The sequence below is a fragment of the Notechis scutatus genome, chromosome 4 (genome assembly GCF_049901735.1).
Source record: "Notechis scutatus isolate UNSWTSFEM ecotype Mainland chromosome 4, rNotScu1.2, whole genome shotgun sequence".
In the NCBI taxonomy this organism is placed as follows: domain Eukaryota; kingdom Metazoa; phylum Chordata; class Lepidosauria; order Squamata; family Elapidae; genus Notechis; species Notechis scutatus.
In genome coordinates, this window is record NC_142012.1 from 33,121,464 (window position 1) to 33,193,552 (window position 72,089).

Sequence of the window (72,089 nt, forward strand, 5' to 3'; positions counted from 1 at the left end):
ATGGATGGAGGAGCTCAGCCCCACCCTCCATTTTTTGCCTTCCAGAGCCCCAGAGGGGCCTTAGGGGAGCAACCCCCCCCCCTCGAGGCTTCTCTGGGGCTAGGAAGCTCCCAAAACAGAGCTTGGAGGGGTGCTGCATGCCCCTCCCATGCTCTGTTCCTTTTCTTCCTGAGCCCCAGAGGAGCCTTAGGGGAGCAAAAATGCTCCCCCAGAGGCTCCTCTGTGACTAAGAAGCTCCCAAAAATGGTTGGGGGCTGCAAAAAAAGCCACGCCCAACCAGTCATATGGCCACACCCATGCCAACAAGCCATGCCCACAGAACCAGTAGTAAAAAAAAATTAATACCACCACTGCTCTAAACACATGCATTTAGTTAATTTTGACTAAATCAATTTTAAAAATCTTATAGGAAATATCCTTTATTATGTTGAAATTGGCCAATAAACAGGCACATTCATGATGATCAACTAAGATGTTCATGGTAATATTAAACTGAAATCAGACAATATAGTTTTGTTCTAAAGTAATTGAAATTCATATCTTTATCTGGCCATTCCAGTTCATGAACTGTAGGACTAAATACTACTAGATTATTGATAATATTTAGTTTTTCATCTCTGCTCGTGCATCACATCTATCTAGATTTATTATATTTTAATCTCTATAAAACCATACATAAATATATTTCCTGACATGTGTTTGAAATGAACTTTAACAGCGTATGCTGACAACTTTGCAAAAATGTGATTGTAGTGTGTAGGAAGAGAGGTCTCAAAATATGAAAATATGTCTATGGTTTTGAGAATGGGAGCCAGAATAAATTTGATTCTTCCCTTGAGGTTACCATAAAGTGGAGGATCAGTGAGAGAGTTATGAGTTATTGTTGGATGAGCTAGCACTGACAGTACTTCTGGCTTGAATTGAAAATAATGTCAAACAAACTCAGCTCAGGTAATTTAATGTTGGTGCCTCCAGCTTTATTGAGAGCATCCTTCATCAATATGATAGCATTTCCAGATAAAAGTGCCTTAGTGTAAATCATTATCATAATTTTTGAATCTGTCTGTATTCTGAATGGACTTTAGTAAAGTGAAATATTTGCCATTAACTAAATATTTTTTTAAAAAACTGGAAAAAGTCAGTCAAAGTTAGATACTTTTAAAATTTTTAAATAAAATATGCTTTCTATAGGAAAAAAAAATATGCTGCAAAACCAGCTATCCATATTACAGAATTTTACATTAAAATGTCCTGTAATTCATTCTGAAATAAAACCATAGTTAATTAAACTTGAAATAACAAAAAAGGAACAATAGAATTCTTTTGTTTCTATGATTGTTGGAACTTATATTTATTTCAGACATTTCTTATTTGATGTCAGATCTGAAGATGTATATGTATGTTCCTTTGTGAATCAACATGCACTTTTCTGAATCAACATGAAGCAATATGACACAATATTGTTCAATATTTATACTTTATCGCCATTAAAACAAAAACTCACATAATTCAACACACACACACACACAGGCAAAAAATTGCTCAGGATCATCCAATACAGTTGAAAGGGCAATGCAGATGTTCAAGCCACAAACTGTTTTTAGAAAAGAACAAGGAACACAGCACATTATTGTTCATGCATGCTGCATAATCAAGAATGTCAAAGAATAGTAAAAAGTCAATATGTACTTCATTGATTATAGAAAGATCTTTGGTTATGTTGATTGTGTGCCAAGCTGTAGACTGTGCTTAGAAAAACGGTAAACCTGCTTGTCCCCATGCAAAACCCTATACATAGGTCAAGAAGCCACATCAGCCACAGCATGGATAGCATATTGCGAAACAGACTAGTTCCAGGCTTACAAATAAATCAGACAAGACTGTATGCTCTCCCTGTATTTATTCAGTCTGGATCTAGTACATATTGTATATTGAGAAAAATTGGATAATTGAAGTCAAGGGGTACGTGGAAAATAGAATTAAAATTTAATACAAAAAAGACCAAACATATGTTAGCAACATGGCAGCAAACTTTAGAACTAACAGTGAGGATATTGAAGTAATGGATACTTTCTGTCTGTTAGGATCAGCTACCAACAAGAAAGGAAGCAGTAAGCAAGAAATGCACCACATATTAACTAATTTAATGTAGCAATGAACACTTTGAAAAATACATGCAATTCTGGAGTATGCCTAAGGTTGAAATAATACAGATTGCATGGAAAGACATTAACAATTTTGAACTTTGGTGTTGAAAAGACCACTTATACTCAAGGAATGATCAAACAAATGAACCCAAAGTTCTTACCTGAGGCACAAATTACGAGGCTCAAATTAACATAATTCAGATATATTATGCAGCAATCTAAATCTAAACCTCTTAAGAAATCTATAATCCTGAAAAAAAGAGAGAGAGACAGAGAAAGAAAGAAAGAAAGAAAGAAAGAAAGAAAGAAAGAAAGAAAGAAAGAAAGAAAGAAAGAAAGAAAGAAAGAAAGAAAGAAAGAAAGACCAAAAGCAAGCCAGTTGCATTCAATTAGAGCAGCAATGAGTGTGACATAGAAAGACTTGTAAAACCAGATTAGGGGCACTGTTCCATCTATAGTATCTATCGATACGGTTGTAAGAGTTGGCACTGATTGATTTAAATGCTATGAAAAAGATGAAACTCTTAGAGAATAACAGCAATAAGCAATTATTTGTCCTTTTTTCTGGTTTCATGCTTTTTTAAAAAAAATATTGAGCATAAATGGAAAAGTGAGATTTGGTGCCTTTAACTTTCACAGCATTAATCATTTATTGGTGGGAATTTGAGCTCTATTCAAACAACTTGTCCACCCCTGCAACTGAGTGACACTATCACAAATGGCTGTCCTTGTACTAGTAACTACTGTGCTACTGTGTTGAAATTTTGGCAAATGTTCTTTCTGTCTCTCAAATATCTTATTTTTATACTAAATAAAAATCAGAGTTAAAAAGAAAATTAGTTTCCTCTATCATGCTTCTCTCTCTTGCTCTCTCTCGCTCTCTCCAGCATATTGCATATCTTTGTACATACTTTAAAATCTACTGCAATTTAATTCTTATAACTGCATGAATGAATGAGTGAATAAATAAACTTGTTTGTGCTTGTACAATGTGCCTTTTCAATCATATATGACTCTTGAGTATCATGTAAACTTAATCAAACAAAGAAGGACATTACCTACAGTTGTCTTTCGGTATTACATAGAACATATATCTGTAGAGATGGATTTATTTACCTGTTTGTTTGCTTGTTTATTTAATTCAACTTAGATCCTTGCATGAACTATAAATATAGATACATAGATATAGTATTATTATATACTATAATAATCTAACATAAAAGACTAAGAAGTTGGAGTATGCCTTGCAAATCAGTTGTCAAGCAATTCCGAGCAGGAAGACAAATCCCAAGCATATGCTCAGGTTCTTGAACTGTCTTGACTGACATAAGCTATGCATGAACAACCCAGTGACAGGCTCAGCAAAGTGGGCAGCACCAGGGAATTGCTATTGTCTGAGAGAGAAACTTACAGGAACAGTCTGAAACAAATGCAAACGTAAATGTGACTTATTTGCAGATGAATTAAGTTAGGATCACAAAACATAGTCATATTTAGAAAATGGTTTCAGACAATATACATTATTGAGATATCAATTTATGTGTTCTTCCTAACTACTGCAGAGATCTGTGGCATCTTCATAGTAATAACCATGGTTTTGCATTTTTAATGTGATATAAAAGGTATCCTTACAGCAGTTTAGTAGATGGTTAGATGATGCTCAAAGGTGTTGTAAAACACAAGAAATGGTCTTTATTCCCATTATAATATAAAATGTAGGAAAGAACAGTGTACTTTCACTTATTTAAGATCCCATCGAAATATCATCTCCCAAGTTGTAGTTAATAAATTTTAGGAATATATATTGCATCTGTCCACTGAATAGAATGCCTAGGTCAAACTAAAATGAATCAAAATATATGTTAATCAATGTTTCTACATACATATGAATTTCAGTACTATCAGACTAATACTTTTTTTTATTCAAGCAAAGCTCATTTATGGCAAAACATACTGTTTGAAAAACTTAAAAACAAAACCCTTCCCAGAAGGTTTTCTCCAAATTAAGTTTTAATTATCCACTTGTAATTGGCTTTCTAGATATTGACCATTTATCTTAGTATTTATGAAGCAAACTTATTAAGCCCATTTTAAAATATAATGTCACTGAATTTCCAATGAAATCTCACAATGTGTCACTTTTTAGCTAGTGTGTGATATGGATTCTATGTTCTAATTATTCCAGATATGTTTGTTATCTTGACCTTTTCTGGATATTCCTTCATGTTCTTTCAAGTTATAAGGCATGAGCAACGGTTCAAGATAGAACAGAACAAAAACATTCTTATCTGTTTTATTTATCTGCTTTCAGGCTTACGCTAATAAAACACAAATACAAATTTTAAAATACAGAAACACCAATAAAACATAATTATTACATTTAACTTACAAGTTTAAAACAAAACAAAATCCTGAAACAATTAATAGCAAGAAAAGTATATCACTTAACATTTTGAATTCTGGTGCTAAACAGAACATTTATTTCCAAAATATTTAGCATAGAAAGTAAGGCCTATGGTAAAGTATTCTACCAATTTAGTCATGGCTGCCTATATATATATATATTATATGACAGAGAAATATGAATATATTAATTTGCTTACATTCTACTGTGCATTTTGACCTTGAAAGAACTCAAAACATGCAAGGGATCTCTACATAGTTTTTTTTTCACTTCCAGAACATTGTAAATCAACATATGGTTTCTACACAGAAGTAAATATGAAAAATGTAGAGCCTAAAGAATGAATTTCTGAAGAGTGTAAATAGCCCATGGGCTCTCTATGTTATTACATCAAATGTGAATATTCTGAACAGGAAAAGGGCACAATATAATAAATGTATTCATTGGCCTTGTGTAAGAAATTGGGTACTTACTATTTGGTCTGTATCTTCAGAATGAAAAAATTGTGACCCTTATTTCCAATCTTATATTAGCCTATGGGAAGTTATGAATCAATGTCCATGTTTTACTTATTAATTTTTAAAATATCACTAATTGTGAGAAATATGTATATACAACACACACACACACACACATACACACACACAAGCAATGTACAATGTCAATGGACTTTGTAAAGAAAAATGATTCCTCTAAGCCAAATAGAGTGATTACAAACAATATCACATATAATATAACCTGAAGGCAGACATACTGAATATATTTTATTTTAAAACTTTCTCTGTGTACCTTAATAAAGAGATTTTTTTATTGACTCATTATTAAGAAATTATCATTATGAAAAATGTGAGTATAATATTGTTAAACTGATTCTAAATCAGAATATTCAGCAGAAAATGAATACAAACAAATTAAACCCATTGAAAGGGTTAAATTAAAGCAGAAGTTCTAATTGTCTAAGGCTTAAGTAAAAAATGGATAAAGCAGTTTCTAATTATTAAATTGTTTTACGTAATTGTTTCAAATTGTTTCACGTAAAAACATTAACGTGTTTAAGATAGAGTTGAAAATTTGGAATCTATGTGACATTAATAAAGCCTAATCGTTTGGGGAAAATGTAGAATTCTGAAGATTTTGAAGTAAGTTGTCATGCTATGCCAATGCCTTTGCCACTGGTCCTGATTAGAATTGTACTCACTGTTTATTTTCTTATTGCCATCTTATATGCCTTACCAATCATCTCTTTTCAAACAAAGAACTTTTAAGAAGTACATGGGAATTGTTGGGCAGCTAAGAGCTGAAAGATCCTACTGATCCAAGAATATGTAACTATGACAAATACAACAAAAACATAGACGATAAAACATATGATAATAGAGTTGGAAGGGACCTCAGAGGTCTTCTAGTCCAATCCCTTGCAGGAAACCCATACCATTTCAGACCAATGGGTCCAATGATGGACCATCTACAACTTCTGAAGACAAGCTATTCCATTGATTGATTTGTTTTACCATGAAGAAATGTCTCTTTAATTCTAGGTTGCTTCTCTCCTTGGTTAGTTTCCAACCATTGTTTCTTGTCTTACCTTAAACCAGACATACACAATTCTTGTAACTGTTCTTTGTGTATTATATTCAGTTAATTCTTCACTCAGAATTTCCTTTTCTTTGTAAAGACATTTTGTTTTTAGGAATGAGAATAAAAAAGGACAAATTAATCTCGGCAAGTTTATTTTTTGTCTGTGATTATATTTTCTTGTTTGTTTGTTTAAAAAATGTAGTTTACATTTTTATCTTAAAGCCGTATCACTATTTTTTTCCTCTGAGATTGGCTAGGAACTTTAAGGACTGCAGTAAGATCTTGTAGCATAAAGCTGGATGTTTTTGAGAGTTTTTATTATGCACTTGGTAGATCACACTGACAAATATGATTGAAAATGAATGAAAATTTACAGAAAAGTAAGACAAAATTTAATTAGAAATGAAACAAATCATTCAATGGTACAAATTCAGTCTTGTTCAATAATATTTTTATAAGTCCAGATACATCAGATTATTACAAGTGAGAGAAGGAAGCTTTGTATATAAAGCTGGTTTATGTTTTAAAACTCACAGTTATTTTTAAAATATGGATGTTTAAAGAAACTCTATTGTCGATAAATTTGTGCTAGTGGGAACAGAGAAGATATGACTTTGGTAAATTGATGCTTGGGAATATTTCTGTCTTATTCTTTTAAAATGCCTTATTCTTCCTGATGGCATTTCTTTTATAGTTCTCATCAAATTGTTTCCCCCCCCACACAATCAGTTATAGCAGACAGTGCATTATTAAACTCTTATAATGTGCCTTGGGTGGAGTTTAGGGTTTGAATTTTATGATAATATTCATTTTGAAATGTCATTGCCAAGGAAGTATAAGTTATTATTTTAATACATTGTATACTTATTTAAAAATAAGAGAAAAGTTTAAGAAAAAGCACTTCTATATGACTGAATCACTGGAAGTGGGATATTTTACATAAAATTCCACTTATCTCAAGCAATAATTTTATGTAAAACATATAATGCAATATTCCTCTCTTTCCCGCCCCTCCTTGGAACTTTCTGTTCCAGGGACAAGTTACAGAAGACATGGAAAAAAATTGTATTTACCATCTCTCAATGGCTATAAATTACTAATTAAAGTGAGTGATAAAATCATTTACCCCACTAGTGTTTCAACAGTATACAGGCATGGGCAGCTTAAGACATGAAATTGCTTGAGGCAAAAAATAAAAAATAAAAATAAAAAAAACTCCAAGAACAGGGGTGGGATGCTATTGGTTCTGCCCGGCTCTATAGAACCGGTAGCTCTGAAGAGCAGCAGACACCGACTGGTTCTGTGTTGCTGCTGTTTGGCCCACCCACCTACCCGGGCTCTTACCTATCCTTTATTTCCTGCTTTTTGAACCTCAGCTGTTTTGCGCGGCACAGCTGAGGTTGAAAAAGCAGGAAAAAAGTGGCTTTTCAAATGCTGCGCACTCGCATGCAGTGCTTTTCAGCTGTCTGGGCGGCATAGCTTTACATGCGTGTAGTCACCGAACTGGTAGTAACAGTGGTTGAATCCTACCCCTGCCCAAGAACCATGCCAAAGTGTGTGTAGACTATGGAATAAAATTCAGTTAAGGCTGCTCCTCTCTTATTATTATTTAGGAAGTGTACATCTTGCTTAATAAACTGTTCAGATTGCCATATAAAAACTTAGAAGTTTTTATGTTTTAATAAGGGTAATTACATTAGTAGTGGCCTATATTTTTAAGAATGTACAGAAGTTGTGTGCACATTTAAAAACAAAAAGGAAAAGGAAAATTCTACACAATAATCTCCTAATCAAGCATTTACAGATTAACTAATGCAGGTTGTTTTCCAGTTGTACAAACAGCCGTTTGACATGTGCATCATAAATCCGGGGCTCAGCAAATTGAACAACATCAATGTCTATGTGTTTCTTGGCTCAGTTCCAAGGATAACACAATATGACAAGGTTATTAACCCTGTTGACACATTCTGAACAATAATAATTTTCATACTGATACCACCATAAATTTTTTCCAGAACAGCTATGATGATAATATTTGTTAATTGCTCATTCTTGCCTGACCTGAATGAATTATTTCTTGCTGACAGGAATGAATGGAAACATGACAAAATATCTCGTTAACTAACTACCGAGAATAAGATTTCTTCTACTCCTTAACATACTTCAGAAGCCCTTGTCAACCTTTGGTCATTATTTTTATTCATACTTTTGTGAGCAAGACATTGATTTACAATATAAAATGCCCAATAATGTTTTGACAATAATTTTATAACATTTTCTAGAGAATTGGAAGGAATCCAGCAGTTCTTGTTTCTTTATCATTGGCAAACAACACCAGATGTCGAACTCATTTGGGAATTGGTAAATTAATAGATTTTGAGACTCTTTTCTACAAAGTATGCTCTGACCTATGTTGTTCTTGAATCTTGACTATTTTGACATTATCTCTAGGGAGAGGAAACCATTGTCAGCAATCTCAGAACAGACTTACAAGTTACTTGATTGCAATAAAAGGTTGATCCAGCCTATAAATCTCAAAAGAAACTTACTGAATAAGTTTTAGAGCATAATAAAAAGTCACTGAGTCAGCTTTAAAAAGTGATGAAAAAATACAGTCTTTATATATACATATGCTCACATATTTTATACTGTGTACTTAACTCAAAAAATGTTCAACCTGTCTATTCGATAAGAGTTCAGATGTATGAAAAATAATATTATCAAATCCTTTCCAGTAATAAAGCGTCACTTGTAGGTCTGTCTGTCTGTCTGTCTATCTTCATAATGTATGTTTTGTTTGTTTGTTTACTTATACTATATTAGACCTTAATAGAAAATGCATATTATCTGTACAAATGCTAAATTGCTGAAAATTCCTTATGTAATTTCCTTTTTTGTTGTTAGTTTTATTGCACTCAGAAATAAACATATTTTAAGACATCTTTTTAAATTCACATATTAATTTTTCCAACAAGACACAGGTTTTAAAATAAAGTGAAAAGTGATGGCCAAGCTATAGGGAGTAGGATCTTATCAGCATAACCTGTTGTTCCAATACAAAGATAGTCTATAACCATATTTTGAGAATAGTAATACATAACATAATCTTCTGCTTTCCCCCAGTTTATTACCAAGGCCATCTCGACCCACTTTAATTGCTTTAGGTAAAAAGTCTTGTTTTGAAACTTTGGTGGATGCAGTTAGTTGCCTGTTCTTCTTTTCCTTATATGCAAATGCCTCTGTTCCAATTAGCTATTTTTATTATAGTAGGAATGATCTCTTCTCTCTGGTCGCTCTCTGCTACCTTACCTTTTCACCTTCAATTGCTGGATCAGTAAAACAGTGGTTTTTTAAAAAAATATTTTTGATAGATTCACTTTTAGAATGGTACACACTAGACTTTTACTTTATGTTACAAATCCACTAATAAAAAAGCAGAAGGTCTGCTTTCCTTCCTTCCTTCCTTCCTTCCTCCCTTTTTATCTTCAGGGATTAATACAAAGAGGTTTATGCAAATCTCTCTCAAGAAAAACCACTTCTGCTCAAATACTTACCATTAGAATGGAAACCAATTGGTGCTTTCTTCCTTCAATGAATTGAGAGATAAAGAAAAAGCCAATATACCAAACAGGGATATTGGTAACAATTGTCTGGAATGAAGACATGGCCAACATTGTTTCTCAAAGATTAAAAAGATCTAATTCCAGACAACAATGTCATAAACTTTATTTTAGGTTATTTCAGAATAGGAGACAGATATAGATAGTCCTTGCTTACAAACTGTTCATTCAATGACCCTTTTAAGCCCCAATGTCACTGAACAAGTAGTACTTATGACCAGGTCTCAAAGTTATGACCATCATAGGGTTCACACAATCATGTAATCACAATTTGGTCATTTGGCAACTAGCTAGCACTTATGAAAGTTTGGATATATGATGGTCATATAATTTTCCATTTCTTACCTTTCCTGACAACTTCCCATAAGCAAATTCAATGGACGGAAAGTTGGTTTGGTAAGTGTTTTTCACCTTCCTGCACTAATACCTGGCTGTACCATTTACCCTTCCCGAACTTTCTGCCCCCACACCCACACCATGCCAGGTCTTCCAAATTCTCCCTGGCCTGCTTCAAACTCATGAGAATCATGTGCTGACTCTTTTATTTTATTTTTATTTGTCAATTGCTTACAAGATAATAGGTATAAGTAAAACATAGTTATGAATACATGGGGAAAAAAAGAAAAATATATAAAAGAAACAATAGGACAAGGACAGTAGGCACGTTGGTGTGCTTATGCACGCCCCCTACAGGCCTCTTCGGAAAGGGGTTAGGTCAATAGTAGACAGTCTAAGGTTAAAGTTTTTGGGATTTGGGGGAAAAAACCACAGAGTCAGGGAGAGTATTCCAGACATTGACCACTCTGTTGCTGAAGACGTATTTCCTGCAATCAAGTTTGGTGTGGTTAACCTTGCGTTTGTATCTATTGTTTGCTCTTGCGTTGTTAGGGTTGAAGCTGAAGTATTCATTGACTGGTAGGACATTGCAATGTATGATTTTATATACTATACTTAGATCAGACTGGAGGCAGCATAGTTCTAGGTTTTCTAGGTCTAGAATTTCGAGTCTGGTGGCATAAGGTATTCTGCAACGAGTAGAGTAGTGGAGAACTCTTCTTGTGAAATATTTCTGGACTTTCTCAACTGTGTTAATATCAGATACGTAATGTGGCTTCCAGACTGCTGAGCTGTATTCGAGTATTGGTCTAGCAAATGTTTTGTATGCTCTAGTTATTAGTATAATATTACCAGAGAAAAGGCTACGTAAGATTAGGTTAACAACTCTTAATGCCTTTTTGGCAATGTAGTTACAGTGGGCTCTAGCACTTAGGTCATTTGAGATGAGTACTCCAAGATCCTTGACAGGGTGTGGATCATCAACAAGGACTTGACTATTCAGCCTGTATTTTATTTTCTGATTTCTTTTGCCAATATTTAGGACAGAACATTTATTTGTTGAGATTTGAAGTTGCCATTTGTTTGACCATTCTGATACATAGTTGGTACTAGAACACTGCCTTGGGAGACACAACTGTTGACAGATACAGAATTTGATAGGACGCTCCCAATGTTGACCATTTGTTGTCTGTTTGACAGGAATGCTTCTATCCAGTTATGCAGGTGTCCAGAGATGCCATAAGATTTTAGTTTTAGGAGTAGTTTGTCATGTACCACTGAATCAAAGACTTTACAGAAGTTTATGCAGATTGTGTCTATCGCTTTGCCCTGATCGAGTTGTGTAGTCCATATGTTTTTGCAGTGTAAGAGTTGCAGATTACATGATAGTTTTTTCCTAAAATCAAATTGTTTATTAGAGAGTAGGTTGTTTGTTTCTAAGTGGAGGATGATGGATTGGTTAATAATTGATGCCATGACTTTACAGGTGATGCAGCATAAGGAGATTGGTCTGTAATTTTCAACTAGGCTGGGGTCTCCCTTTTTGAAGATGGGGTTGACAGTGGCTTGTGACCATAGGTTAGGCAAGGAGCTGGTCCTGAAAGATTTTTCAAAGGTTATGCTTAGAGGTTCAGCTATGGCAGTGGATAGATTTTTTAAGAAGTAGGCACATATTCCATCCGGTCCAATAGATATAGATGGTTTTAGATTGTGTAGTGCTTTTTCAACATTATCTTCTGTAAAATCAATATGTATTAGATCATTGTAGTTGTCTGTGGTACGGCTAGGAAATACTGGGCATGATCCATTGCTGTTCACAAATACTGAGCCAAAGAATGTGTTAAAGAGGTTGGCTTTAATAGTGTCATCATTGCAGTCGTTACCATTAGGTCCTTTCACGGGTGGGATGGACCTTGAGTCTTTTAGTTTGTTGTTTACAAAATTGTAGAAAGCTCGGTTGGAATTGGTATGTAGGAGGTTTTCTTCTTGTTTAATGTGATAATTGGTGCATTCAGTTTTTATTTGGTGGCATAAATTTTTGTATCGGCTTTTGAAGTTGGCAACATGACCAGATTTGTTTTTCCGCCAAAGTGATTTCTTTTTGGATTGAAGCTTCCTTATTGTTTTGGGTAATTTGTTTTTTCTGGTTTTGGGAGTTGTTAATGGTACATATAGTTTGGTGACTCTTTTGGCTTCAAGTAAAAATATGTTGTAATGGTCTTCTACAATATTGCATCCAGAGAATAGAAATTGCCAATCAAGGGATGAGAGATCATTGTTTATAAGATCATAGTTGCCATTTTTGAAGTTATAATTGGGGATGATGTCATTGTGATGATTTTTGTGTGGGCGTACGTTGAGGCAAAAGTCAATCATGTTGTGGTCACTGTTGGAAAAGGGTTCTTTAATTTGTATTCCGTAAATTGAATTCAAACTATTGCAGAAGATGAGATCGAGGCAGTTGTTAAGTCTAGTGTTGTTGGTTATTAGTTGTTCTAGTCCCAGATTTGTTACTGCATTGTAGAAGGTTGCATGTGTGGATTCTGTTGTACATTCATTCAGGGTCCAGTTAATATGAGGTAGATTGAAGTCACCAAGAAAGATAAAAGCATGTGGGCAGGATGCTGCCCATGTTAGTAGTATATTTAGCTTGTTTGCATGTTCAATGTCATAATCAGGGGCTCTGTAACATAGTAAGAACCAAAATGTGATATTTAAGGACAGTTCACAGACAATGGTCTCAGGAATAGCAAGCTCCTGGGTAACTTGGATGTTTGTTAGATGTAGGGACTTTTTATAGAAGATAGCAACACCACCTCCTCTACAGATTTCACAATCTGATCGGTAAACATGATAGTCTCTTACTGTAGGAATGGAGCAGGAAGAAATGCATTGAGCCATGTTTCACAGACAAATATAATGTCAAATTTAGCCGTATTTAGTAAGAGGAGAAATTCAGGTATTTTATTTACAAGGCTTCTTGCATTGAGTAGCTTGCATTTAAGGCCAGTTGTGTTTAGAATAGAGGTAGTTAGGGGCATGCATGCCTAATTTTGAGTGATGATTTAGTTTTGACTCTCTCAAAGACCCCTTCCTTTCCCATCTCCTTGATCCTATCACCCCGTGTGGTGACACACTTAGAAATGGCAATTGTAATTTGGAGTTTGGAGGATTGGACTACTATTTTTTTTATAATGAAATAAAGATTATCACATACATCACACAGTCACTTATAATAAATGGAAGAATCTCATATCTTATGCACAGACATTGATCTGAAATCTTCCCTTTTGGAGGAAAAACAATTACAATAATACAAACATGTTGAAATGTATTTATACAAGCCCACCTCTAGATATTTGAGGTTGTTTTAAAAAAGAGATAGGCATACAGTATAAATATCCCACATCCCAAAAAAATTCTTATTTGTATAATCAACTGAAAAAGTGTGTGTGTGTGTGTGTAGCATATTTTATTTTGACATTTATATACAGTATGTATTTATAATAACAGCTATACTTTAAAAAGTTTTATATGTCATACACACTATATACACATGCATACAAAACCTTTAAAAGTATAGCTTGCTATTATAAATGCAGATGTAAATGTCAACATGTGATATGTAATGAGGCATTATATTCCTTTCATGATGGGACTCATAGCATTTATTTTTCATAATTTTATCTGTCAGAACAATTTGGAAGAGACAAGCAAGCATGTTTTCTGAAAATTGAAATAAAAATAATGTCAAAGACATTTAGCAGAAGTATTTAAGCCCTCTTTTGTTCTCTTTGTGAAACATCTTGATTCTTAACAATCATTTTCTTACAACAAAACTAAAAATTTATGTATGTAATTACTAAAACTTTTAATAAGTCTTTAAAGAATGACGAAGGTGTGATATGACAGCAGTCTCCAGTATTTAAGGAGCTGCCACAAGAAAGATGGGAGTTGATGTATTCTCCAAAAAAATTGAGGGCAGGACAGGCAGTTACAGGTAGAAGATTATCAAAGACACAAGTAATCTAGAATTAAGGAAAAAATTCCCGACAGTGAGTACAATTTATCAGTGGAACAGCTTGCCTCCAGAAGTTGTGGATACTCCATTATTGGAGGTTTTTAAAGAGAAATTGGACAACTACTTGTCCAGAATGGTGTTGGTTTCCTGCTTGAGCATGAGGTTGGATTAGAAGACCTCCAACCCTGTTATTCTATGCTCTATTGTCCATGAATTGTTTTAATATCTATATTAAGGTAAATTACAGGAAATTGGATAAACAAAAACTTACAGGTTCCTTAGCTTCACTAAAATTAGGATACCAAAAAGCTATTTGTATTCATCTATAATAGCCAAGAATACTCTTTCTAACTTCAGTTATACAAGAGGTCATACAAACAATAAAATATGGAAACTGTAATGAAGTCCCTTTCAGATTTTGGCAGATATTAAAGGAAATGTGAAATTACTAAAAGGGCAATGCTTATAATATATTATCCTTCCCTTATTCCCTACAAATATAAACTCTTATCCTTACAAATATAATTTTGCTAAGACTTAATAGCAATGCTGGCTTTAATGTTAAAATTCAATTGTGAAGAGATGGAGCCAGCATATAGAAAATATGAAAATATAAATCTCATGAATGCTAATCACATTAATGCAATCAGAACTGAAAATCCTTTTGTGAACTTGGCTAGATAATGACTCTACAGTGCCTTGTACCTATATTGGCCAGATACATTGTAAAAATCTTCATTCTGGTTTTTTATTTCTGTTTCTAGCTGATATCACTCAATGAGAATGTGAGCTTGGATAGCCAATTTTTCAATCAGTCTCTTTACAAGCCTTTACTTTTTCTTCTTTGAACCTATTAAAGTCTACTTATCAGCCTGGACTTGAGCCCAGTCAATTTGGTCAGAAAACAAAGGCAGAATCTCCACTGAGCTACAGTTACTAAGGGTAATGTTAGGCCTCCCAAAAACTGAATCTAGGCCTTCTAGCATAGTAGTTCTGTGAGTCAGGTTTCATAGGCTGGGTTTGACTGACCACTAGTGGCTGAATGGACAAATGAGTAAAGGAACATGCTTGGACAAATGACCAAGGAACACACTGAACTCTTTGAAGCAGTTATTGACAGGGACAAAATACATTCTTTTCATTATCCTTTAAAGACTTGGAACTCCATTTGTCATGATTTCAATTTTACTTGTCCAACAGATCACATCAATTCTTAGTCCAAAGGAAAACTGTCACTATCTGGAATATTGAATTTGTGAGAGAGTTAAATTAAGATAATTCATCTCAGAATCTTCATAATTTCAGAGAGAGCTTGGGGATTTATACAACAATATGACAGGAAGTTCAGGAAGTTCAGAGACCAAGCTGGTCTCTGGAATCATGAAACAAAAGTACACTTGACTCTAATAAGGTTCCAGCATTCTCCCAAAGGAGCAATTTCACATCTGGATTCTGGATGTTTTGGTACACAAGTTACTCCTGGATGTACAAGTAGAGTCCATGGACAAAGATGTTTTCATCCAGATTCAACATTTCCAGCCCTGTTTAGTTGTGTAACAATGATTTATCACTACCACAATGAACTACTGCAGTGCACTTTATATAGTGAACTGTCTGGAGACCACCTGTTAGCTATAATTTGTGTAGAACATAGCAACACCAATCTGAGCAGAAAAATATATCTTGTACTGAAGCTAGCTTACAATATCACTGTTTTTTCTTAGGCATATTTTTTTCCTACAATTTTCAGGATTTCTTGTTTAGTTTTCAATGTTTACTTTGGATGGTTTCCAAACATACAGATATCAGATTCATAACCAGTTAATTAGAGAAGAAAAATAACCATGTTTTCAGTAATTCAGGCATATGGAATACAATATTTACAAATCACTTTCCTAGCCTTGCTTTTATTTATGTCTCATCTATTTATAACTATATTGGCACTTTTTGCTTAAATATTTCTAAATAATATCAAATGAATATGATTTATTCTATATTTGTACTTGTGCTAAGAACATGATTTGATAGAAAGTAAACCATTAGTAAAATAAAACCTGTGTGTCAGGTTTTGTCCACCATTTGCCAGATATTATTTTGTAGTGCCTTGAGACATATATAGAAGGGTAGAATAAATGATAATTATTGAATTGCTCATCCTGCTAGGAAAGTCAAGCAGTTTGTATAATTTTTGTTGCCCTTGAAATCCTTTGATTTCCTCATACTATTTAGGGATTTTAACATATGAAATAATAATGTTTTACCAATATTAATTCAGGAGTGAAGAAAGGTAATAGAAATTGTAAGGTGAGCTATACAGCACATTGGTTTAGAATTTGAATGACAAGGATAAAGATAATTACATATAATATGATAGGACAAGGATATATCTTCTTAGTAGGTTAGTCATTCAAACTCAGTGGAATTAATAATAATAGAATATTATTAGGATCTAGAATAAAAAGGTTCAAAACAGGACCCAGTATCTTACTGAATCCAAAGAGATTAGACAACATGGAAAAAAGTAAGTAGGCTTGGGAACAAAGGGGGAAAAATAATTAATCAACGTTGGAATATCAATGATGTCAGTTTCTGAAAATAAGCAAGGTCAAAAAAAAGAAAGCTAGCACAAATGCCAAAAATGCTCTTTATTATTATAAGACAGAAGAACAGAATCTTGAAAGCTTATTAGAATATCTCCCCACCCCAAAATAACGAATAAAATAAAAAATACAGAAGTGTAAAACCACCCTTTTGATTCCTGTAATCTGGTTCTAAGAATAATAAATTCACAGAGATAGAATAGACTGGGGCTCTAAAGTCAAGCACAAAAACAGCTAGAAATTCAGAGCCTGCATGAATATGACCAGTGAAAACAAGCACACTATACTTCTGTACAATTGATTCAATTTTGCAAAACTCTTATTGATGGATTTTCTCCTCCTCAAAATTCAACCAGATTCTCCTCTCCTCCCCCTCCCCCTCCCTTCTTTATAATGGCTTCATCAAAATGCCAAGGGTCAGATACAGATGACAAGATATATAAATGAAGAAATTAATGTGTATTAAAAATACACATAGGCTGAGATGCTGAGCACAAGCCTTAGTTTGTTTTGAAAATCAATGTTTGAACTACATTGCTTAGGAACAGTTTTGACATTATTTAAATCGAATGAGCACAGTCTCTCCAACAGAAGTCCCAGGGAATGAAACTTGCTAATAACATTTAAAAACACACACAAAAAAACCCTGGGTTGTCTTAAAATAGCCTTGGTGCCTTTCCAGACCAACTGGGAGAATCATTAATTTTAGTTAAAGGTTAAAAAGATAGTATCAAGCTCTAGCTTCCACGGAGACAAAGTCAGTTTCCAAAAATAAGGCAACATTCTTCATGCATCTTGGAACTGCAAGAAGCTCTGATGATTTAGATCAGGGGTCTCCAACCTTTTAGATTGAATGACTTTAAGGATGGCAAACTCTCTAAAGCAGAGATCCCCAACCTTTTTTACGCCGCGGCCCGGTATCCCCAACCTTTCTTATGGCGCGGCCTGGTTCGGCATTGCTGGGCACCGCCATCTTTTGATGAAAAGTGCTTCCGGTGACCTCACCGGAAGCACTTTTTCTTCAAAAGAAGATGGCGGGCGCAGCTTCGGTGAGCTTTTCCGGTAGAAATGGCTTTCTACCCGAAAGCTCACGAAGCGCGAGCGCCGCCATCTTTTGAGGAAAAGTGCTTCCGTGAGCTTTCTACCCGGAAAAGCTCACCAGAAGCACTTTTCATCAAAAAGATGGCGGTGCCCAGCAAGCCAGCTGCCCGGTAGGACTTGTTCCACGGACGACCGGTCCGCGGACCGTGGTTGGGGACCCCTGCTCTAAAGTACATATCTGAATATTGTAGAGAAGCTAAGAAATTACTTTGGCTACAAAGGCCTTGCAAAGCTGCAAGGATTAAAGTAAGCTTATTTTGAATGGAAACATCTTATGATAGCTGAATTCAGTTCAACACTTTCCAGATACACAAATATTGTTTCTAGGAACAGTGGTGTTTGTAACAAACAATCCAGTATATTTTTAATAAATACCTACTTGATATTATTAATAATAATTTATCAGTTACAAATTTTAGGTTGGTTTTATGCAAATATAAAGTCCTTAGTTTACTGATAGTTTATTACTAGTTTTTTTCTCTGAGCAAAAAGAGACACAATACTTGAGAACCTATATTATTTACCCTGTGAATAGACATGATTACATTCAGTTTAACATTCTGGTGTTTATTCTTGCTTATGAGGCATCAAGAATATGTGCCTTTTTTTCATTCTATAATTACTCCTCTATTGATATGCTACTTCCTTGTTTCTTATGCTTCATTAAAAGTCCAGGGTAAGGTAGATTGAAGTAATTGTTCCCCTTTCTCCAGAGGTTCCACCTTCCAAAAAAAAAAAAAAAAATCAGGATGCATGGAAAGCCAAAGATATTGCTCTAAGATAGTAATATAATATAAATATCAATGCTACCATCTGTCACATCTCAGCAATAAAGACCCAAAACAAAATTAAAAACTTCCTTTTCTATTCTGGCAAAGAAAAACACTTTTGGCACTCTATTAATTACTCAGTTACTAGGTGTTAGTATTACAGAAAATAAATCTGGAGTCCCAAAGGTCCATAAGTACTCTGTTTGTGTTAATTAGACTTTTAGACCTCATTGTGCAAGCCCTTTGAAACAGAATTCTATTGATATAAAGAAAATAGTCCTTTTCTTGACATGCACATAGAGATTCTTAAGTAAGTATGTTGCTTCGTTCATTAGCCATCAAGTAATAAACTGAAGTTTTTTGGAATGGCTGGACAAAATAAAGTTAAATAAATAAATACAATTAACCTGTTGTTGTTTTTTTTTATACAAAGAAAAATGTATGTATAATTTCAGCCAAAAGATTAAGTCTGGGTATTGTTTTTTTGTGAACTGAACAGCAATAGCAGACTAATATACCACTTTACAGTGCTTTACAGCCCTCTTTAAGCGGTTTACAGAGTCAGCATATTGTGCTCAACAGTTTGGATCCTTATTTTACCCACCTCAGAAGGAGAGAAGGCTGAGTCAAGTTTGAGCCTGAGGAGATTTGACCTGCCAACAGCAATGTTTTCTTCTTCCAAATTTAGGCAAAATATTAAATTCATTCTAAAGAACTCCTAATCAATTAAGCTGCATGAGAATTTTATCTTTTCGCTGATGAAACATCTGTATCCACTTGGTGAATATATACAAAGCTGTTTGTTTTGGAGAATTTCAACTTATATAATGAATTCTCCTAAATATTAATAATGTCTTGGGGTATTGGGTTTTTTTAAAATATGCAAATACCTCATAGCTAAAACAAGCTGCTAGTATACAATTAGAGGATAATCTGATTTTAAGAAAAAATGTGGAGAACATCCACAAATTCCTGTAAAAGTGGAATATAAAGTAGATGCTTCTTTCATTAAATATTCATTCTTATTGCCTTTTTTTAAATTTACTTTATTTATTTTGATTTGTCAATAAATATATACATAGTTATGAGTACATGAGATAAAGTACATGAAATATAAGAAAAAATAAAAGAAGCAATAGGACAGGGACGGTAGGCACATTGGTGCGCTTATGCATGCCCCCTTCATACCTCTTAGGAAAGGGACAGTCTAAGGTTAAAGTTTTTGGGGTTTGAGGAAGAAACCACAGAGTCAGGCAGAGTATTACAGACATTGACCACTCTGTTGATGAAGTCGTATTTCCTGCAATCAAGTTTGGTGCGGTTAACCTTGAGTTTGTATCTATTGTTTGCTCTTGTATTGTTATGGTTGAAGCTGAAGTATTCATTGACAGGTAAGTCATTGCAATGTATGATTTTATATACCATACTTAGATCAGACTGAAGACGGCATAATTCAAGGTTTTCTAGGTCTAGAATTTCACGTCTGGTGGCATAAGGTATTCTACAATGAGTAGAGTAGTGGAGAACTCTTCTTGTGAAATATTTCTGGACTTTCTCAACTGTGCTAATATCAGATACGTAATGTGGGTTCCAGACTGATGAGCTGTATTCGAGTATTGGTCTAGCAAATGTTTTGTATGCTCTAGTTAGTAGTGTAATATTACCAGAGAAAAAGCTATGTAGGATTAGGTTAACAACTCTTAATGCCTTTTTGGCTATGTAGTTACAGTGGGCTCTAGCACTTAGATCATTAGAGATGAGTATTCCAAGGTCCTTTACAGAGCTTGGATCATCAACAAGGTCTTGACTATTCAGCTTGTATTTTATTTTCTGATATATTTTTTTGCCAATATGTAAGACAGAGCATTTATTTGTTGAGATTTGAAGTTCTCATTTGTTTGACCTTTCTGATACATAGTCAAGATCTTTTTGAAGGGTAGCAGTATTGTCTGTGGTATTGAACAGCATTACATTATCAGCGAAGAGAACGCAGTTGCTCTTAATATGATCACAGAGGTCATTTATGTAGAGTATGAAGAGAGTTGGTCCTAAACACTGCCTTGGGGGACACCACTATTGACAGATACATAATTTGATAGGACACTCCCAATTTTGACCATTTGTTGTCTGTTTGACAGGAATGCTTCTATCCAGTTATGCAGTTGTCCAGAGATACCATAAGATTTTAGTTTTAGGAGTAGTTTGTCATGTACCACTGAATCAAAGGCTTTACAGAAGTCAATGTAGATTGTGTCTATTGCTTTGCCCTGATCGAGTTGTGTAGTCCATATGTTTTTGCAATGTAAGAGTTGCAGATTACAGGATAGTTTTTTTCTGAAACCAAATTGTTTATTAGAGAGTAGGTTGTTTGTCTCTAAGTGAAGGATAATGGATTGGTTAATAATTGATTCCATGACTTTACAGGTGATGCAGCATAAGGAGATTGGTCTGTAATTTTCAACTAGGCTGGGGTCTCCCTTTTTGAAGATGGGGATGACCGTCGCTTGTGACCATAGGTTAGGCAAGGAGCTGGTCCTGAAAGATTTTTCAAAGATTATGCTTAGAGGTTTGGCTATGGCAGTGAATAGCCTTTTAAAGAAGTAGGCACATATTCCATCCAGTCCAATAGATAGGAATGGTTTTAGATTGCGTAGTGCTTTTTCAACATTATCTTCTGTAAAATTGATATTTATTAGATCATTGCAGTTGTCTGTGGTTTGACTAGGAAATACTGGTCTTGATCCATTGCTGTTTACAAATACTGAACCAAAGAATGTGTTAAAGAGAATTGCTTTGATAGTGTCATCATTGCAGTCTTTACCTTTCGGTCCTTTCAGGGGTGGGATGGACCTTGAGTCTTTTAGTTTGTTGTTTACAAAATTGTAGAAAGCATGGGTGGAATTTGTGCGTAGAAGGTTTTCCTCTTGTTGAAAGTGATAATTAGTGCATTCAGTTTTTATCTGGTGGCATATATTTTTGTATCGGCTTTTGAAGTTGGCAATGTGACCAGATTTATTTTTTCACCAAAGTGATCTCTTTTTGGATTGAAGCTTCATTATTGTTATGGATAATCTGTTTTTTTCTGGTTTTGGGAGTTGTTATTGGTACGTATAGTTTGATGTCTCTTGATTTCTAGTAAGAATATGTTGTAATGGTCTTCAACAGTATTTCATCCAGCAAATAGAGATTACCAATCAAGGGATGAGAGATCGTTGTCTATAAGATCATAGTTGCCATTTTTGAAGTTATAATTGGGGATGATGTCATTGTGATGATTTTTTTGTGGGCGTATGTTGAGGCAAAAGTCAATCATGTTGTGGTCACTGTTAGAAAAGGGTTCTTTAGTTTGTATTCCATAAATTAAATTCAAGCTATTGCAGAAGATGAGATTGAGGCAGTTGTTAAGTCTAGTATTGTTGGTTACTAGTTGTTCCAGTCCTAGATTTGTAACAGCATTGTAGAAGTTTGCATGTATGGGTTCAGCTGTACATTCATTTAGGGTCCAATTAATATGAGGTAGATTGAAGTCACCAAGAAAGATAAAAGTGTGTGGGCAGGATGTTGCCCATGTTAGTAGTGAATTTAGCTTGTTTACATGTTCGATGTCATAATCATGTGCTCTGTAACATAGTAAGAATCAAAATGTGACATTTAAGGACAGTTAACAGATGATGGTCTCAGGAAGAGCAAGCTCCTGGGTAACTTGGATGTTTTTTTAGATGTAAGGACTTTTTATAGAAGATAGCAACACCACCTCCTCCTCTGATTGGTAAACATGATAGTCTCTTACTGTGGTAATGGAGTCAGGGAGAGATGCATTGAGCCATGTTTCACAGACAAATATGATGTCCAATATTTCAATGATGAACTGTAAGAAAACAAATTTAAGGCATAGTTTAAATCTTCCACAGCATTATCAAGCTATTTTGTCTGACTTGTATTCCAATCTGTCTGCACCCACAGTTGAAATGCTTTGGCTTATCAAAATTACTGTCTTCTCTAGATGGTTCTCTCGTATGCGATAACAGCTAGAAGGTGAAACATAGCAGTGACCACTGTCAGGCTTAGCAATTTTCTGTGTTATAGAAATGTCTATCATGGGATTTTTTTTCCCCCTTCTATCTTTCTCCACTCCCTCAGTGCTGTCCTGTCTCCTCTCTGACAGTTCTGTTTTCATACAAGCTGGGGGAATATTACAATTTTCTGCTTCATTTTTTATCACCGTCAGTATTGTCATATTTGAATCTTGGTAACCAAATTTTCTATGGTGGTTTTACTTAGGTGAGCTTTCCTTTTGGAAGATGTGGAAGAATTTATTTCAATTACTCCTTTTTATAATGTTTCTAATAAATTTTTTGAACCAATATATTTATTTCCTCAGATGTTAATACATGTTATATGCTACAGTTGTTGATAGGGTTCATATGACTTTTTCATAGTTCTGATTTCTTAATTTGATATTTTGGACCCAGTATAATGTTTATTTCCATTTGTATTCTTATTCCACTTCTTATTTCAAAATATGCGATGAGGAAGAGGTTGACATTTTTAAAATATAATTCAGCTTTTCCATTATAAAAATTAAAAGTTTTATTTAATATTATTCACTTTCATTTACAAATCATAATGTCTTGTAAAGAAGAATAGAACAGTATGTACAGAGAGAAGGAGAAATTGCTTATGCCTCTTTTCAAGATATGTGTATTTTACATTTTTGCTGTGTCAAACATACAAGAATAAAATTTCAACTCTTGTTCATATAAACCAAATATTCCTTTTTACAACAATCTTTCTGCATTGAATCTCACTCTTATGTGTAATGGAACACTATACCATGGTGTAGTTTCATTACATTTCTTTTTATTTGTTTGTTTTAATAATTTTAATGTATTTATTTTGATTCCCTCTCTTTTATATTCTAGTCTTAACATGAAGTATTACAGAGTTATTTTGTTTTTATTTTTGTTTTCATGTCTAATATTTCCTTTTTGGAAATGTAACAATTCCATGTTAAAGAAACAATACACTTTACATTTTCAAAGCTGATCCAACAGTATTCTTGTTTTATTTATATGATTTGCCCTATTCATTCAACATAACCTGTAGAAGTAAATTATGCAGAAGTAATACAGGGTCATATATGCTCTGGCCCCACTCTAATTAAACTTTTGCATTTAAGTGCATTTCTATATCAACTCTTCAGATTTAAATCCAATTTTTAGATCTGAAAAGTATCTAGATATGTTTATATAACTATTTAAATGAATTGCTGTGTTGAGTATGCCAAACAAGTGATTCTTCTTCTCTATTTTACATTGATGTCTGTAAAATGATCCATAATAAGCATTATGTTGTCATTTATTTTTAGAAATATGTGAGATTTACACATCAGTCTTCTATTAAGGCACTGTGATAGTCTGTTCACATCCTGATAAGGTTCAATTAATAAGTTGGAAGATTAGCACATGTGTGTTTCTTAGTTATTTGAAAAAAAGAGCTGCCTGATCTTCAGTTCATAGAAGATTATTAGGAAAATACTGGAAAAAAACCCTCTATCCTAATGAACTAAAAGTAAATTGGCTTCTAAAGTGAAAGTAATGCAGCTGCTGAGATTTCTGTAGACTTAATCCTTACCATTTCAATAAATCTTGTTAATTAAGTCTCTGTGGGATTTTTTTATTTTATTTTTCAGATAGGTTTTTAAGATCCTGTGAGGCATAAAGAGCCAGAGAGCTTTTTTGTTTTGGAAATTGGAAGTACAGGTATGGTTTTTCAACCCTGCACATCTTACAATATCTAACTTTTTCCATGACACTTCCACGATCATAAGAACCTTATATGACAAAGGAATATCATATTATTTAATGCAAGATTGCTGAAAAATATGCAACATCTTTTAAGGAATGCATCTCTGGAGATATCTGTAACTGGGCATCGACAGAATTTGCATTCCAACCTTTAGTATGATTTTATTTGTATTTTACTATATTGAAATCCATTGTACACTATTTATAAAACTCCCTTAAAGTGCAGATGCAACCATGTACTAAAAATAACAAAAACACATAGTACTTTGTTGCCTTTGCTATGTATAATTATATTTATAAAAACAAAATGATAAGTACAAATACACTAGGAATAGATTTGAAGTGAATTTTAAGGGCGTGTTATTTAGCAGAAGGTTCTAAGTATTTAACCAGATTTCAGAACTATGATATGGAAGAACAAAAATACATATTAAATTATTCTATTAAAAACAAGATAAACTAAGAAAAATGTTCATCAGATCCATCAATGGCTTTCAGATTATAAATGAAATCACTAATCCTTTTGTTAGTTAGTAATAACAATAACAACAATAACAGGGACACGGTGCCTCAGTGGCTAAGATGCTGAGCTTGTCAATCAGAAAGGTTGGCAGTTTGGCAGTTTGAATCCCTAGTACCGTGTAATGAAGTGAGCTCCCATTACTTGACCCAGCTTCTGCAAACCTAGCAGTTCGAAAGCATGTAAAAATGTCAGTAGAAAAATAGGGACCATTTTGGTGGGAAAGTAACAGCATTCTGTGCGCTTTTGGCATTTAGTCATGCTGGCCACATGACCATGCTGGCCACATGGAGATCATGCTGGCCACATGGAGATGTCTTCAGGCAGTGCTGACTCTTCAGCTTTGAAATGGAGATGATCACCACCCCCTAGAGCCAGAAACAACTAGCACATATTTGAGAGGGAAACTTTTACCTAATAACAATAACAACAAATGAGGAAAAATATATGCCGTGGAGCACAGACTCACTGTGATCCTCATCCTATGGCCTCTGGCTGCAACCAAACTACCAAGCTCAGAGACAATAGAGGACTCCACAGTTATTACAAAGTTGTGGTGGTATAGTGGTTGGAATGCAGTACTGCAGGCTATTTCTGCTGATTTCCAGTTTTCAGAAGTTCAGCAGTTTGAGTCTCACTGGCTCAAGGTTAACTCATCTTTCATCCTACCGAGGTCAGTAAAATGAAGACCAGAATGTTGGGCTCAATATGCTGACTCGGTAAACGTCTTAGAAAAGGTTGTAAAGCATTGTGAAGCAGTATACAAATCTAATTGCTATTGTTATTATGTATTCCATTGTTTAATGCAATTGGTTAATAAAGCAAGCTTAATCATTCTGTGCTATTCAAATTGGTTGAATGCAGATTAAAGACAGAAGGCCTTTTTTTAAACTTGAATGTTTTAACATTTTATTTATTGGTTTTGTGATTTTCTGTAGGTCTTTGAAACAGAATATATTTGATAAGAATATAATTCACTATAATTGATCTAGAGAAATGGCAAAAATTGTGGTCTCAAAATTGATGTTTTACAGGTGGCATTTCCCCCCGACAAGAATAGCAAGAATGTTCAAGAATAAATGTGAAAAATGCTGGAAATGTCATCAGATACCTGGCTCATATTACCATATGTGGTGGACTTGTGAGGACGCTAGAAAATATTGGACTAAAATTCGCATGTGGTTGGAAAAAATGATAAAGAAACGTATAGATTTGAAACCGGAGTTCTTTATATTGGGAATCTTACCAGATACATACAGTAAAGACTTGAATGTATTAACAGCGGCTAGGATTGTATTTGCTAAAAATTGGAAGAATGAGAAAATACCATCGCAGGAAGACATTATTAAGAAAATATTGGAATGTGCTGAGATGAGCAGATTGACATTTGAAATTAGAGAGCAAGAGGATAAACAATTTTATGAAATTTGGCATCTTTTTTATCAGTGGCTAGATGACAAAATACAATAATAGAATATTTAGACAGCAAGGAATATCTTTATTTTTTCTTTCGCTTTTGTTATTTGACATTATATCTATAAAGTGTTTCTAGGATAGATCTGGTATTATGATTTGTTATAGAATAAACTGTTTAAAGTATTGTTATCTCATAAAGCATGAATGATTAAAAGTATAGCCAAATGATTTTTTAATAGCGATATCAGGATATATAAGTTTGGATTGACAATATGAGTTGTTATGTAATATAACTGTAATTGAGACTACGAAATGAATGCACAAAACTGATGAACCAACCGACACACTGTAGGTACATAAGAGAGTTGATGTTTTAATGTTTTGTTTGTCTTGTTTGTTTGTAGAAAATCAATAAAATTGTTTTAAAAAAAAAAAAGATATATAATTCACTCTGAGATGGTATATTAGCATGAAATATTTGATGGTGTGTATGTGAAAACTGTTAAAAGCCAGATTCTATCAATTGTACCACTTTATATTTTACTCCAAATAATTTTAAATTGGCATTCTCAGTATTAAATAGAATCAATGAAGTAGAAAAGTAGCAGGGTCTTTGGTCAACATGTTTCAGCTCAAATGTTTGCCCTCAAAAATAGCTTAGGAGAGTTAAAGAGGAAATGTTTAAGCTTTTGAAGGGCTTGAGATAAATTATCTGATATATACTTCTAAATATGAGTTATATAAATGCAACATTTAGCTTTCTTTTGAGATTGTTTTCCCATCTATATTGCTGATCGTTTGTTTTAAAAGACAAAACTAATTAAAACATTTTTTTTAAATATATCATTTTCTTTAAAAGCAGTCTACAATCTTAGAAAAGATCCTAATTCTTTTTCAAAAGCCTGTCCTGGACCTGATATATTAGGTGAACCTAAACTCCCAAAAATAAAAAATAAAAAGTGGCACCAAAAGTCACCATGATGAGGTGAAAATCACTTCTCACTGCTAAAATTTCTTTCTGCTTTTCAATCCTTATTTTTTTAAAGAAAAGTAGAGGTTTCCCCTGACAAATCATGTCCAATTCTAAAGAATAGTGCTCATCTCCATTTCTTAGCCAAGAGAGTCAGTGATGTTTGAGGACACTTCTGTTGTCATGTGGCCAGCATGACTACACCAAGGGGCATGGAATGCTGTTACTAATCACTGAAGTGATATTTATCTACTTGCATTGATTCAATTTTTTTTACTCCCGGTTCTTATTTGGTGGGTGTGGCTTGGTGGTCATATGTCTGGGTGGGCATGGCCAACTTGACATCACTCACATCAAGGGGTGCCTTGCCTGGCCTCAAAGAGATACAATTTCCCTCTCTATTTATTTACTACTACTGAACATCCAAAATACACTATTTAATCCAATGTATATATGCCACATGTGTACATACATCTTACCTAGTATAGTGTGTGTATGGGCACACAAAAAGATAATTATCTACTATATATACTGTATGTGTATGTACACACACACACACACACACACACACACACACACCCTCTTCTAAAACTATATACATTCAACCTCACTGCTTTTGGAAAAACACACCCATAGTCCACTTTCTGTCACACATTTAAGTATAATTTCTGTACATTAGAACATTGCATACACCTTCAGATTTACTTCCCTAGCCTGCACATGACTGTTAGACCCAGGAGATATCATGGATTGAGTAAAATGTGGTGAAACTCACTTAATAATGCTCTTGCTTAGCAACCAAAATTTTGGGCTCAATTGTGGTCATAAGTGAAGGACTATCTCTGCCTTCCTCTGCATGGCAGCCTAGTCCTAGTAAACTGCTCTGCCAATTTTCCTCTCTGTTAGAGGCACCAAAATAATCAAGATTCCAGATGATATAAGGTCTCCTGCTGGAGCAGGGGGTTGGACTAGATGGCCTCCAAGGTTCCTTCTAAATTTGCTATTCTATGATTCTATATGGATCTCCTGCTGAAGCAAGGAGATGGACTAGAACAGGGGTCTTCAAACTTGACAGCTTCCCCCCCCCCCCCCCCCCCCCCTCCCCCCCCCCCCCCCCCCCCCCCCCCCCCCCCCCCCCCCCCCCCCCCCCCCCCCCCCCCCCCCCCCCCCCCCCCGCCCGGGGCCCCCCCCCCCCCCCCCCCCCCCCCCCCCCCCCCCCCCCCCCCCCCCCCCCCCCCCCCCCCCCCCCCCCCCCCCCCCCCCCCCCCCCCCCCCCCCCCCCCCCCCCCCCCCCCCCCCCCCCCCCCCCCCCCCCCCCCCCCCCCCCCCCCCCCCCCCCCCCCCCCCCCCCCCCCCCCCCCCCCCCCCCCCCCCACACACACACACACACCCACCCCCCAACCCCCCCCAAAACACACACAACACCCCCAACCCCCCCCACCCCCCCCCCCCCCCACCCCAACCCCCCCCCCCGGGGCCCCCCCCCCCCCCCCCCCCCGCCGGGCCCCCCCCCCCCCCCCCCCCCCCCCCCCCCCCCCCCCCCCCCCCCCCCCCCCCCCCCCGGGGCTAAGACTTGTGGACTTCAACTCCCAGAATTCCTCCTCCAGTCATGTTAGCTCAGGAATTCTGGGAGTTCCGAGCTGCACTGTGGCTGCCATATGGTAGGGAAATCTAGGAGAGCAACCAGGGCAAGTGAATGACCGGGTGACCAGTTGACTGGGTCAAGGGCATGGCCAGCCAGTTCGACGACCCATGCCAAATCACACTACCAGTTCACCTGAACCAGTGAAAACCAGTTGAATACCACCTCTGATTTGCATGCTTTCAAACTGCTAGGTTGGCAGGAGCTGGAGCAAGAATGAGAGCTTACCCTGTCATGTGCTGCTTGGATGGCCAACTGTCAATCTTTCTGTCAACAAGCCCAGCATCTTAACCACTAGGGCTCTGCTCCTCTCTTTGACAATTCCTAAGATCTGCAAAAACAGAGATTTCTCAAGGAGAGATGTGGGACCATGAGCAATTTCATTTGTCACATCCGAACAAGGCTACATAAAATCCAAAATTCTAGTACAAAGTATTGTTGTTATGGGATAGACTTATGTAACTTCAGTGGCAATGATATTTTAGCACTTTACAATCTAGACTTAAATGAGGTGTTACTCTCTTTGTTATCCATGAAACCATGAGTTTTAGTTCCACATTGGGCACAAAGCCAGCTGGGTGACCTTGGTCCAGCAACTCTCTCTTAGGAAGAAAGCAATTGCAATCCATTTCTGAAAATCTTGCCAAGAAAGCTTCAGAAACTTATCCGGACAGTCACAAGGGATCAAGGCATGAGAGAAAAAAATTGTTATATAGAACAAGTAAAGGAATAGACTTTTAAAAAAGAGTTCAGTACAAAAAAAGTACTCAGGAGTGGATTAAGTGCATCAAATTTTGACTACATCACTACAAAAATGTTGATTCTAATTACATTTAAATTTTGCCATAGTTTAAAAGTGGACATAAAATTGATTTTGTGGAGTTAAAACTCTTTTGTTGTGGAGGGAAGGTTGCTTGTTTGTTTTCATTTGGGATGATGATGATTTTGAATTATGAAGATGCTACAATTTAAAATGATGAGCTAGGACTAGAGAGATTCTATTCAAATCCAATCTAGCTTTGTTTTGGAAGTTCACTGGCTGATTTGGAGAAAACTGGCTGATTTGGAGAATATTTCAGCCCCATTTACATATTAGAGGTATTGTGGGGGCAAATATGGAAGAAGTAGTGTTATGTATTCTTCTGGAAAAAAAGTGAATGTAAATTAAATATGTGAATATAAAACAATAATAAATAATTTAGCAATGCAAAGTAATGACACAGATCTTTAAAATCATCAATAGGTTTATATCCCTAATTTTAGGAGCATAAAGAATTCATTTTGCTCCTTAGCCACCCTACCAAAATTTCAAAAGGAATAAAAATACTGTCTTGCCCTTATAGTGACATAATGATTCACTATTTGTATTTACTGTGATAGTTGGAATCTGAGGGATTAGTTTAGAAAGCTGCCGATAACGTAAAATGTAAAATCAATGTAGAGGACAATTAAAAACACTCTGTCTCATTTTTATAATCCTAGATACTTTGGCATTGGATATTTGGCCAATTCTAACTTCAACAAAGCAACATCATTGTTGGCATCTGTCAGTTGCTGGATGGAAGTATTGAACTGAGAAAATGGGCAGAGTGCTCTTTCAACCATAATGTCTTCGACAAGTAGAAGATTGGAAGAATTCAAGGTACACATAACGGTATTTATACTTTATGAGGCTCAGCCCAAATTTAGAATCACTATATCTAAACCATATGAATGACTATTTATTTATTTGTTTGTTTGTTTATATTCCTATGCCACCTATATCCTCTACAAGGTGACTCTGGGTGGCTTACAAATTATAAAAAACAAGTGATATCAGATACAGAAAGAAAATATATACTATACTACAGAAAGAAAACATAAACTATGATAAAGAGCATTTAAATTTCCTGACTATTAATACAAAGTCCTATGATGATGATGAGGATGATGATGAGGATGAGGATGAGGATGATATTCTTATAAAGTTTGTTTTGAGAAGTTTTTACATTCAGAAAAAAATGCAATGAAATAAAATCAGCTCACACCATATTTTCAAGTGAATTCCTGGATGTGTCCCAACTTTATGGTAAAATTTCTGAACAATTACTTCAAATTTCAAATATGAATTCTGCAATCACTTTTTAAGATATGCCTTCAATTTTCAATGGTTACCTGTTCATTATAAACTTGGTTCTTCTTATTGTTTGAAAAAAATCCTCCCAATCACTTAAATAAAGAGATATGACTAAATAACAAATAGCAAGATTTCACCAGCGAGTGAAAAAAAATCCTCTCAAACTCTTTGGATTCTGTGTCTGTTGTACTAAATGGAGCAGAAACATTGTATTACAGAGACACAACATTAATGATACACTTTTTAAAATTCTTTTGCCTAATTTATGCAGCATTCCATTGCCTTTAATTTCTTTCTAACAGCAGATGTTTTTACAGTTTTATGAGCCTTGACTTCAATGAGACAACACAACTTTACACTAGGCCTATTTCATTTGATATGACATTTATTTATCTATCTATCTTATTGAGGGCTGTGAATTTAATTGATAATAATAAAGAAACATAGTTTAATAATTGTAGAAGCCAGTGCAACCACGATTTTTAATTGCTACAACTGTGGATTTAAGACATGTTAAAATTTTAAGTTAATGCTATCGGACTGGACCTGGCAAACATTCATTCATTCATTCATTCATTTTAATATCACATTTTGAACCAGAATTGAGAAAATGAAATCAATCAATGGAGGAGTTAGGGTATGGGAAATATTCTCATCACCACTGCTAGCAACTAATCGAAAGGCACCCACTTGAAATGTTCAATACTTGGTCTATTTCCACTTGCAATTTGTTAAATCTCAGTCATGCTCATATTTGTTAAAATATTAAAATGCAGCGTGATGATTAGCAAATAATTATTGATTGTTTATTTCTAATAAAGTGTTGTTTGTTGTAGAACATTAATGGCTTGGCAACTGTTGCATTAGTTAGAATTCACAGAAATACTAGTTCACACAGTCTTCCATTTCATTTGCCAGAAAGATTCTGCCTATCCTTCATGATAGAGTAGTGTATACAATGAAACAGAATGTAATGCTGTAGAAAATAAGACAAAATTGTAATTTATCAGACAACATGAGAATTTAGTTGAAAGCAATATACTTCCATTAGGCGAGCTCTTGGTACATTATCCCAAGATGCCTTAACCTGCATCATTTTCTAAGCCTCTATAGTGTTGTTAGGAAACTTATTCTTGACAGATTCCTTTGATTTGTGAACACACTTTATATTTGTAATGCTCAGATTATTGGAGAAGCAAAGCAGTAAGGAGACAAATCCACATAGGTAGTATTCATAAAGCTTAACAAGTTAAGTGCCCATATGGATGAATAATTCAGTCAGCCTCCAATGTTTCCATGAGTTTACTCAGAATTATGTTCTGCCTCTTTATATATTTATTTATGAAGCGAGTTTTTTTTAGAAATCTCCACAAAAATCTCCAGTTTAGATATTTTTAAAATATGTGTAATAAAATCTTTCTAATATATATATATATATATATATATATATATATATATATATATATATATATATATATATATATTAGCCTGATGATGGCAGGTGAGATTCTGCCGAAACGTTGCTACAACTTTAAAAGCACAACTACAATGACGTGGGAAAATACCCGAACAAAGCTGAATGCAAGAATAAGTACCTGCCTAGGTGAACACAAAAATTCAGTAAAAAAGCTGGAACACACTTCCTCACTAGTCCAACACATGAAAGCAACAGGTCATAGCATCGGCTTCAATGGCACCAAAACACTAGCCACTATAGAAAACCCCAGCCACAGAATTATCAGAGAAGCCATACAGATTGAAAAAAGACCTGAAAGCATGAATAGAAGAGATGATTCCACCAGACTGTCAATTATTTGGAAGCCTGAACTCACAAACAAAAAAATCTCCACACCACAAGCCAGGCAAACACCTGGGCACAAACGGATCCCCCCCTGATATCTCCAGCTCAAACACACCCCAACCAGGCACCCAGATGAAACCTAGCTTCCTAATAAATGATAGCCGTCCATTTACTCAGAGCCAAGCCGCACTAAAAGCCTCCAATACAGGAACACAATGTTGCCAGCCAATCAAGACAAAAAAAAAAAAAAAGCCACAAAACAGACAGAAGATATTAGAAACACCAATCAAGCAGAACACAGCAAACTCCAAGACCAATAAACACAGACCAAGACTCCCAACCAATCAGGATGAAGAAAAAAACATTCTGGCACAGCAGTAGGCTAGCCCCAAATTTAAAACTGAAATGGCTGTGAAAGTCGGACTCACACCATGCAACAATTGCCCAGTCACATACATTGGACAAACCAACAGGGGAATAAATGCATGCATTGCAGAACACAAAAACACAGTCAGAAGAGAAGAAAATACTTCCTCCGTCTTCCAGCACCTTAAAGCCACAGGACATGAAATTAATTTCAAAGGAACCAAATTAATATCCAACACTGAACGCTCCAGCAAGAGAATAATGAGGGAAGCCATCGAGATGGAGAAACACCCCCATAACATGAATAGATGGGACGATACCTCCCGCCTACCAGACAACTGGAAGCTAGCCCTCACCAACATACAAGTCCCAGCCATGAAAACCAACACCAAACCCCAAAAAACACGGGATACCATCGCCAATCCCCCTCATCAGACCCAAGCCCAAGCCCATCCTATAAACGAAGGACAACCACCATCCAGAAAACAGACCACAGCTGCTTCGCCAGCTGTCGCACCCCCGACACCAAAACCAAACAAGCTGACACACACCAAGAACACAGACCCAGACCCCAAACTCGAAGCCAGACTAAAACCCAGAATGCTACATCACAGCCACCCGCTCAGGACATCACATCAGAAAACTCAGGAAATTACACCACAAGAACTCAAGAAGTTACAACACAGCAAATGACCCAGGATATCACAGCACAAGACCAAGGATACCACAGCAATAAATCTCACAAGGTCATCACACAACCCATTACCCAAGCCGTTACTACACAGGAGGCTAAAGGAAAAAAGATCAAAACACAAACGACCCAGGAGATTACAACGCAGGACCCAGGATACCACAACAAAAGAACTCACAAGCCCATCACACAACCCATTACCCAAGCCATTAAAACATGAGAGGCTAATGGAAAAAAGATCACTACAAAACAAACGACCCAGGAGATTACAGCACAAGATCCAGGATATCTCCACAACAAAACTCACAAGGCCAGCACACAGCCCATTATATCAACTCCATCAACCAATCAAGAGGCAGCAGCGCAGCCAACCAGCCCAGCACACCAGCCCCCACCACCAGTATACAATAGAGAGACGGCAGCTCCAATCACACACTGCTTGCACTGGCACGAAGCCGAAAGCACCAGCCTGAGGATGGCGAGTGGGACCTCACCGAAACATCGCCAAGATACTCTTAATCTTACACGGGAAAAGACCGAACACACCTAGACCTACATACCTGTACCCATGAAAAAGAAAACAAATATATATATGTATGTATGTATGTATGTATGTATGTATGTATGTATGTATGTGTATATATGTATATATGTATATATGTATATATGTATATATGTATATATGTATATGTATATGTATATGTATATGTGTGTATATATGTGTGTGTGTGTATATATATATATATATATATATATATATATATATATATATATATATATATATATATATATATATATATATATTCTGAGGTTCTCATGGTATTTGTATGTGGATCTTTGGTTATTCGGGTTTTTCTCCCGCGTAAGATTGGAAGTATCTGAGCAACGTTCGATGAAGTCTCATTCATTATCTTCAGGCTCTGAGAAGCACATAGCTGAAGACAGAAGCCTGAAGATGATGAATGAGACTTCATCGAAACGCTGCTCAGATACTCCAATCTTACGTGGGAGAAACCCGAATAACCAAAGATCGATCGATCTATCTATCTATCTATCTATCTATCTATCTATCTATCTATCTATCTATCTATCTATCTATCTTTTCTTAAGTTTTCATGGGTACTTACATGTATGGCATTCAGCTTTGTTCGGGTATTTTCCCACGTCATAGTAGTTGTGCTTTTAAAGTTGTATGACGTTTCGGCAGAATCTCATCTGCCATCATCAGGCTTCTGTATAGTGTTCATCTGTGAGTCAGGCTTTTACAGTGGTTTCAGATTTGAATTTGGGGCAGCCTATTGCTGTGCCAGAATGGTTTTTTCTTCATCCTGATTGGTTGAGAGTCTTGGTCTGTGTTTATTGGTCTTGGAGTTTGCTGTGTTCTGCTTGATTGGTGTTTCTAATATCTTCTGTCTGTTTTTTTGGCTCTTTTTGTATCTTGATTGGCTGGCAACATTGTGTTACTTTATTAGAGGCCTTTAGTGCAGCTTGGCTCTGGGTAAATGGACTGGCTATCGTTAGTTAGGAAGCTAGGTTTTTCATCTGGGTGCCTGGTTGGGGTGTGTTTGAGCTGGAGATATCAGGGGGGATCTGTTTGTGTCAGGTGTTTGCCTGGCTTATGGTGTGGAGATTTTTTTGTTTGTGAGTGCAGGCTTCCAAATGATTGACAGTCTGGTGGAATCATCTCTTCTGTTCATGCTTTCTGGTCTTTTTTCAATCTCTATGGCTTCTCTGATGATTCTGTGGCTGGGGTTTTCTATAGTGGCTAGGGTTTTGGTACCATTGAAGTTGATGCTATGACCTGTGGCTTCCATGTGTTGTACTAGTGAGGAAGTGTGTTCCAGCTTTTTGACTGCATTTTTGTGTTCATCCAGGCGGGTACTTATTCTTCTATTGGTCTGTCCAATGTATGTGGCCGGGCATGATATTAGAAATTAGATATTAGAAACACCAATCAAGCAGAACACAGCAAACTCCAAGACCAATAAACACAGACCAAGAATCCCAACCAATCAGGATGAAGAAAAAACCATTTTGGCACAGCAATAGGCTGCCCCAAATTCAAATCTGAAACCACTGTAAAAGCCTGACTCACAGATGAACACTATACAGAAGCCTGATGATGGCAGATGATCACGACCACGAACTCGAAGCCAAACGAACACAGACCCAGACCCCAAACTCAAAGCCATATTAAAAACCCAAAATGCTACATCACAGCCACCCGCTCAGGACATCACATCAGAAAACTCAAGAAATTACACCTCAAGAACTCAAGAAGTCACAACACAGCAAATGACCCAGGATATCACAGCACAAGACCAAGGATACCACAGCAATAAATCTCACAAGGTCATCACACAACCCATTACCCAAGCTGTTACTACACAGGAGGCTAATCGAAAAGAGATCAAAACACAAACGACCCAGGAGATTACAACGCAAGACCCAGGATACCACAACAAAAGAACTCACAAGCCCATCACACAACCCATTACCCAAGCCGTTCAAAACACAAGAGGCTAACGACCCAGGAGATGACAGCACAAGATCCAGGATATCTCTACAACAAAAGGCCATTACACAGCCCATTATACCAACATCAACTCCATCAACCAATCAAGAGGCCGCAGCACAGCCAACCAGCCCAGCACACCATCCCCACCACTTGTATATATAGAGATGGCAGCTCCGGTCACACACTGCTTGCACTGGCACTAAGCTGAAAGCACCAGCCTGAAGATGGCGAGTGGGACCTCGCCGAAACGCGTTGCCTAGATACTTTGAATCTTACGGGAGAGAACCCGAATAACCAAAGATCCACATATATATATATATATATATATATATATATATATATATATATATATATATATATATATATATGTGTGTGTGTGTGTGTGTGTGTGTGTGTGTGTGTGTGTGTGTGTGTGTGTAGGTGTAGTGTGTATATATATATATATATATATATATATATATATATATATATATATATATATATATATATATATAATCAACAATGGAATGTATACTTATTTTATTATTTTAAATATTTTTATTTTAAAAGTTGGATCTTTCAAATGTGAAAGAATTCCAGAATTCCAGAATTCAAATGGGTGGACAGCAAATATATTTAATAAATAATAAAAAATGAGGTAATTTAATAATGGAATAGTTGGTAATAATTTTTCTAAAAAAAAATACATTATAAAGGGCTCTTTTTTCTTTCTAAATTCCTAAAAGCTACTATTATCATCAGTAAGAACCCATATTATTATTACACAGTGCATTAATTAATTTACAATATTCTGTAATACAGATTGACTGTTTAAAAACAAACCAATTTTCTAGAGGAGCAATACCGAAAATAGCGAAACAATCGAGCAAAACAGATTTTTTTTCTTACCTTTATGTCCTAATGACATGTTGTAAGGTTCCCAGAGTCATTGAAGATGAGATGGACAGCAAATAATTTTTATAAAGAAATAATGAGTTGATAACTTTCTTATGGGGAATAGGGGGTGGAACTTGACATCTCTGCACTGTTATTATAATGAATTTGTATTGTCACAAGTTTATTTGTGCCTAACCATGACAGCCCTCACTTTCAAATTCCATAAGTGACTAATGTGTGTGAGGTGTACTGTAAGAAGTAGGGGATTCTTAAGGAAATTTTACCTGAACATATTCTTTGATCTTACTTGGTCTTGGTAATTATAGAGCGTGTTTACAGATTAATATTTAGGATGATCCTTTCTAAACTGGCAATAGCTATATATTTATTGGTTGTTCAAAACCAGACACTTGCAAGACACCTACATAAAATGATTCTATAATTACCCAGCATTTTTAATTGATTATGGAGCTATGCTCCTATTCAATAAACATGGTACAAACATATCATGTTGTGGCTGAAGCCTTGCTTATAATGCATTCTTGAAAAACAAGATACAAAAGAACACAAAGTGTTTAGTGCGAAAGAAACATGCTGCAACATTTTTCTGGGGTACAGATAACCATTAAAGTTGACTGAACCATAACCTTTTATCATTACCTATTCTGCTGCTTCAAGTGAAAACAGGAACTTGTATATTGCAAATCTGGGCACCATTTTGCACTTCTCACAAGCCTCAGAACTAATATCATTCCATGGCATTGAGTTTGTATGGACGTGTGGTGCTAATAATAAGAACAATAATAGAATGGTAGAATATTTTCAGAAAATTTATTGAGTAATCTTCCTTCCTTAATGCATGACAAAATAAATTAAGATGTAAAAAAATATAATATCGGTATTTTCTCAGAAAAATAGTCTGCTATATAAGTTTTAATGTTTTTTTCAAGAAACTAAGAAGTGGGCATTAATATTATTCTTTTTGCATTTCTCTTTTTGAGTTCATGCAAAATAAGTATGAGGATGGTTTGTGAAATTGAATTTAGTTAATTTCCATGATATACTTATTGCAAGTAATCTATTATCTATGACAAAGCTCAAGAGGCTGCTTAACAAGATCCCAAACTGATAAGATAAGGAGCCTGGCTAAACAGTAGTAATAAAAACAAATAATTTGCACTATGATAGCAATTATAAAGCATTTAAAAATTGCATTAACACAATATTAACTTTTTATCACTTGTAAAATTTTGAAACCAATAAATTTGATAGCAGCATGATACTGTGGTGAGGTGGTGAAGGTTTTTGTTGTTTGTTTTCTTTTTTACTTTCTTTCTTTTTGTTCAGGGAATTCTTTCTTTCTAAATTGGGTAGCTTACATTAACAACGTAATATCTTCTCAGTATGGTGGAAATTGAGTGAAAATTAATGAAGATAATAAGCTTTGCTCATATTGTTTCCTTATAGTCATAGTTATATCAGTTTATTATATCTGGATTATCCATGCTAGGACACTGGATTACCATTCTTGAATCCTGAACCAGAAAATTGTCCCAGAGAAGAACATCTTAAGCTGAGAAAGGTTGTAGAACTGAAAGTTCAGACGCAAAAAGCCAGTCTTATAAAATGTTTGTTGATTGTTTGTCAGTTTATAGGTGGCATACTACCCAATTCATTTGCTTTACCTTTTCAGCATTATTTAATGTAACTAACAATTAATCTATAGAATATTTCTATATTTTTTCATACCTTTTGCCATTTTGTCAATTAGTCAAAAACTTTTTCTTATGATTTTGAGCAATGGAGTCATTGCAGTAGGGTTGCTACAAGCTTAATCTAATGGACAATATAATAAAGGAGCTAATTGTGCTTGAGAAATTACTGGAAAACTCTCAAACTCAGTACTGGTATTTGGGTTATAGCAGGTGCTACACACATTTTCTGCCATGCTAAAACTCCTTCAATGGAAATGTATTCATTTTCTTTGATACTGGTTCCGATATAGGAATCAATAACCCATAAATCCATACATTTGATTCCATTAATTTCTTTTATTTCATTTTTTTCACTTGATTTTTTATACACAGATTTTTCTTCTAACTCTCTCTCTGTGTCTACCCCCCTCCCCTAAAAAAGATGCTCACATCTTGCCTTTAAGTAGAATCCATTTTTTTTTTCATCTAAACATATTATTCTAAAGAGTTCCAGGTGTGGTTTTTCTTGTGCAGTAATTCTGCTTCATTCAGAGCATTTTAAAGGTAGTTAAAACATTGCTTTTCCAGCTGTTTTCCACTTTTTCATGTGTTTCCCACTTTTTCTGTTATAAAAAAAGCAATTAAGGAGAAAAAGCTATGATAATTGTAGATTTTTTAAAAGTACTGATCGAAGGGTTTCATCTGAACAAACCTTTGAAAATAGGTCCGGGGGGGAGGGTGATGTTTGACAGTGGGGGCACTGTGGTAGAATAGGCTTTCATTCCAGATCCTGTCAGATGACATTCTTTTGTAGATGTAATTGATAACTTTCCTATCCTTCCAGGAATAGGAAATACATTAACTATACATTGATCTGATAGATTGGATTAATATAACCAGAGAAAGGATGTTCCTCAAATAACCCAGTCCCATAAATGTGCATGTCAGTTGTTTCCAAAATAGCTTTAAAACATGGCATGAACAACTTCAGTTTCAGTTTTGCTACCTTGGTCTCAGACATCCCTTAATAAAGGGTACCAACAACTTTTTTATTTAGTTAAACACAGGTGCCATATTCTCCAGAAATAAGAAGTGTGATTGTGGATTGTTGCTGAATGCATCTCAGTACCACGAGCTTTGTGTTTCTCATTTCCATTCAAGATTGCATTGCAGCTTCATCTATCTGAACCTGCTAGCAGATTTTTCTAGAAGATATATACATGGCCTTAAATTATTTTATTCAATCAGCCAGTCATATCAGCAGGTTTTCTATCCTGCTGACTTTACATGAACTACCGGCCATTTACAAGTAGCTTATAAACAAGATTATATTAAGAGTAGAAAATAAATATACAACTAAATATTTATCAGTTAAAAGCACTGCAATTATTTTAATGACATCACACAAATTATTATTTGGTGAGCCAGTCAGGTATAATATCTGCCTTTGTGATGAATTTACATTACCAAATGAGGCTGACAAATCAAGAAAAGTGCAAAGCACTACAAATATGAAGGTTCACTGAAATTCAAACCAGTTTTGAAAACTTTTTTTTTCCAGTCTTAACATTATTATTTTTACAAATAACTCAAAGCAGTGAACATTATCTAATACTCCTGATTTTATTTTCTCCCCAACAACGTCCCGAAAAAACAAAGTAGTTTTTGGCTACTTTTTGTTGTCCTAGCAAAAACAAAGAAACTTAGCCTTAGTACCATATAACAGTGCTTCAGTATTAGAAATATGTCTTTAGTTAATTTCCTACCATCCTGCTTTAGAAGTATTATTTATTTACAATAGACTAGTTGTTTAGAGTAAAATCTATTAATATTTTTATAGTATTAGATAACAGGTATAAGTATAAACATGGTTATAAATGCATGAGATGGATACAAATAAAAAGAAACATTAGGATAGCGACAGTAGGCACGTTGGTGCACTTATGCATGCCCCTTACAAACCTCTTAGGAAAGGATGAGGTCTATAGTAGACAGTATAAGATTAAAGTTTTGGGGGTTTGGGGAAGAAACCACAAAGTCAGGTAGAGGATTCCAGATACTTACCACTCTGTTGCTGAAGTTGTATTTCCTGCATTCAAGTTTGGTGCAGTTTACCTTTAGTTTGTATCTATTGTTGTGATTGAAGCTGAAGTATTCATTGACAGGAAGGACATTGCAATAGATAATTTTATGAACTACACTTAGGTTGGACCGAAGGCGGCATGGTTCTAGGTTGTCTAGGTCTAAAATGTCAAGTCTGGTGGCATAAGGTATTCTGCTATGAGTAGAGGAGTGGAGTACTCTTCTCATGGAATATTTCTGGACTTTCTTGACTGTATTAATATCCGATATGTAGTGCAGGTTCCATACTGATGAGCTGTATTCAAGTATTGGTCTAACAAATGTTTTGTATGCTCTAGTTAGAAGTGTGATATTACTAGAAAAAAATGTTATACAGGATTAGGTTAAGAACTCTTAATGGCTTTTTGGCTATGTAGTTACAATGGGCTCTAGCACTTAGATAATTAGAGATGAGTACTCCGCAGTCCTTGACATAGTGGGTGTCATCAACATGGTCTTGACTATTCAGCTTGTATTTTATTTTCTGATTTATTTTGCCAATATGTAAGACAGAGCATTTGTTTGTTGAGATTTGAAGTTGCCACTTGTTTGACCATTCTGACACATAGTCAAGGTCTTTTTGAAGGGTAGCAGTATTGTCAGTGGTGTTGAATAGTTTTACATCATTAGTGAAAATAACACAGTTGCTTTTAATATGATCACAGAGGTCATTTATGTAGAGTATATGCCCATAACGCATCTTTAGTTGAGAGACGTTTTAACTTGTAGAGAAGAATTTGACATAACCTGTTTGAATTATCCAGTTCTTTAATTTGGATTCAGATTTAGCAGAGTATATGTCTATCAGTTGCCAAATGCAATGGGAAATCAGGAGGCAGTTGCTTAAGAGGCAAAGAACAGATAAAGATTATTAAGTATGATCCCTGTCCAAGTGTATAAAAGTTGAGGAATAATCTATTTTTTCCTTTAAAAAAAAGCAGACTGAAGAGAGGAGCTTAAGAATTTTCTCATCATGAAATAGTAAATCTGAGAGAAAAAGACGGGAAAAAGGGATTCCTGTATGTATTATCTCTAAAGCCCCTAGTGGACAATGAGATAAATCATTGAGCAGACGTTCAGTCTGTATATAATTATCTCTGGGTTTGATTGTTTTTTAAGAATAAAGGAATTTATAGATTTAGATTTAGACAAATCTAGTGGTGGTATTCAAATAATTTAACAACCATTTCTCTGCTCTAATGACTGGCTGGCTAGGTGTGGTTGGGTGGTCATGTGTCTGGGTGAGCATGACCAAGTCAATGTTATTCACATCAGGGGTGCCTTCCCTCCTATCTCCCCCAGCTACCCTTCACCCGGCACCATTGCATCACCCGCATCACCCCTCTGCCTGCCCACCTGTCTGCCCCTGCTCTTCAGCCAAGCACAGTGGGCCCAGAGTGGATCAGCCAGTTCACTGAACTGCAGAAAAGGTTAACTACTGATTTGCGTGAACTTGTGAAAACCGTCTGAATCCCACCACTGGACAAATCATAAATATTTCTTATAGTTGGTACAATGACCAGCATTAGGAAAGTTTTAGAACCAGAGAATAAGCTCATCTGTTGTTTTTTATGGTTCTTTGCTTATGCTGATTCTGAAATATATAAGCTAGTTTTATATGTATAGACTTACATATACACATACAGCAAATACACAGGAAACTGTGCTTATAGAGTTCCATTACATAAAAGTATTTTGTGATACCTGTACTTTTACACTACATAAGTACCTTAAAATAAACTTCAATGAATTTTATTGAATTCTGCTTTTTACAATGTCCAAAATCAACTAGAGCGGCTTAAAAAAAAAAACATAATTCAGATCTTGCTTGTATGTGTATTTTTATAATGGGGAGAATTTATATGAAACAATCCTCTCTTGTTCTGAATAAACAACTCTCAGACAAGAAGATTTTAAACCTTTATCTTACTCTGCAAATTAAATTTTGTAACTCTGGAATAATTTTAATACCACTAAATACTAAACTCAAAGGCTTCAAAGGTATACAACTGCACTATTACAATCTAACATAAGTTAGAAAAAAATATGTGAAAACCTGTTCTATGCATTAGAATATTATTTCATAATTAGAATAGGAATAAGGTTGTTGTGAATGACACTTTGTCTATGCGGTGATTTTCAGTTCAGTAAGTTTTTGCATTCTAAGGATAATTTCAGTAGGATTCGGTTTTGGCTGTTTAGACAACATTGTGGCTGAATTTATTTCCCTATGCCATCAATTCCTTGGATAGAAAAGAGATGCTATTATTGATAACTTGACTGGACCATTAGGCAAAACCAAATAACAATATGCATTTGGACTTAATCAGAAACCAAGCAAGTATAACATTGTTTTATTTGAACAGCTTGTTCCAAAGTCAGAAATGTATATTCAAGCACATAAGTTTTACATTCTTGATGAAAGTTGTACCTTTTTTTAACAATATATCATTTTTAAGAATAGTTATTAAACTAAAAAGTTCCAGTTCACCTCTAAGCACAGAATAAAGAAGAAATGCCATTCTCCATACTGTAAAGTTTAAACTGAGCAATAGTCATATACTTTATAGTGCATATTCCTTTTCAAGGAAAAAAAATCAGAACGGACAGTTTAGCTGCCTTGATATATTACTGAAATTGAAAGCATCATTAATGTGTGTCATGAAGTTCAGTGTAAAAGGTTGTAAAAGTTGTATTAAGGAATAAATAGTTTCAGAACAAAATTAAATTTAATGTAAGAAAATTATTTTAACTTTCTGCTAAATGGTCTGTCAGGGATTAAGGTAAATTTATTTCCCAGGTTTTTTTAGAAACAGTAATCATAATTAGAAGCTAGGGAGCTTTCTTTGAATCCAAAATCTAAATGCATATGGATATCAATTTCCTGTATTTTTATGTGCACATATGTACCACTAGAGGCCATCCCACTCCTCTTTAAATTGGTAAATATGCTAATAACAAGTGTTATAGTTGATGTGATTATCATATAAATGTGAAACATAAAAACGCTGCCTAGACTTGCTGCCAAAGTGCATAATCTGTGTCTTTTATCAAAATCTGTTTCTGGAAAAAAATAATACATCAGCTACACACTCTACACATTGCTTTAAGAATTATTGTTTTTAGAAATTTCTGTCTCAGGAAGCATTTGTCTGCATTCCAACTATTCTTGGAGATGAAGACTGATTGTTGAGGATGAATTGCATCTATCCTTCTAATCAACCAAAACATAAATATCCAATTTTATACTCTACAAATAAATTCAAGAAAACAAAAGTAAATCTTTTTCTGTTAAAGAATTCTCCATAAAGCTGAGACTTTCAGATCAAAGCTTTCTGCTTTTTGTTTTCAATTTATTCTGCTAACTTTGTTCATCCAAAATGATTCGTTATATTTCTTTTTGTCAAGATTTCTTCCTAAAACTGCATTATACATTGCAAATAACGATAAACTCTAACAAAGATCTCAAGTAAACATATATGTGGCTGTGCAAATGTTTTCCTCTGCCTATTCTTCTTGTGAGCACAAATCAAAATCAAGGTAATTTAATAACAATGCACCAAATCAGCCATTGTAGTTCCAAAACTTCATGCCAACTGTATCTTCTAATTGCTGCTCCTTGTATTTCTTCTTGTACTCTGACATCTTGAGAAAGCTGTGATCTGGAAGCATCATTAGCTGTTAGTTGAACTGCTGTTTCAATTCTAATATATTTTTCCATTCATCATTGTGAATGGAACATATCATTCTATTATCATATATTAATCAGTATGCTGTGAAAAAAAGAAAATATCTATGAATTATCCTGTACTAATTTGTTCTGCAAAATAGTATTCTGAATTTTTGAATGATTAAAGCATTAAATTAAAATTAGAAATATAACAGCATTGAAAGAATAGATTTTGGCAGTGATTTGTTCTCCAAGCTTGCCATTTAGCTCACAGACATTTCATTACCAGTCTAGGTAATATAATCAGTGGGACTTTGGTAGAAGTGACTTGTTCTATTACTCTTTAGCTTATATACGCCTTGTGTGCTGGTGTGGTCAGTTGGTCAGACTGCCATGGGTTTGATGCAATATTTAAATTCTGAGTTGGTTGGTTGGGTCCATTGTGGATTGGTCATTTAAATGGTCTGGTTTCTTATGTATTCATATGCTGAATCTGCAACATATGCAACAGTATTTTTTATTAAGAGTGTGTATTTGTGGATATTTCTGAAAGATAGAAGGAAAATGGTTTTATGTTTATGTTTGGCATATCTGAGTGTTTATCTTACTAAGGCTATGAAATCAAATCTGGAATATAGATGGTATCACAGTATCTTGGAAAAGAATCACCAAAACATTATGTAACCTGTACAATATAATATTTTTTTCCTGAAAGATCCTTTTACTTTTTCTTATGGCTTGATAATATGTAAACCCTTCTCATTCTTGGAAAACATCATTGAAAATGTTCTTCCATATATCATCACAGTAATATCACAATATTGTTATGACTTTGTTTTGTAGGAGAAAGTTGAAACAGAAAAATGACATAAAAATTTGAACCCGCTAAATGCTTAATGTACTTCACTTTTGCAAGTAAAATTTTGGGTTTTTCACAGGTCTTTGCTTTTAGTTGATTGTGGAGTCTATTAAACTATCATAAAATTGGTAGAAGAATCAATAGGGACTGTCAGAAACAACAGAAACTTACTAAGATTTTGTTGGAATACATTTTGAAATATAGATCATTTTATCATTACTATGAAAAGTATGCTTACATATTTATTTTGATGAACATTTCATTCCAGCAATGTTGAAGGTAGTTCAACATTATTTATATCATTATTTATATTATTCAATTCATATACTGAAAAATCATATGCATAGAGATTCAGTGGTATCATATCATAACACAAAAAAATAATACTCTAATAATGGGGGGTAAAAGTAGGGCTGATTCTAGGCTTATGCACCCTAGAGAATCATGTAGGGCACCACATTTTATGGGTTGTAAAAATTAAAAAGGTTTCCAAACACACACACACACACACACACACACACACATACACACTGAAAATCAGAACAGCATAATCTATGGGTCAGGACATTTGCTACAGAGTAAAATATAATTTCACAGAATTGTTGCTATATGACAACAATGAATGCTGATATAATTAAAATTAATGTGATTCATAATAAATAAGGAGAAAATGTCTGAGTAAAGCAATATAGGCTGAACATTGCAAACATAAAGCTCAAAAATTCAAAGAAAAAGGAGGGCATCAAAATGTTTAGAACCAGAAAATGTTAAGACCATTTGGCAATTTTGAACTGAATTTTTCATTCTAATCTTGGAGAATTTGACAGAGGGGATATCACTTATACCATGTGATTTAACTTTAGAAATAAGAAAGCTATTTAATATTAAGTTTTGTTAAAAATGATTTTTTAAATGAATGTATTACTGTTTTCCATTTTCTTAAACAGAAACACTATACGAAGCATCTGTCTAGTTGATTAGATAATACCATGAAAAATAAGGACATCAAGATTAGACTGTCTTGCAATCTACAAAGGAAGCATTAATCTGTACAGAACATAATGCTGTTGATGCTTCTTAGGCACTAATGTAGCCAGATTCTATTTAAGTTAATTGGAAGAGCAATTGATAGCTTACAATATCTAAGGAACCAGTTTAATGCATGCTATTTCTTCAACATATACCTGAAATGGAATAGAATATGTTAATAATATTATGCTTTTTTTAGATGTCAGGTCAATAAATATATATTTAATAACAGGAATCTTTATTGAAGTCAAAGACCCTACATAATTAAACTCAATAATATAAAGCATATACATGGAAAGATACAAATCATAAAATTAACTAAGGTATTAACCAAGTCACTGCACATTTTACATATGACGTAACAGAAATTGACTATTCTTAGAATGATAGGGTACTGTATATGTGAGAGTAAACACTGTAAAAACTACCTATTACAATGTCTGGGAAATTTCCTTAAATGTGGAGTTGAACAATGAACATGTGCAAGCATTAAAATGACAATATAATAACTGTTTTCCCAGTTTCAGTTTCCCCTTCACTGTATGTGCAGAACCTTATTCCAAATTGGACATGAATTTGCCTTTTAGGACTATGGTAGAAATGCATCAACTCAAGCCAGTCAGAATGTCTTCCTATATTGAAGGGTTGTGATTTGCTTTGCTTTAACTTAGATAGTTGGGAGGTTTAAATGGATAAAAAAACTAGTCAGGATTTTTGCCAGATTCCAGATTGGTGTTTTTTTTTTTTTTTTTTCCAAACTAGTTTTATTAATTTCAAAAACAAACAAATCATCATCAACCATTACATATTTGAACCTTTTTCCATTATAAATTTTACAAGTCAGATAAAACCTTATCTTATACAATACAATTCTATTTTAAACCATTTCTAAATGAACATAAAAACATCTCTTGTCCTCTATTTCTTTCTGACTTGATTATCGTCATTCTCTTTCTGTGTTTCTAAAAGGTTTCACCAATACTTCTCAAAAACATAAACAGACACAAACAAACATATAAAAAATCTTTTAGAAAAGTAACTTGGCCCCCGGTACCTCTCTTTATATGGGCTTTAATTATATTCATGCTCATCTTACAGATCATTACCTATTTTGTTTACCATTCTGTATCTTCTATATATACTTCTCCACACATTTCACTCTTCATAATTCTATCTTATTCAATCCATCTTAATTTAAATCATTATATTTGTATCTTTTGCCCATCCTTTATTATCCCTCTATCTCATTCCTTATAATGAAAAAAAAAAAGAATTTCTCCTGAAATCTCTAATCAGAGTATGATGCCTTTCTATCCTCTCCCTAAATATTAGATTAACATTTAAAATGACACCTAATATCCAATCTGATTCTGCTTGGTACATTCTATCTATTAATTTTTACTTTTAATAACAATAAAAACAGAGTAATAAATCGGAAATGTTTAAATACATAGTATCCTCCTAAATACGTAGTTAAATAATAAATCTAAATAATAAATCTTATAACATTCTCATTGCCTTTCCCTTCAATATTTTATTACATTTTAAAAATCAATCATTATTAAACATTTCAACATTTTAATTTCTTATTAACTCTTAAGCCATTCTAATTTTCTATTTCTAATACAAATATTACAATACCATCTTATGTACCTTGCAAAATCTTTTTTAAGAAAATTTATACTTTACCCTTTATCCCTTTGTCTTTTTGTCTATTGCCCTGGGCTAGAAGAAAATTATCACTAAGATCCTAGATTTAAGGCCTTTTTGGACAACATTTTGTCCAAAATATTTTATAAACGTATAAACAAGATTCGTCTTTATCCTATTGATGCTGGCCCCACTAATCAAGAATTGCATTTGAGTCATAGCAGACAGCACTCTGAAGGTAGTCTACAATTTGCAATACAGAGGCTACTAGTATTTATAGGAAAGGTGGTTCTTTGTGTGGTGTGTGTGAATGTGCCCTTTGAAATGTTTATTCTGGTGAGATGCTTTATTTGACTTTTATTAAATTTTTCAGAACTTCTGCTTCTTCTCTGCCTACATGCTGACATATCTATGTATTCAGGGAAACTATGTTGTAAAAAGACTGCTGACTGCTTCCTGACTGCTATTATTTGCACAGTTTAATTAGTTTACCCTGGTGGCCAATTATTGGTGTAAAAATGGTTTAGCATTCTTTGTAACACTGTATTGACTTTGTTTGCAACATAATAGAATAGAATAACAGAGTTGAAAGGGAGGTCTTCTAGTCCAACTCCCTGCTTAGGCAGGAAACCCTATACCATTTCAGATAAATGGTTGTCCAATCTCTTCTTAAAAACTTATAGTGTTGGTGGCAAGAGAAAAAAACACTAAAGTACAAAGATAAAGAAATAGTGGTACTGAAACAGGTACCGAGAAGAGTGAGAGAGATAAGAAAAGAATATTTATTCTTGACCAAAGAGTTACTTAAGAGAGGAATAAATTACAGATGGCTGATACCAGAAGGTCTCATGTTTACCTGGCAGGAACAAAGACACAGAATTGATACAGTTGAAAAAGCTGAGTTATTCTATCAGGAATATTTCAGAGGAAGGGAGGAAGATACAAGAAAAGAAGAGTCGTTAATTGAATTTCAAGAGGAATGTATAGCAGTAATTGAAAAAGAAGGAGTCGTAGGTGGTGTACCCAGAGAGCAATGAGAATCAAGATCTAACAGAGCAACAAATCCTTCTAATAAAGTCTAAAATGGATGAGAGAAAACTGATTACAATTACAGATGATGATGGAAGGATTTTGATGGTGGAGATAATGGACAATAATCTAAAGATACTTTTAATAGCAATCTATGCTCCAAATGATAATCAAGAAGATTTTTACAGGAAATTACATAAGAAAATAATTGAAATGGACTATGCTAATATTTGTCTGATGGGAGATTTCAATGGAATAATAAATGATAAATTGGATTATAGAACACAAAAAACAGCAAAGAAAGCTAGAAAGACATTTCCAAAATCCTTCTTTCAAATGATAGATGAGATAAATTTAAAAGATGCATGGAGAGAGAGAAATGCGGAAAATAAAAAATATACTTTTTATTCAAATAGACATGCATCATGGTCTAGAATAGATATGATATGGATGTCAATAGAATTGCTCTCTAACACACAAGACATTGAAATAGAAACAAGTACCTGGGCAGATCACAATCCAATAACACTTGTATGGAAAGGACAAAAAGGAGATCTAGATGGACTTTAAATAATACACTATTAAAGGAAAAAGATTTCAAACAGAGAACTGACTTTTTCTTTAAAAAAAACACAAAAGAGGATACATCATTACAGAACCTCTGGGACACAATGAAGGCTTCTACGAGAGGCTTGATAATGGACTATACAAGGAAAAGAAATATAAAACATTGAAAGAATAGATTTTGGCAGTGATTTGTTCTCCAAGCTTGCCATTTAGCTCACAGACATTTCATTACCTGGGACTTTTAAAATACGCCTTGTGTGCTGGTGTGGTCAGTTGGTCAGACTTGGAGTTGGTTGGTTGGGTCCATTGTGGATTGGTCATTTAAATGGTCTGGTTTCTTATGTATTCATATGCTGAATCTGCAACATATGCAACAGCATTTTTTATTAAGAGTGTGTATTTGTGGATATCTCTGAAAGATAGAAGGAAAATGGTTTTCTGTTTATGTTTGGCATATCTGAGTGTTTATCTTACTAAGGCTATGAAATCAAATCTGGAATATAGATGGTATCACAGTATCTTGGAAAAGAATCACCAAAACATTATGTAACCTGTACAATATAATATTTTTTTCCTGAAAGATCCTTTTACTTTTTCTTATGGCTTGATAATATGTAAACCCTTCTCATTCTTGGAAAACATCATTGAAAATGTTCTTCCATATATCATCACAGTAATATCACAATATTGTTATGACTTTGTTTTGTAGGAGAAAGTTGAAACAGAAAAATGACATAAAAATTTGAACCCGCTAAATGCTTAATGTACTTCACTTTTGCAAGTAAAATTTTGGGTTTTTCACAGGTCTTTGCTTTTAGTTGATTGTGGAGTCTATTAAACTATCATAAAATTGGTAGAAGAATCAATAGGGACTGTCAGAAACAACAGAAACTTACTAAGATTTTGTTGGAATACATTTTGAAATATAGATCATTTTATCATTACTATGAGGAGTATGCTTACATATTTATTTTGATGAACATTTCATTCCAGCAATGTTGAAGGTAGTTCAACATTATTTATATCATTATTTATATTATTCAATTCATATACTGAAAAATCATATGCATAGAGATTCAGTGGTATCATATCATAACACAAAAAGAAATACTCTAATAATGGGGGGTAAAAGTAGGGCTGATTCTAGGCTTATGCACCCTAGAGAATCATGTAGGGCACCACATTTTATGGGTTGTAAAAATTAAAAAGGTTTCCAAACACACACACACACACACACACACACACACACACACACTGAAAATCAGAACAGCATAATCTATGGGTCAGGACATTTGCTACAGAGTAAAATATAATTTCACAGAATTGTTGCTATATGACAACAATGAATGCTGATATAATTAAAATTAATGTGATTCATAATAAATAAGGAGAAAATGTCTGAGGAAAGCAATATAGGCTGAACATTGCAAACATAAAGCTCAAAAATTCAAAGAAAAAGGAGGGCATCAAAATGTTTAGCACCAGAAAATGTTAAGACCATTTGGCAATTTTGAACTGAATTTTTCATTCTAATCTTGGAGAATTTGACAGAGGGGATATCACTTATACCATGTGATTTAACTTTAGAAATAAGAAAGCTATTTAATATTAAGTTTTGTTAAAAATGATTTTTTAAATAAATGTATTACTGTTTTCCATTTTCTTAAACAGAAACACTATACGAAGCATCTGTCTAGTTGATTAGATAATACCATGAAAATAAGGACATCAAGATTAGACTGTCTTGTAATCTACAAAGGAAGCATTAATCTGTACAGAACATAATGCTGTTGATGCTTCTTAGGCACTAATGTAGCCAGATTCTATTTGTTAATTGGAAGAGCAATTGATAGCTTACAATATCTAAGGAACCAGTTTAATGCATGCTATTTCTTCAACATATACCTGAAATGGAATAGAATATGTTAATAATATTATGCTTTTTTTAGATGTCAGGTCAATAAATATATATTTAATAACAGGAATCTTTATTGAAGTCAAAGACCCTACATAATTAAACTCAATAATATAAAGCATATACATGGAAAGATACAAATCATAAAATTAACTAAGGTATTAACCAAGTCACTGCACATTTTACATATGACATAACAGAAATTGACTATTCTTAGAATGATAGGGTACTGTATATGTGAGAGTAAACACTGTAAAACTACCTATTACAATGTCTGGGAAATTTCCTTAAATGTGGAGTTGAACAATGAACATGTGCAAGCATTAAAATGACAATATAATAACTGTTTTCCCAGTTTCAGTTTCCCCTTCACTGTATGTGCAGAACCTTATTCCAAATTGGACATGAATTTGCCTTTTAGGACTATGGTAGAAATGCATCAACTCAAGCCAGTCAGAATGTCTTCCTATATTGAAGGGTTGTGATTTGCTTTGCTTTGACTTAGATAGTTGGGAGGTTTAAATGGATAAAAAAACTAGTCAGGATTTTTGCCAGATTCCAGATTGGTGTTTTTAACCACTGTCTCAAAACTGCTGTTGCATGCGGTTATCTTGGTGTGCAGAGTTGGGATAATAAAACTCCAAGGTGCTCCTTTCTTTTGTCTTTTTGTCTATTGCCCTGGGCTAGAAAAAAATTATCACTAAGATCCTAGATTTAAGGCCTTTTTGGACAACATTTTGTCCAAAATATTTTATAAACGTATAAACAAGATTCATCTTTATCCTATTGATGCTGGCACCACTAATCAAGAATTGCATTTGAGTCATAGCAGACAGCACTCTGAAGGTAGTCTACAATTTGCAATACAGAGGCTAGTAGTATTTATAGGAAAGGTGGTTCTTTGTGTGGTGTGTGTGAATGTGCCCTTTGAAATGTTTATTCTGGTGAGATGCTTTATTTGACTTTTATTAAATTTTTCAGAACTTCTGCTTCTTCTCTGCCTACATGCTGACATATCTATGTATTCAGGGAAACTATATTGTAAAAAGACTGCTGACTGCTTCCTGACTGCTATTATTTGCACAGTTTAATTAGTTTACCCTGGTGGCCAATTATTGATGTAAAAATGGTTTAGCATTCTTTGTAACACTGTATTGACTTTGTTTGCAACATAATAGAATAGAATAACAGAGTTGGAAGGGAGGTCTTCTAGTCCAACTCCCTGCTTAGGCAGGAAACCCTATACCATTTCAGATAAATGGTTGTCCAATCTCTTAAAAACTTATAGTGCTGGTGGCAAGAGAAAAAAACACTAAAGTGCAAAGATAAAGAAATAGTAGTACTGAAACAGGTACTGAGAAGAGTGAGAGAGATAAGAAAAGAATATTTATTCTTGACCAAAGAGTTACTTAAGAGAGGAATAAATTACAGATGGCTGATACCAGAAGGTCTCATATTTACCTGGCAGGAACAAAGACACAGAATTGATACAGTTGAAAAAGCTGAGTTATTCTATCAGGAATATTTCAGAGGAAGGGAGGAAGATACAAGAAAAGAAGAGTCGTTAATTGAATTTCAAGAGGAATGTATACCAGTAATTGAAAAAGAAGAAGGAGCCGTAGGTGGTGTACCCAGAGAGCAACGAGAATCAAGATCTAACAGAGCAACAAATCCTTCTAATAGAGTCTAAAATGGATGAGAGAAAACTGATTACAATTACAGATGATGATGGAAGGATTTTGATGGTGGAGATAATGGACAATAATCTAAAGATACTTTTAATAGCAATCTATGCTCCAAATGATAATCAAGAAGATTTTTACAGGAAATTACATAAGAAAATAATTGAAATGGACTATGCTAATATTTGTCTGATGGGAGATTTCAATGGAATAATAAATGATAAATTGGATTATAGAACACAAAAAACAGCAAAGAAAGCTAGAAAGACATTGCCAAACTCCTTCTTTCAAATGATAGATGAGATAAATTTAAAAGATGCATGGAGAGAGAGAAATGCGGAAAATAAAAAATATACTTTTTATTCAAATAGACATGCATCATGGTCTAGAATAGATATGATATGGATGTCAACAGAATTGCTCTCTAACACACAAGACATTGAAATAGAAACAAGTACCTGGGCAGATCACAATACAATAACACTTGTATGGAAAGGACAAAAAAGGAGATCTAGATGGACTTTAAATAATACACTATTAAAGGAAAAAGATTTCAAACAGAGAACTGACTTTTTCTTTAAAAAAAACACAAAAGAGGATACATCATTACAGAACCTCTGGGACACAATGAAGGCTTCTACGAGAGGCTTGATAATGGACTATACAAGGAAAAGAAATATAAAACAGAAAAAAAATCTTTAAAATATTGGAAGATGACTACAAGAAGTTGGAAAAAGAACTACAGAAATTTCCACAAAAAAGGACATTAGAATTAAAATGGACATAACTAAACATAAAATGGGGCTAATGGAAAAAGAAGAAATAGCACAAAAAATTAAAAATGCTAAGCAGAACTATTTTGAAGATGCAAACAAACCAGGCAGATGGCTAGCATATAAACTGAGAAAGGAAAGAGACTCGAGAAGAATAAATCAACTGATAAATGAACAAGGACATGTATGCTATGGAAATGTGGAGAAGAAAAAAAATATTCAAGATTACTATGGAAAACTGTACCATCAAGAGAATGTTCAGGAAGAAAGAATTCAACAATACTTACAGGAAGCAAATTTGCCCCAGATACCCTAAGATATTGAAATAATGTTAGAAAGTAACATAACAATGATGGAATTAACAGAAGCTTTAAAAAAGCAAAACATTGGGAAAGCACCAGGTCCAGATGGTTTGCCAGTGGAATTTTATAAGACATTCCAGGAAACATTGAATCTTCACTTATTAGAAGTTATGAATGAAGTTATGACAAAGAAGAGACTACCCAAAACATGGTCAGAAGCATATATCACACTTGTACCGAAGGAGGACACAGACCCACAGCAAGTTAAAAACTACAGACCTATATCACTATTAAATTCAGATTATGACATTTTTGATTCAATTCTGGAAAAAAGACTGAAAAGATACTTAAACAATTTTATTCACCCTAATCAAAATGGATTTCTGCTTAAGAGACAGATTAAAGATAATATGAGAATAAATTTAGATGTACTGGAATACTATGAGGCACATCCCGAAAAACAAATGGCTCTGATGTTTTTAGGTGCACAAAAAGCCTTTGATAATGTGAATTGGTGTTTTATGCTGTTACAATTGGACCAAATGGGCTTTGGTAAAAAAATTTATTCAAGCCATAGAAATGATATATCATAAATAAACTGCAAAGGTTACGATAAATGGAGAGTTAACAGACTTTATAGATATAAAAAAGGGACTAGACAAGGCTGTCCACTGTCACTTCTGTTGTTTGTGTTAACACTGGAAGTGCTGAATAGGAACATCAGAGAAGAAAAAGAAATAAAAGGAATGAAAATTAAAAAAGAAGAGTATAAATTTCAAGCTTTTGCAGATGACCTGGTATTTATATTAGAGGATCCATTGGAGTCAGCACCTAAACTGATAGAAAAGATAGAAGAGTATGGGAAAGTAGCAGGTTTGAAAATAGATAAAGATAAAACAAAGATTTTAACAAAGAACATGTTAGCAACACTAAAGAAAGAATTGGAGGAAGTTTTGGGGATCCAGGTCACAAATAGGGTTAAGTATTTAGAGATACATATAACATCAAGATGTAGCACACTTAAGGAGGATAATTATCTTAAACTCAAACAACAGATTGCGACAGACTTGATAAAATGGGAAAATTTACAATTATCATTGATTGGGAGAATATCTACAATTAAGATGAATGTATTGCCTAGAATTTTATACTTATTCCAGACAATTCCAATTAGATTAGGGAAAGAATTTTTTGAAAATTTAAACAAAATAGTGCTAAAATACATTTGGAAGGGGAAGAAAGCGAGAATAAAACTTAAATTGCTACAAGATGCAAGAATAAGAGGAGGATTTGCTTTGCCCAGTTGAGAATTATACTACCAAGTGATGACTCTGATGTGGGTAAAGGAGTGGATAACACTAAGGAAACTAGACTTTTGAATTTAGGCAGACATGACTTGCTGTTAGGGTGGCATGCCTTCCTCTGGTATAAGGGAACTAAAATGCAGGGGTATTTTAGAAGACATTATATTCGAGAAGCATTGTTTCTAAACTGGGAGAAGATAAAAAAGCAATATTATTTAAAAATTCCACTATGGTTATCTACTATTGAAGCTTTTTCCTATCCAATAATATATAAAAAGGAACAAAGAGTTAGATATAGTGAGATATTGAATGAAAAGGGTGAACTTAAATCTATGCAAGCATTAAAAGAACAAGGTGTAAAAATGAATTGGTTTTCATATTTGCAAATGCAATCTAGATTTGATAAAGGTGTTAAAACAGAAGGTATTTATGATAAGTTGACTGATTTAGATAAAATTTTGACAGGTACTGATGTAAAAGTAATTTAAAAACTTTATGGACATTTGCTGGAGTTTAAATTAGAGGAAGAGCAAGTAAAAGAAACAATGATTGCATGGGGGAAAAATTTTGGATATGGGATTGACCTACAAAAATGGCAAAAATTGTGGTCTCAAAATTAAAAAATGAAAATGTCAACTGCATATAAATAAAATTTGTATAAGATGTTTTACAGGTGGCACTTACCCCCAACGAGAATCACGAGGATGTTCAAGAATAAATCGGATAAATGTTGAAATGTCATCAGATACCTGGTTCATATTACCATATGTGGTGGACATACTTGGATGCAAAAAGATATTGGACTATAATCCACACATGGTTGGAAAAAATGATAAAAAAACACATAGACTTTAAACCTAAGATATTTTTATTGGGAATTATACCAGAAATTTACCATAAAGAATTGAAATATTTGATTGTAAATGTTTTAACAGCAGCTAGAATTGTATTTGCTAAGAATTGGAAAAATGAAAAAATACTTATGCAGGAGGAAATTATTAAGAAAATCATGGACCGTGCCGAAATGAGTAAATTGACATTTGAAATTAGAGAACAAGAAGATAAACAATTTTATATGATATGTGATTTATTTTATCAATGGCTAGATAAAAAGACATGGTAAAGAAATAGATTAGTAAGCCTTACAATAAAAGTTAATAGATTGATACAGAATACAATATAAAATATATAACCATTGGATGAATGTATAAGATTAAACCATAATGAAATTTAGAATATCTCGTATAAAAGGATGGAAAAATAGTTTAGTCAAATGAATGTTTAATAATTGATATTATATAAGCACAAGCTAGATTGATAAGGTGAGAATTTATATAACTTGTGAGTAATGGTAAAAAACAGGATAGCACAAAAGATTGGAACCAACTGACACACTGTATGTATATAATTGAAAGAGGGTTTTATGTTTTTATGTTTTGTTTGTATGTTTGTTGTAAAAAATAAAAACTTTAAAAAAACTTATAGTGTTGGAGCATTCACAACTTCTGGAGACAAGTTGTTTCATGGATAGTTTTTCCAACTGTCAGGAGATTTTTTCTTAGTTTTAGGTTACTTCTCTCCTTGATTAGTTTCCACCCATTGCTTCTTGTCCGGCCCTCAGATGCTTTGGAGAATAGCTTGACTCTCTTTTCTTTGTGGCAATCCCTGAGATATTGGAACATTGCTATAATGTCATATTTAGTCCTTCTTTTCATTAAACTAGACATACTCAGTTCCTGCAACCATTCTTTATATGTTTTAGCCTCCAGTCCCCTAATCATCTTTGTTGCTTTTGTCTGCACTGCAATTTTGTTTACTTGTAGGCCATCCTTAATATTAAAAGGTGCATCAGAGACAATACAAGAATAAATTTCATTTTGAATTACATTTCTTCCAACCTTGTATTTTATTTCCAGAGCCTTGGAATTATCAGAAGGTACTAATGACACCCTTCTTAGGCCAATTGGAGTTTGGGAAAATAAAATTACAAACTATTGGTTTGAAATATGTTTGTCTGCTACTTTGGGATATGATGGAAGAGAAATCATATTAATTAGTGCATTGATATAGTAATTAAACAACAACGGAGCAAAAATATTGCCTTGTTTGACTCTTCTGCTAACAGTGATATATTTCTATTTATTCTTTAGAATAGATTTTATTTTAATGGTGATGATGGGGTTATATGAAAGTAGTATCCCAATATTTAAGGGACTGCCACAAAGAAGAGGCAGCCAACCTATTTTCCAAAGTACCAGAAGGCAAAATAAGAAACAATAGATGGAAACTAATCAAGAACAGAAGCAACCTAGTACTAAGAAAAAATTCCTACCACTGAGAACAATTAACCAGTGGAACAGCTTGCCTTCAGAAGTTGTGGGTGCCCCATCCCTGGGGGGTTTTAAGAAGAAACTGGACAACCACTTGTCTGGAATAGAATAGAGTATCCTGCTCAAACAAGGAGGTGGACTACAAGACTTCCAAGGTGCCTTCCAACTCTGTTATTCTGTTCTATTAGACCAAATATTTGTAAGCAAATGAATACCCAATTCATTTCAGATTCTAAAATAGTGTTTATAAGTTGTAATGCTTACCCTGCAGCTAGCATACAGGATATTTATAATTTTGTTGTGAAGACCATATGGTATAGTTTATGCCTAACTCTGATTCTTACTTAGAAATTGTTACAGAGTCCAATGCTTGCAATTTTAAGAAAATACTTGCTTATAAAATAATTATGGTTATGAAAGTTAAATGTAAAGGAACAGAGGCACTAGAAAAATGATTTAATGTAGAAGAGAAAATCTAACTTCTGCTTCATGGGAATATCCATATTCCCAATTTGAAACAAACAAATAAAAAGTGATAATGAGCAATAGGTTTTATTAGTTGGGTCTAGTTTCCAGATTGCCAATTCTCAATTCTCACCCATTATCCTTTTTTTCTTTAGGATGATGGTCACTGATTTTTTGTCTCCATGGAAGTCTCATCTTCTGTCTTTCCTGTTCCTGGAACTTCTTTAGAAGTCTTAGGTCTTTGATGTAGAGTGGATCAAATTGATTGCACAGCTGCATTAAATGGAACTGTGTCCTGGTTTTAGTTTTCCAAGTCATATGTTGCCAGCCTTCCTTTTTCAAGATTGCCAGTTTCAATGTAGTTTTTGTCCAGGTTCAGCTATTCTTAATTTAATCTTGACCAATAGGGAACGATAAGACAAGCTGAAAGTAGAACTGCTGCACGATTTTGAGATTAGGACAATGCAATTCTGGAAGTGAAAACAGTTTGATGTGATGGTTAAGATATCAGACTAGCCATCCATAAACCATGAGTCTTAGTCCTACCTTAGGCACTAAACTAACTATGTGGTTTTGGACAATCACTATCTTTCCAGGTATACCAGATAGGAGACAGACCAGCTGAACTAGAAGTTAGGGACAGTCCCTCCTTAGGGACAGTCCCTCCTTTTCCCTCTTTTATCTGATTGTTTCCCAGGCAGCATCTCTTTGCTCCATTTCTCAAGGTCTTTCTCACATACTACTGCACAGCTCTAGAAAGCAGATAATGCCAAACCACTTCCAAAATCTTAACAAGAAAACTGCAGAAACTTCTACAGGCAGCAGCTAGGAGTTAATGCTGACTGAAAGGCATAAACAAGCAAGCTGGAAACAATATTGCTGAGGGAAACTAAAGTTGAGCAGAGTCAAAGATATATCTTGGACTTAAGGAAAACATATTTTAATAAACTAAAAGCAATCACAAGTAGGAGTTAATGACAAGGAAGTCTAATGGTAGAAACAATCCAACATGGCTATGAATTCCTAAAACCGTGTAGCAAAATTCAAAAAAGAGAATGAAGAAATGAAAATAATAATAATAATCCAAAACCTCAGAGAATATAAAAAGGAATGCAAACAAGGCTGGACAGTGGAAAAGTTTACCAAAAAGTAGCACATACAGATAGTCTATGTCTTCAGCAACATTTTTAAGAAAGTGAAAGCCAAGAATGAGCATTTAGTGATGAATGCTCAGAACAATATAGAGGGCTTGTTCAGCTATGTTTAAAATAAAAGTGTGACAAAAGAAATAATACACCAGATGCTCACAAAAGATGGTAATTAGCAAAAGACACAAATAATTCTAAACTTAATTCATTTTACTGTTCTTTGAGAAGAGGATATGTGTTCCTCTAGACAACTGTAAGACATGTTTAAGGGTACAGAATTCCAGCTGGAGCTGAATAGTAAGAAAATTTGGAATAATTATTAGGCTTGAATTAATTCATAATTCTAAGTGTAGCTGAATTGGAAAGGAAAGGAGAGGAGAGGGGAGGGGAGGGGGGGAGAAAGTAAAAAGGAGAAAGAAAGGAGAAGGGAGAAAAGAAAAATAAAATGTATAAAGTATTAAGTTACCAGAGGAAGACAAATGACTGCATGATCAAAATAAACAAACAGGGGGATATGGGAAAATACAGAACAATTAATCTGGGAATATTTTACAGCAGATCATAAAATGATTGATATATAACTACCATGAAAACAATGCAGTAATTACTGTAAGTCACGATGAATTTGTCAAAAACAAGTTTTGACAGAATAATCTTTTTTTTTCCTCATGGAAAAGCTCTGGGCATAATATATTTTGACTTCAGCAAAACATTTGATAAAGTACTCCATCATGTGCTGGTTAGCAAACTTGTGATGCATGGACCGCATGGCATGTCTATTAGTTGAACTCATAGCTAACTTAAAAACCATATTGAATGAGTTTTCAGGATAATATTTTTAAAAAAATATTTTAAACCTTTAAAATTCTCTAGGTGAAACTTGTTATATTAATATCTCTTAAAAGGTAAGTCATTTCTCCTTTTTTTCATGATATTCTGCAAAAAAACACAATGTTAGTATTTTGATACAGTTACTTTATAGTAAACCAGTGGTGTCAAACTCGATTTCATTGAGGGCTGCATCAGGGTTCTTTTTGACCTTGGGGGCCAAGTGGGTGTGGCTGGGATGGGTGTGGCAATGGCACTTGTGTTGGCTCCCCCAGGTTCCATTTTTGGCTGCAATGGCTTCCTACAACACTCTGCCAGCAAAAACAGAGCTTGGGAGGGCTGCACGCGGCCCTCCGGAGCCCTGTTTTCACTGTTAGAGTGTTGCAGGAGGCTGTTGCAGATGAAAACAGAGCTTGAGAGGGCTGCACATGGTCCTCCTGAGCTCCATTTTTATTGGAAGAGGCACCATGGGCCGGTCCTTCACTGTTTCCAGGCTGGTCCCATGGGCCAAGATCTGAGCACCTCACAGGCTGCATCTGGCCCACGGGCCTTGAGTTTGATACCCCTGTAGTAACTGTGAACAAATCCACACTTTCATTTTTCAAATCTTGAAAAAAGATTAAATTTTTAGCCTTAAAGTGAATTTGTATTTTTAATGTGAAATTTTAAATTCAATTTGAACCAGATCTGATTTACATTGATCTGTTAGCTGTTACCCAGAATGCACAGGTATAGGATATTAGGAAGGCAATTGAAGATGTGTAGAACATCTTGCAATTATAATTAGCAACAGATTGGAGTATGAATTAAAAGTAGCTATGAAAATTACAGCTTTAGGTTGCATAAATAAAATTATAGTTTCCAAATCATAAGAAATAATATTTTCATTTTATCATGTGCTGGTCAGGCCCACCCAAATACAACATCCAAATGCAATATCCAAGCACTACACTTTCAGAACACAAAATTTCAGTATTAAATATGAGTGGCTAAGCAGTTATTATTATTATTATTATTATTATTATTATTATTATTATTATTATTATTATTATTATTATTATTATTATCATCATCATCATTATCATTATTATGCTAGCTGTTGTAGTTTTTAAATCATTTTCTCAATTTTCATGTTTTTTTTGTTTAATACAGGAGTTATTAAACCTTATGCTAGGCCATACTGAAAAAAAGAAAAAAGAAAATTATGATTTCATTTTGATTTTCCAGGAGATGAGTGGAGAGGCATTCTTGTAGAAGAAGAATTATTATTAGGGAACTGGAGATTTACAGTGAGAGACTGAATGAGCTGGGTTAACTTAGCAATAAGAAATACCTGAAGGTCAACATTTTATCTGTGACCTCAGAGGTCAGAATACAGAATACAGAATACAGTGTTATTTTTGTTGAATGTTTGGGCAAGGATACTAAAGCAGTTTGAGTTTGGAGCCGGTTAACTAAATATATTTCATTTTATAGCAAAGAAACATCAATTAGAATTGCTGCACCAAAATCACCATGGAGATTGCCAGGCATCTCCTGTTCCCGCCCCTGGTCTCATCTATTCGGGAATGTTACATGAGAGAACTTAGGAAGTAAGCAACTATCCTCTGAGATTGAGCTGGCTACAGAGGGTAGCCAGCTACTCTTCTGGAATTTTGAAAAGCCTTGAAAACCATGGCTGTTTCCAGACATGGGAACTGGGAGATGAATGAATCCCATGATATGGTTACTATTTACTAATTATTTGTTGCCTTCAGCTGCCACCATATGAATATTTAATTATTTAGATCAATAAAACACTTTTTAATTGTGTTTTAATTTCATGTTAACCACCCAAAGTCACTGTTCCAAACTGGGAATCTGAACAAATTGATTGAAATAAACTAATAAAGAAATGAATGCCTACATACCACACATTGCATCGGAAGTAAAAAAAAAAAAAGTCATATAGCCACCAGAGTAACATGGAAATGTATTTGTTTGTTTGAATATCATCAATATTTTATAGACATTATAATTTATTACTTCTCCAGCAATCTTGATTATAGTTGGGACTCTATGTTTCATATTTCTGGCATGGATTTTTATATATTGCAAATTTGAATGCAAAATATAGTACATACTGTAGTTATTTTTAACTGCTGGTTTGGAAAATCTTACATAAATATGGCATTATTATTACTGGAACTCTAGCAAGTACATTATTATTTTATAAATGCACCCTTTATTGTCCTGCAATTACATATTTACTCTACACAAATATTTAATTTATTAACATATATTATGTAGCATTTTATATTTTTATTAATGGCATTTTAGAGGGTTCAGTTTTTATTGATTGATTGATTGATTGATTGATACACATTGTAAAAATAGCCTAAATGCCCCACATTGCATACTTTTCCAAAGTTTCACATGTACACAAAAATTCAGTGTTTTATTTAAGAGATACCTTAAGACCTTCTGTAAGATGCTGTTTTTGTCCTTGATTTCACCCCCCACAAATAGACATAGATGTAATCTTTCCCATTATGATCACTGTTTCATGTGGCCGATAAGAGGTCAGAAAGCTGTGTCATAAGTTATAATGGCCCTGAATTAGTGGTGATTATACCAGTCCTTGGAGTACTAGCTAGCCCAATATCCCCATAAACATATGATTTGGATCTGGGCAATCAGTTCATACTTATGATCTTTTGCAGTGTCCAAAATCATGTGATCACAATTTAAATACTTTCTCGTCAGCTGCCCCAGAAAGGAAAGTATTCTTACTCCTGGGGTAAGTAACCCTCACTTGGACACCCTCTCCCAACTCCTTTGTGCTCGCACTGCCTGACCATTCTCACACCTCTGCCCATCTCCCTGACCCATGCCATGCTTCCTTCACAGCACTGTAAAGCCTTGTGCAACCCTCACATACCCTCCTTGACCCACGTCAAGCCACTAGCATGATTCCTTGCACCCATGTGCACAATCTCCAACAGATTCTTACAAGCTTGCTTACAGTCCCCGCAGACTCTTTGGCTCCTTTTCCCTACAGGCAGAAGCTATTTACCTTCCTGCTAGTCTAGAATTTAGAGCTGCCTGCTAGCTTCCTGAGTGACTTTGGTTGTAGAAAGGTGGCAGGAAGTTGCTTTGTTTGACAACTGTGGAATTCAGTTAACAATGACAAATGAAATTGCAGAGGTTGTCATTATTAAGCAATTCCATTGCACTTTATGGTTTCATTATGGATTTCTAGTCTCAGTTGCTGTCATAATTTGAAGACTACCTTTAATGTACTTGTTAAGTTTGGAGAATAAGGAGACCAGACATCTGACCAGTGACTTCAACTCTTTAATAATAACAGGAATCAGAATGGAACAGAGCAATGCTATGGGCAGCAGTAACCCTTTTATAGGGTTAGCTGCTGCCTTATTAACCAATGAAAATGCGCAACAGGTTCCAACTACTGACCAATAAGGACAGTCCCAAAAGTGGCCAATCAGGGACTGGTTCTGGCCCAATCCCAAGTTGTTGTATAAGGACCAATCAAGTGTGCAGGTTTTCAACCCCTAATTTGCATTTAGGTTATTCTCTTTTATTGATTCACAACACCCCTCCCCCTTGGGTTCCGTTTGAGGGGAGCTGTGATAAAATCCTCAAGATAGGCAGGCCGTTTGGTCTGCCTGGATGATTTCGAGGCTCCACCGGTTTTGTCCAATGTCCGGTTCGGTGGAGCGTTTGGATGACCATTGTTAAGTTCTATTTCGCCACACGGCGATTCCGTGCTGCATTCACTGTGGTTGTCTCTGCTGCTGCATGTTTCTTCGGGTTTTGCAGTTCGTTTTCCCCGTATTAAAGTTCCCTGAAGACATCAACTCCCTCCCCACTTCACGTTCCGGTGCTTCGCTGGGCTGTAGGGCTCCCGTTGACCTGCTATTAGTTGTATCAAAGTCAATTCCCTCGATACTCCCTCCCCTTGAGTTGTTGAACCGGGAAGTCATGGCCGCTGGGTGGTAATCTCGATCGGAGTTGGTCTATGTGGCGTTTCCACACCCTCCCATCGTCTGTTAGCAGGCGGTAAGATCTAGGCCCTGTGAGGTGGGTAACGGTTGCGGGTATCCATAACGGGTCACCGGAAAAGTTTTTGGCAAAGATTAAATCGCCTACCTTAAATTCCCGGCATTTGCTGCTGGAGCCGAAGGTTTTTCTGGTGCGAAAGCGGGGTGGAGCCGGTCAAGGTGCGATCGTATTTTCCGCCCCATAAGAAGTTCAGCGGGTGTTTTGTTGGTCACGCTGTGGGGCGTGATGTGCTGCAATAAGAGGATTGATTGATTTTCTCGTCGATGTTGCCAAATTCCATTTTATGCAGGGTCTTTTTCACAAATTGTACCATGCGTTCTGCACGTCCATTCGCCGCAGGGTGCGCGGGCGGGTCAGCGCATGGCGGATGCCCCGATCAGCCAGATATTGTTCAAAGGGCAATGCAGTGAACTGCGGGCGTTGTCCGAGACTAACACGTCCGGAAACCCGTGCGTGGCAAATAGTCTGTTTAATTTATTAATAACTGAGTCGGTTGTAGTTGTGTGCATTCGATGAATCTTGAGCCAGTTAGAATAGGTGTCGACAGTAATCAGGAAAGTGTGACGTTTGGTAGGCCCCGCAAAGTCAATATGAATACGGGACCACAGTCCCTCGGTGTTTCCCATTCGATTGGGCTTGCTTTCGGTGGGGCGTTGCTGACGTCCTGGCAACGTTCTTTGTCGATTCCCGGCCACCAAGCGTAGCTGCGTGCGAGTGATTTCATCCGCACAATGCCCGGATGTCCCTCATGCAATACCGCCAACACAGTCTGTTGCAATTTGCCAGGGATTACGACTCGATCGCCCCACAAGATACAGCCTTTTTGGGAAAACAGCTCGGTTTGGCGGGCTTTGAAGGGCGCCCATTCAGGTGCACTTTGGTCCATCGGCCACCCCCGCTCAACCCAGCGTAGTATGTGTTGCAGAACTGGGTCACGTTTTTGTTTCAAAAGCAATGTCTCTAGCCGTCAAGGGTGGTGCCTGTAGAGTTTCAATCTGTAGAGTTGAGAGGGTTGGGGCTGGATCCACAACAGCGTCTGGGAGCGGTGTTCTGCTCAATGCATCGGCGTGGAGAATCGATTTCCCCAGGCGGTGCTGCAAGGTGTAGTTGTAGGCCGCCAGGAATTCAGACCAACGGGTCATTCTGGGGGACAATATATACGGGGTTGGTTTATTACCCGCAATGATCCCCAGTAGCGGTTTATGATCAGTGATTATTGTAAACGCACGGCCATAAACATATTCGTGAAATCTTTTAACTGCAGCAACAATAGCTAAAGCTTCTTTGTCCAGCTGACTATAATTTCGTTCAGCTTTAGCTAAGGTTCGCGAAAAAAACGCGATGGGGGCTTCCGCTCCGTTTGGTAACACGTGGGCCAGAATTGCCCCAACCCCAAAAGGTGATGCATCACACGTGATAGTGAGCGGCAGAGTCTCGTTGTACTGCATAAGTACTGAATCAGAAGTTAGTAATTTCTTTACTTGTTGGAAAGCATGTTGTTCCCGTTGTCCCCAAACCCACGTTGCTTTTTTGTCTAATAGCCTATGCAATGGTTCAGCTACTGTTGCTTTGTGGGGTAAAAACACATTATAGAAATTGATAAGTCCAAGGAACGCCTGTAGGTCTGCCTTGTTCCTAGGAGTGGGTGCCTTTTTAATTGCTCGTAATTTGTCTTCGGTGGGATGAATTCCTTGGCTGTCCAGGAGGTATCCCAAAAATTCTACTTTTTCGGTACATAAGTGGCATTTATCTTTTTTTACTCTGAGGCCTGCATTTTGGAATCTTCGTAAAACCTCTGAGTCGTTTTTCTAGGATGTCTTTGTTAGGTGCGCGATGAGTACATCGTCGAAATATGGGACAACGCCTCTTATCCCTTGTAACAACCTTTCCATTAAACTCTGGAAGATTCCAGGGCGACGCATACTCGAATTGGAGCCGGTTGCATTTAAATGTGCCCCTATGTGTTACGATCATTTGCGCCTCGGCTGTGGTTGGGTCTACAGGCAATTGTTGATACGCCTGGGCTAAATCTAGTTTGGCGAAAACTTTCCCGCCGCCCAGAGAATGGAGTAAGTGTTGCACTACCGGTACTGGATAAGCACTTTGCTGCAGTGCGTGGTTTAATGTGGCCCGGTAGTCTCCGCAAATTCTTAGGGACCCATCAGGCTTGATAGGCGTTACTATCGGGGTTTCCCAACGGGCGTGGTCGGTGGGTTCCAGTACGCCCTGCGCTATCAGCTTATCGAGTTGTTCGTCGATTTTAGGCTTTAGGCTAACGGCACCGGCGCAGCTTAAGGCGGATGGGTGCTATTTCAGGGTTCAAGTTAAACGAGATTGGGGTCCCCTTATACTTGCCTAGTCCGTTCGCGAAACGTCTTGGAATTCTTGCACGAGTGCTTCCTCCCAATCGACGCTTTCGGCCTTGTGGACTCCGGCTACAGTGATTCCGAGTGGCCTGAACCATTGCAGGCCTAGAAGACTAGGCCTGTCTCGATCCACGACAGTCAGTGGTAGTGCGACGGTGCGGTTCTTGAATGAGACCTGGAATCTGCGGGACCCGGCGACGGGAATTCGGTTGCCCTGATAGTCTTTGAGTATAACCTCTGAGGGTTAAGGTCTTGGCGGCGAATCGTTGGAAGGAGCTGTTGGAGCGTTTTCCACGACACCATCGAGAGGGAAGATCCCGAGTCTACCTCCATCACGCAAGGTTTGTTTTCGATGGCGACCTTTACTCGGATTTTCCCGGCATCAAGGGATGTAGCGTGGCCTATGGTGATTGTTTGGTGGGTCTCTTCCGCTTGGTTTCTTCACGCCTGGTGGAAGTGATGGACGGCTTGTTTCTGTAGGAGTGGTTCAACTTTTCTCGGTGTGTGCCGAAGAATCCTGAAGACTGGAATTCAGCCTGTCGGGGTTTGGAGTTCTGTTTGCTTCTGCAAACCTTTGCGATGTGACCGCGTCTCCGCAATGGCGGCAAAGTGCGTCAAGGAATTTGCAGCCGGATCGTGGGTGATTTGCTCCACAGCCGGCACACAGTCGAAATGAGTGTTGTGAGGACTGGTCTCTCTCCGTTCGAAGTCGGTTGACCTCTTCCTCATCGCTGTCGGACGGGGACTCTAGGTCTTCGTGGTGAGTTGATACCGGGTGTCTCTCTGAGCGAGGCGAGGAATCAGAGGCGAGTTTACATAGCGGTGCGTTGGTGCGGCGCATTTGGGCTGCCGACTTCTTTGTCGCCTCTGCTGCCGAGGCTTCTTTAAGGGCATCGGTGAGGCTGATGTCCCCCTTAGCCATAATTTTGCTCTGGATAGCGCCGTCTTCTAGGCCTAGAACCAGGCGGTCCCGGAGAGCTTCTTCTAAATTTGCAAATCCACAGAGGCCTCCCAGGTTTCGGAGGTCCGTGATGTAATCGGCAAGGCTTTCACCTTTCTGTTGGTCCCTCCGGTAATATTCGTGTCTTCTGACGAGGGTTGGCACCGTAGGTGCGTAGTGAGCCCGTAGTAAAGGCTCGAGGACGTCCAAGTCCATCTCTTTTACCTCTGCTGGCCTGGCAAGTGACTTTGCCATCTTAAACATGGTCGGCCCGCAGTGAGTTAGAAAGATAGCTCTTTTTTTTCCCGCTGTTGCATTTTTTTGGTTGTTGGTCTCCAGAAACATCTGGAACCTATCCATGTATGACTCCCAGTCTTCGGTTTCTGGGTCGAATGGAGCGGGTGGTACGACACCACTGGCCATGTTGCCGTTGATGGTGCGTGATCAACCACGTGCTCTGTAGGTTGCTCTGTAGGTTTAGTCAGCTCTTCGGTCTCCGTATCCCACCTTCGTCGCCAGTGTTAAGTTTGGAGAATAAGGAGACCAGACATCTGACCAGTGACTTCAACTCTTTAATAATAACAGGAATCAGAATGGAACAGAGCAATGCTATGGGCAGCAGTAACCCTTTTATAGGGTTAGCTGCTGCCTTATTAACCAATGAAAATGCGCAACAGGTTCCAACTACTGACCAATAAGGACAGTCCCAAAAGTGGCCAATCAGGGACTGGTTCTGGCCCAATCCCAAGTTGTTGTATAAGGACCAATCAAGTGTGCAGGTTTTCAACCCCTAATTTGCATTTAGGTTATTCTCTTTTATTGATTCACAACAGTACTATAATATAATATACAGTAATAGAAAAATATTGTGGACAACTATAATTATTTTTCCATTTGTCTTAAAATGAATCTCACTGAAGATTAGAATCTAAGGACTTTAAAAACTTGATTTCAGCTTTCAGAGGTTGTATTTACACTGTATCTAAGAAAAGAAGCAAAAAGTTTTAAAAAACCATAATAATTGTATTTAATAAATTTAAATTAAACTCAGTTTTTGTTATTATCCTGAACCTGCTCAATTTGTTTTCCTAGTTGTGTTTACCTTTTGATGTACGTTGCCTCCAAATGCCACATACTGCCCTTAAGGTAACAATATAGCATTACCCTTAATGTCCTTTTGATACCAGCATTTTCATGCATTTAAACGGTACCAAGAATTAAAGAAGCGTTCTACCAATGAACTTCAATCCTGCATTCCAACAGTATTTTTCAAATCTTAACTATAATGATATAAATATACTTAGCAGCTCATTCTAATTAATTAGCATGAGTATTTTATCAAATAAAAAAATTATTCCCTAAGTTTTATCTTTTTCTAATATGGCCCTTAAAAAAAGAATTCAAGCAACTTCAAAGCACCTGCAACAAGCAAATGCATTACCCATAGTTTGATAGCTAGACATACTTCTAAGGGAGTCCAAGAAGCAGGAATGGCATGTTGATTTTCTCTGCTCACAAAGTACATGTCACAGACAAAGCTGACACAGAACAGAGAAGGCTATTGCAGACGTGCAACCTCATGCTCCTTGCATTACCTAAAGATTGTCTGCTGAGCCAATTCATTGACATGGTATCTGCATTTAGCTTTTACAATCAGTAATTGTTCTTTTAAAATAGATGTTCTTATTTTATACTATATTTTATTCAATATTATTCCATTCTCTATTTCTGGCAGGGTGGCAGGGAGGAAGGGAGGGAGGGAGAGGGAGAGATGAATGGGTGAAGAGGAAATATCTTTGTTCTTTTTACATAGTCTTTTTGACCAAAAGAATTCAGGGAGTAACTGATGTTATTAAATAATTGCTAGAAGCCTAATAAGTCATGAACCAGGAGGTTTATCTTTCTCCCCTTTTTAAATGCCAACATTTATTGCCATCTATGAACACAGGAGTACAAGCAAGAGGCAATTTTTAATATTCCCTGGGCATTTTTTTCTTTCCAGTCTGTAATCAGATTGACAGAATATTTGATTTTGTTCCCTGCATACACTATGAATAGAATCATGCATCCAGCAGTATATTTTCAAAGGATTCATTTTATTCAGTTTTCAGAGTCTGGGTCAAACAAACTGACAGATATTGTTAAAAAAAAAGAATGATATTTGCATTTCAGAAATACTTTGATTAAACATCAGGTCTCCTGCTACAAAATACTTGTGCTTTTAAAGCTTTCTTAAGTCCAATGTATAGTGGGGGGATATAGGAGAGGTCTGTTTTCTTCCTTAGATAAGTGCCCACTAAATTTCTAGCTTGATTTTAAATCCCAGAGATGTCACTTTGGGAATTAGGAATATATTTAGCCAAATCTTTTTGAAATCAGCAAAATGTCACTATTTCATTCTGGTGGGAATAGATACCAACTGGTAATGGTGTGATTGTTTTTCATACTTATAAATAAATCCCATTGAACACAAAAGGAATTGCTCTCCATTTATTTTAGATTATAGTAATCAAATTAACTATGAAACAAGATTTTGAAAGAATGTTTTTAAAATGTAAATAAAATACTAAGTGTCATCTTGATTTTGAATTATAAATGAAAGAATGGATAAAGTTTTAGTATTTATTGGTTCATGCAACAACTATTATTTCCCACAATGCAGACCATCAGGCTACATGTTTTTTCGGCCAGTTATTAAATATAAGTGTCTTAGCAATAATCTGAGCTCAGGCATTGGCCAACATCCCTCATTTTCAGTTTAATTTTGAAAAATGAATGCCTTAATGATTCTCCCTCCCCATCAAAGTCAGCGCTAATAAAAGCAACCTGCAAGATTTTCCTTGGCTATTTCTATTAGATCCTCTTGTTCATGTTCTTCCACTTTGCTAGGAGTGTGGATGCTGGAAGACAAGGCATGTCAAATAATCCTTCTAATGATCACAAAAGTCACCAATAAAATATAATATTGCTGCTGCTGCTTCAGTGACACTTCCTGTTTGCACATAAATTTGCATTTCAATAAGAAGGAAACAGATCCAAGTGCATTGGTGAATAGTCAACAATAATATTGACTAATTGATTCCCTTTGCTGTACATGTGGATAAGTACAAAAATTCCAGAGTAAAACAATGATATGATCTTCAAGTTTATGATCTGTTTCTTGTCACCCGGTTAAAAAAATAACAACCAATTAAATGAGGACAATAAGAAAAAATGAGAAAAATGTTAATTTACCTAAGAACTTATTTGTCTAATAAATAAATGGAGAAAAACTGCATGTATGTCTAATAAATCCACACACTCACACTGTTTTATCTATATAGACTATATTTTTAATTATTGACTGAAATATCTTGTCTAAAAATCCAAAATTCTTATATCACAATGCCTAGATGTTCATAACATACAAAAATCCACACTGTAGCTTCATAGAATGTGTAAACTAAACTTATATCCACATATATATGTGCCTGAATATTGCATTAGGATCAAATGCTGCATAAACTACTTGAGAGTTTTTATTAATGGACTAAAGGATGAAATTTGCAGCTCTCACTACAATGTTCTGAAAAGTTTCATATGGGCTATGACACGGAGTTTAAATGAGCAGGAAAAAGATCAGGCAGAAAGGGCTTCTTAGAAAGAAGCTTGTTTCTGTATATGATATCTCTTCTCTTCAACCTCAACTAACAACTCAAGTTAGCAGGATTCTTCAGTTGTCATAAAAGTATGGATAGATGCTAAAAAAAGAATAATGTAACCATCAAACATAATTCATAGAGTCTAATAGCCCATATTTCAATACTTTTCAGCTCAGATAAGTGTGTGTTTCACTAAAACAAAATATGACTGATGGAATATATTTTGGTATATTAACGTTATATATTACATAATATATGTATATATGTCCGCTAAGTGCTGGAAATGTAACCAGACTGATATTATCATATGTGATGGACATACCCAAAGGCAAAAAAATATTGGACAAAAATACACACATGCTTAGAAAAAATAGTAAAGTAACTTATAGATCTAAAGCCAGAAATATATTT

General features: G+C 35.5%; 1 long non-coding RNA gene across 1 annotated transcript; it reads left to right on the forward strand.

Annotated features, from left to right (window-relative positions):
• Positions 1-17,970: 17,970 nt before the first annotated feature.
• On the forward strand, positions 17,971-45,697 carry LOC148130696 (uncharacterized). Its single transcript, XR_015749598.1, has 3 exons — positions 17,971-18,053; positions 30,415-30,574; positions 45,629-45,697. It is a non-coding gene; the product is annotated as an uncharacterized LOC148130696 (long non-coding RNA).
• Positions 45,698-72,089: the final 26,392 nt, after the last annotated feature.